The sequence below is a fragment of the Sceloporus undulatus genome, chromosome 3, assembly GCF_019175285.1.
Source record: "Sceloporus undulatus isolate JIND9_A2432 ecotype Alabama chromosome 3, SceUnd_v1.1, whole genome shotgun sequence".
In the NCBI taxonomy this organism is placed as follows: domain Eukaryota; kingdom Metazoa; phylum Chordata; class Lepidosauria; order Squamata; family Phrynosomatidae; genus Sceloporus; species Sceloporus undulatus.
Window position 1 is genome coordinate 200655216 of NC_056524.1, and position 72089 is coordinate 200727304.

General features: G+C 40.5%; 1 protein-coding gene across 1 annotated transcript; it reads right to left on the reverse strand.

The window, feature by feature from the left end:
• Positions 1 to 9250: 9250 nt before the first annotated feature.
• On the reverse strand, positions 9251 to 57013 carry FHIP2A (FHF complex subunit HOOK interacting protein 2A). Its single transcript, XM_042457622.1, is given in 18 exon segments — positions 9251 to 12339; positions 12430 to 12533; positions 14791 to 14931; positions 18489 to 18632; positions 23441 to 23531; positions 26239 to 26382; positions 29142 to 29311; positions 31581 to 31773; positions 31886 to 31923; positions 31925 to 31963; positions 32056 to 32170; positions 32431 to 32627; positions 35369 to 35656; positions 40483 to 40605; positions 40772 to 40876; positions 46567 to 46736; positions 47586 to 47664; positions 56669 to 57013. Coding segments are annotated over 18 exon segments (2292 nt in total). The 5' UTR covers positions 56714 to 57013; the 3' UTR covers positions 9251 to 12233.
• Positions 57014 to 72089: the final 15076 nt, after the last annotated feature.

Genomic DNA, 72089 nt, shown 5'->3' on the forward strand with positions numbered 1-72089 from the left:
ACCCATACTCTTATTGTCTTTAGCACCCTTCCATTATTTCTCTACCTAGATATTCCAGCGGAGATCCTATTATAGTACTTATTATTGAGTGATTTCTGCATTAAGGGCAAGAGCAAATCAATTCCTGAAGCAAAAATTGAAATTCAGTAAAGCTGTCAATCTTTTGTTTGCAACAGGGCAAAGCATTTTTTTCCCTATGCAATTAGAGGTAAAAAGATCATCCTTCCACTCATTATAATAAACAATTTATTCAAAGGTTATTGTCAATAACACCAAATCAGCTACATAACAACCTGTCACTGAGAACACTTTGGCAGATTTCGCTGCATGATGTTGAACAATAATAATTGGTGTTGACAAGTTCACTTGGAAAAAAAAATCAAGGGAAAACACAGTTATTCCAAAGTGATCTCTGTGCCCCTTAACCTACTGATCTTAGCAATCAGAAATGGCATTAATTGGCTGACGTGGGACTAGTTTTATCTAGATAAATAAAAAGTGAATCCATTTTCTGGTGAATATCGGCTTTCAACAGGAAACTGATGCTTGAGTTTGGCAGTAGTAATATAATCTTACTTTGCAATTCAGTGCAGTGAGCCAATGAAAGAAACAAAAATACTGAAATGCCAGGGAGCCAGGCTTATTTAAAGGGACTAGAAAGTAGGGAAAGAAACTTGTATCCTATTCCCCACCCCATTAATCAACAGTTTCCTAAATGCTCGTTTCAGTTATCTTTACCTATATGTTTCATACTATCTATAACTAAACATTTCATCATGCAACTGCTTGGCTTAAATCAGGCCTGCACAACATATGACTCGGGGGCCGCATGCGACCCAGAAAACAATTTTTGGAGGCCTTCAGAGATCTGGAAGACTTCAATTCTCCTCTATTGACTGGTAAATAACAAAACCTGACCACCAAAGCAGAAGATTCTACATGGTCAGGACATTAAAGAGTTGAAGTGGGATCACCACAGCACACCAGGGAGAAAGGGCTTCTCTCCACCCACCCAAAGGAAGGAGGGCACTGAAGGCAAGTGGGCATGGGTACCTGTTGGCTCTCCATACCGCCCTCCTTCCTTCCATCCATCCCTGAAGGACTTTTGGAGGTAGAGAAGGAGTCATCAGCTGCCTGGGGCCTCCATGGCCAGTGAATCAGGGTAGCAGGGATCCCCAGGGAAACCAAGCTCAGACTTTTGGGGTGGTGGGGAACCCAAAGAAGCATGCTTGTGGGTGCATGTATCTGTGTGCATGTGGAGGAAGCGAAGCAGCCCTGGGTTGATGGCCCCCAGGAGGGAGAAGGGGCATGGAAACTTTCTCCCCAAATGGGTGCTGGTTTCATGCACACATTTGGCTGCCTCAATCCCCAAAGGGCCTTGCCAGAGGGTCTCCCTCCAGCGCAGCTCTCCCCCCCCCCCCCGCTCAGAATACACACACACCCCGCAAAGAATGAGGAAGGGGCTAAAGGCAGTGGCTCAGCTCTCATGCTTCCCCTCATGCTTCCCAAAGACTTTGATCTGCTGGCTGGAAATCTGCCCAAATGCCCTTCAGTCCTGGGGGATGGGGGAGGGGGTGCAGAGCAGCTTGGAGAGTGTCTTCCTGCTTGGCAAAATTAAGGTCAGACTGAATGACCCTCCCGACTTGAAATAATATTGGGGAAATGAGGAAAAATATCATTTCTCAAAGCTGTGGTCTGAGAGAAAAACCCACATATTAGCAACATTCTCCTTCAGCCCTCCCCCTTTAAAAAATAAATGGGGTAAGGGAGGAAGGCTATCTTTCACAAAGCAGTTTTACAAGCATGCTTAGTTATCAATATATAACTGTGGACTGGCAGTCTGTAAAGAAAATTACTTCAAAAATCCTCTCACACTGTTGAAATTCATTGCTGATTTCATGATGCTTTGGTAATAGATACCATTTGATTGACTGTATTGTCCTCCCCAGGGACAGACTCTGTATATCTGGATCCAGAATGGATATCACAGTTGGCGAGATCAGATAATAATTCCATTTTTTTTTTTGCTGCCAAGTAGTTTTACTAAGTCATGAGGCCAGAGTTCAGTGTTAACCTAATCTGAGGAAATGCTAGTTAATCAACGAAATTGAGGTTAAGGGCATCTTGCTTGCTTGATTGTGGCTGCAGCAGGAATATTATTTTTCATGCGCTAGTCAGAGATGCCCTCCCTCATCCTCTAGGACATTCCTTTAAACATGTTATTTCACCAATAAATGAAATTTTCACAGCCAGTTCTCTCACAAATCTTGTAAGTCTATATTTTTATTAAAACATTCTGAAGATGCTAAATCTGGTGAGCTTTTAGCTTCCCGCTAAGCTAAACTGACTGCCTAATTGCACTCTTACATATGTCTGCTCAGACATAAGCCCCATTGATAGGGATTGCCCTAGTAAGTTCATGTAGGATGTCTTGAATTACACTGCTGTTTGAAAATACCAAGAAGCCCGTTTCATACATGAGTGAGAATAAATTCTATTTTGCTATAGTAACCCAAGCTTGGATTCTATACAACTGTATACACACACACACACAATGTTGTTGTAGTATGCCTTCAAGTCAGTTCTGTTTTATGGTGACCATAAGGTGAACCTATCATGGGGGTTTCTTCACAGGGAGTTTGCCCTTGCCATCCTCTGAGTCTGAGAATGTGACTTGCGCATGGTCACCCAGTGGCTTTATATGGCTGAGGCGGCATTCAGACCCTGGTCTCCAGAGTTCTAGTCCAAGGCTCAAGCCACTACACCACACTGGCTCTCTGTATTTCTATATATTTCTCAATGTGTTTGTTACAGTCTTGTTAGATAAAATCCAACAAAGACATACACTCCAGTTGTTCTGATTTGGTAGGGATGAGCCAATGTGGTATAGTGGTTTGAGCATTGGACTATGGAGATTATCGTACTGGGGTAAAAAGCAGAATAGCAGCATTAAAACATTAATGAGTGACGATTATCACATGATGTCGAGATCATCCCATGGTCAGCATGCCTGGAAATTGTTATTATTGCACGACATCTCATTAATGAAAAGCTCATGTGAATAAGCAGCCAATATTGCATCAGTTTCTGAAATGCCTAAGTGCCCAAGCAAATATTGCTATGCTCTTTAATAGTCCACATGATCTGGAGTGGGCGGGATACCAAGATCATGAGAGCATGGCTAGAACTTCCTACCCAAAAGCACCACATGCATAACAATAACTATTCACACTAACCTAATAGAGGCTGCACAAAACTAGACATACTTATCTTGTGTGTCTATAACTCGATGTAGTATCATAATTGTGGAACTGCACAGAATGGAAAAGCACAATTTCACGATGCTCCCATTTATTGCACAAGCGCAATAGTTGTGGAAATGACCCCATGGTGATAATTTCCTATGACTGGGGATCAGAATTCAAATCCCAGCTCAGCTGCTCCTGGGCAAGTCACAATTTCTCAGCCTCAGAGGATGGCAGTAGCAAACCCTCTCTGAGAAAACATGCCAAGAAAAGCTCATAGGGTCACCTTAGGGTCTCCATAAATTGGAAATTACTCGAAGGCACATAAGTCCCGCTTAATCCTCTGTCAACTCACTTTTTCAGCTGTTTTTAAAATGTCCCACTTTCTCTCTCCTCTTTCCAGTCCTCCCTGCCTTGTAGACAGCTGCAAACTGAGTTCAAAATGCAAATGTTGTGGGAGGAGAGATGAGGAAGGGGCAAATCATGCCCTTCCAAAGAGGCAAAACCAAACTGTTGCATCCTCCCTTAGCTTGTTTGTTCTTCCACATTTGAGTAATTTTTACCTTCTTGACCACTCTGATGTTACTTGGATATGCATGTCCCAGTTTTAATTTCTGAAATGTTGGAGAATATGAGAAAAGTCTTGTGTCACTTGAAAGTCTAAGGTCTACTGCGTCTGATGAAGAGGGCTGCTGTCCATGGCAGTTATTGCCATATAAAACATGATATAAAACTTGGCTCAAAAAGGTTGCTTTTTCCAAGGTATACACTTGAGTGAAGTGCATAGTGGAGTAGATTCCAACTGACTTATAAGTTATTTATTTACACACCTATCTTTCTCCTGGTAGACGATACAAGGCAGCTTAACAATAAGGAGCCATGTCCATAAATTAAAAACAGAAGCAGGAACCAGTGTGGTGTAGTGGTTTGAGTGTAGGACTATGACAATGGAGATTAAGGTTTGAATCCTGGATCAGCTATGGAACCCACTGGGTGACCTTGGGCAAGGCACTCTTTCTCAGCCTCAGAGGATGGCAATGGCAAATGCACTGTGAAGAAATCTGCCTATGAGAAATTTGCCTTAGGTTCGCCATAAATTGGAAATGACTTTAAAGCACACAATGTCAAAGTTCCTTGAAGATCTCAGGACTGCCAAACCTCTCTTCAGTTCCCAGGTTGTTGTAAATATTTCCCCCTCCAAACCCTCCCCCCACCCTCTCACCATGTTTTTGGACCTTCATGGACTATTTTATGCCCAGGCTAGAGCCCTGGGAATCATTTTTACCCAAAAATAGGGGTTATGTTGTGGGAATCTGTGGACCTCAAATGGCCTTGGAGGTTACATTTCCTCCATTGCTCTTGTATACTGTAAGACCTAGTCTCTGCCTGCAATGGGGCAAGGCAGTAGGGTCGAATGCCCAATTTCAGAGAGCGAGAAGAAAATGTTCTTTCTCATACTTCCCCATACCAAATAAATCTGTCCAAATAATCTGCACATCAGGGAAAAGAGGTTATGACCAAGCCTGGTCCCCACTGCAGTAATTTTATTTGCAGATTTTTAAAAAATATATAATAATAATAATAATAATACTTTTATTTATATGACCCACCTCTTCCAAGGATCGAAGCGGGATTACATCATTAAAATAATACAATGCAATTGAACAGTGAATAAAATACTAATACTAACTAATACATCCCTATTAGTTCCTTAAAATCTCCAAACATCAATTCATATACCATCATACTTAGAGAGGGGGGTCTTAATCATAATCTCTATACCAAATCTGATGGGAAAGCCCGCCGGAAGAGATCCGTTTTATAAAAGTAGATCTACAACCCGCAGCCCCTTTAGGACAAAAGTGGGGAATCATGTGGCCTTCCGGATGTTGCAATTCCCAGCAGTCCCAGGAATAGTACATAATTGTAGCACTATGGTGTCCTGGGAGTTTAATGAGAACTTTCTGGTTGAGAATTCTAAATTCCCCGCCCTAACCTGTAAATCAAGGATGTAAGCAGCCCTCTCCATACCCAAGTATGAAAGAATGACCACTGAAGAATCCTTGAAAATTAAGAAGTAAAGTATCTGTGCATCTACTGCAGTTAAAGCTTAGGAAAAAGTGCCAATAACAGCAACGATGAGGATCTTCACCCTGGCTGCAAGGGACAAGAGAAGTGAAGGGTTAAGTGTGTGTGCACATGCAGAAGGCTGGATTAAAGTGGTTGGGGTCCTGGAGCTGTTCTAAACACATAGATCCCTTTGTGCATTTGTTTCCCTCCTCAGATGAAGGGTTGGCTTTGTACCACAGCAGGTTAGGCATGCTGGACAGAGAAAAACCCTCATCAGGGCCAAAAGCAAGTCTTTTTCAGGCCTGAGGGAGAGAGTGCAGCTCTGAGCATCCCCCCTGCCCTCCTCCAAGCCATGTAACTGAGACTACAGCACCAGAGGCTCTTCGTTTGCTCTGCAGCTGGCAAATGTGGCCAGGGTGGTTTATAAATCCATGGAGAGGGCAGGGAAGGAAAAAGAGAGAGAAAGAACTTCACTCTGCCAAGGAATATTTATCTCTTTAGCAGTATCACTGTAAAAGATATAAAGGCATTGTGTGTGTGTAGTGTAAGAGAAAGAGAAAGAAAAGGGGGGGGGGTGGGGAGAGAGAATAGAAGCCAGTGGCTGTTGAAGTGAAAAGGAATAGTGCATGTGTCTCAAAGAGAAGAGCCAGCATGGTACAGTGGTTTGAGTGTTGGACTATGACTCTGGGGACCAGAGTTCAGTTCCCAGCTCAGCCATGGAAACCCATTGGGTGGACCTTGGGCAAGTCACACACTCTTAGCCTCAGGAAAAGGCAATGGCAAAACTCCTCTGAACAAATCTTGCCAAGAAACCCCCCTGAGAGGGTCACCATAAGTTGTAAACGACTTGAAGGCACAACACATCATTAGAGAAAGAAGAGATGGAGCATGATTCCATCCAGCATGATTCCAGCACATGTGACTTGTGATGGGTTATATCTGAGGGACTGACACCTTCAGGAACATATAGGCTGCCATCTCTGTTATGACACTGCACACCAGTGAATGCCCTGATGTCTCAGAAGCCCATCTGTTTTTGAATTGGTCCTGTATTGAGTCCAGGATCCTTAGAAAACAAAACTCTTCTGCTTTGTATGAGAAATGGCTGGGGCTGTAAATAAAGAATTCCAATGAAACCTTATAAATGAGGTAATGCAGTGGAAGAGTTGTATGTGATGAAATGCTAGCTATGGTTATAAAACAGAATGTGCTGGCCAATTTCTGTATAAGCATGCATAATGCAGCTCTCCAGAAAACGCTTTAATGATGACCAACCTCTAATGAGCTACATATTAACCCTGATTTAATGACAGCACAAATCCTTGGTAGTGAAGAGGTTTTCTTTTTGCAGAGGGCCTTGTCGCTTGAAGCATCATTTCTTCTCCAGTACTCATTTAACAAAAAGTCCTACCATGATCAGTTGCAGGATCCTTCAACAATGAAGGGTTATTTTTGCATTACAATTTTCATGCTACTTGTGGGCGAAATCTGTGAAAACTGGATCGCTCTTCTGGACCATATGGTGCTGCCTATCCTATCTCCACGTGGTTTCTGTACAACGTGGTTATGTTTTCATCTTCAGCCTTATTCCATTACATATATTTTTGCTATTACTGATGCAGATACAGCAGATTTAATTATAGATCAACACATTATCTTGCATCATGTGGATTTTATAAAATTTTAAACTGTTTTTATGAAGTATGTGCATTCCTTGTGGTCTGGAGGGCCTCACTGCATATATTCTAAACATTTGAGCAATTTGGAGAAGACAGTACAGTACTTGCTCCATGTGTGCCTGCAGCTCTCAGTACAAGAGATACAGCTGCAAGGGATAGTAAGACTTGGTAGGTGCTCCAGATCACATAACATTGGGCCTGAACAGATAGGCCAAAATAAAGCTGCTTCGGCTCACTTTGGGGGTATGCTGTTTAAATGACACACCCATCTTAAGAGGCTGGAAGTTGCACCAAAGCTGCACTCCAATCCTTAGGACTGGAGCATGGCTTTGGCACAGCTTCCGGACTCTTAGGATGCCTGCCTCATATAAACAGCATACCTTCAAAGTGACCTGAAGCAGCTTTATTTTGGCCTGTCTGTTCAGGCCCATTGATTTGCTTTTCCTTACTCCATTGTACTCATTTCCATTTGCAGTTTGAATCTGAATTTCCTATCCACCCTGATTACTCCCATAAAAAGACAGGGCCCAAATGGTTTAAGTGAAACCGCACTGGGAAAGTTTGTTCTGAAATTGCAAGAAAAATCCTGGTAGAAAGAAGACTACTGCTTTAAATTATTTAAAAAGCTATAGTTATTTTCTTAGCTTTTTAAAAACATTCTTCCACTTGAATTTCTCCCACTTGGCTCTGATGGTTGCATTACATTACATGTATATCCTCACATCTCTCTTCTCCACCTGACACAAGAACTGACTCTTCTCTTACAGTGACATCTCAAAGACTTCATTGTTTATGTCTATCTCAAGCAAAGTTTCCGTTATCTCCTGCTTTTGACCAATTTCCTTGACTTTCTCAAAAGTGACAATCCTGCAGTAAAGACTGGTACCTATAGGGAATAAGGCCATCATAAGGGCCTACTGGTTAGAGGGCAAGAGACCAATTTCAGTATAAATACAAAATCTTTTCACTTTGGGCAGCTCCTCTGAATAAAGACACTTGCAAAGATAAACAATTGCTTTATTTTTTTAATAAAAAAGTTGTACCTGTTTAATTTTAAGAATCCTTCATGCATGTAAAAACATCTAAATAGAATATAGTTTTTTGTTGGTTTTTTGGGCGATGTGGCCATGTTCTAGAAGAGTTTCTTCCTGACATTTTGCCAGCATCTCTGAAGATGCCAGCCACAGATGCTGGCAAAACATCAGGAAGAAACTCTTCTAGAATATGGCCACATAGCCCGAAAAACCCACAAAAAACTATGGATGTCGGCCATGAAAGCCTTTGACTTCACATTAAATAGAGTATGTTTGACAGAGGTTGTATCACTCTGTTTCCTAGCTATTCTGAATGTTCTTCTTGAGTCTGTTACACCTTGTTTATTACACCTTGGTAAATGTCAGCAACATTAAATAGGAAGGATTACTGAATATCTTCTGTTTCATATAAGCAAGGCAGGAAGTAAAAAAAATGTGTATGAGTATATAAATCTTCATTTTGGTACTATCAAGTACAAGAATAGTGTAAGCTTTGCAATGTACTTTACTCTTCCTCTTGCCAAGTTAAATGAGATTATCATTTCATGACTGAAAGCTTTGCTGTGCTCAGCAGTTCAAGGTGAGCAGATGTCATGCATTTATAACAAGAGCAGCATGATTACTGTGTCCAGAAAATAAGGCCAAAATCCTGCACTGTAACTTTACAATATCTAGTTATGCCCCTGACAGGAAACACAACCTTTCTAGTGAATAATAATGATGCCTGTTGGGGAAATCCTGTGCAGTGCCTTTTGCACAATGAGAGTTCCCATTGTACAATGAATTCCATAGCACTCTGATGGCCATGGTTCAATGACCACACTGTTGCCTCCATTTTTGCAATGGCCCGAGGACATAACTCTGTTTCTGCTTCCCTCCTAAGAGTACAAGTGTGTGTAATGTAATCTTTATGAAGTATGTTTACCTAATGTGAGCAGTAATGAGTCCATTTGTGTATAAATAGATGCACATAAACAGATAACGTACAACCAGGTTTAAGCAGTACCTTCTAGCACATCTTTGATGCTACACTGATAAATACATTATAATATCAGAATGCTGTAAGAAAAGTTCATGCCTCTAGGGAGTAGGCAGCTACAGTTGTAACAACAAACAGACATAAGGAGAAATGACTACTATTTCATATTGTTTCATATTGGTTTTACAGAATTTTAGCCAAATGCTAATACCAGAAACCAAATTACAAAGAAGCAACATGACAGAAAGGTGAAAAGGTGCTTTTATTTACATGAACGTGCATCAGGATAAAAATTAAAATTGTATCTGTATTTTGGAATCAAATGATCCCTCAGCTTTCCTCAACCACTCACATGTATAAACACTGTTGTATCTGCAATGATACCAAATACCCAATAGTTACCTCTCACATCCTTACAAATGATGGTTGCTCAATAATTCTGGAGAGCAGACCATAAGTCCTCCTGTGTTTACTGGAAGGTAATAAATAACCATACATGCGTCTATGCAACACACACACACATTAGTCAGAATAAGGGTGGTTATAACATGCATAGATTCAGTCAATTCAAATAAGGACCCAACTAACCTTTAAAAGAAAAGTGCATGGAAAACAAGATTACACATTTAAACAAATTATATTTTGGAAGGAAATTTCAATGTGCTTTTACAAAAATAAAAGGTTGCTGCTATAACTTATGAGTTCATAAAAACTTTCATGACAAAAGAAAGGGTTAAAACATTTCTAGGTTTGAGATGCATATTACAACAGAAGAATACATATCTTAAGTCTCAAATGGACATATAAAAACGTTGGTGTCTTGAAATGTCATTGAGATTTTCTGGAAAACAGAATGCATCTTGAATATTTATGTAACTTCCTTAAAACACATGGCATGTGCAATCAGAGTTTCAATTGTGATATTTAAAAAGCAAATGGAACAATCTTGATGTTATATACCTTGCTTGAACAAACAGATATATTTCTTATCAAAAACAAGAATTAGAATTCAGTCTAACACAGCTAAACAGCTGTTGTATTGAATTAGAAAGCATAATAATACACACGGTTTCAGAGATAATCTCTCTCCCTATACTTTTGAATAGCATAGCTTAAGGTTGCCTCCCACTTGCTTTGTCTTATCATGGAAGGGATTTTATTATTGTGAGAATTCTCAAGAATATATTGGCTGTACATTTCAGCCCAAGATACAGCACCAACAACATACAGAACTCAAGCATTTTTGTTGTAGCGTTTGCCTAAGTCTCAAGAATTTTACTCAGAGTTAGGCACAAGGCCAGTTTAGATGTATTTGCTCAAGCTCCATTGTCCTAACAACACCTAGATTAATACACATGTGCATTAATCACAATTATGCTTATCTGATTAATAATCTATGTCGCCTACACTTTTAAAAATGTTTTAAAAAGCTTTCAGATGGGCCCGTTTTCATAAAATTATTGTTTCCTTTCTATCTAATGTCCATCTGGTGCTCAGGAAGATGTTGCGCTTATCCTTATTTTTTTCCCCTCAAGCTGCATTCAGTAACTTTGGTGCATGAATACATTAGAAAAACCACACAGCAGCATTCCTCCTATGCAGGAGACAGGTATTGTGATGAACAGAATACAGAGTCATACTCTGTTAGCCTGTCCTTTGGCCACACCCCTCTTATACAAAAGGGCAGCCCTGTATTTCACTCAACTGTCTTTTAGCTGAGTTTTCCCCAAGCATGCCTACGTAAGTAAGCAATTTTATCCAAACTATTCCATTTTCCAACACTCTTTAGCAAAGTTCTATCATATTAGAACACAACAGCCATGGAAACTATTCTGGACCATATTTCTTCCACTTTGTTACTGTACAAACTAGACTGTACATCACTGGTACAAAATTCAACTCAATTTATACCCATCCAAATGAGAACGAAAGCATGCAGCAAATATGTAAACAAGTTATTTAAAAGGAAGGATTTAAAGTTACACTAAATGCCTAAGAAGGAGTTAAATGCTCCCATGGTGTAATGTCAGTAAGGGGGGGGGGAAGCAAATGATGAAAAGGAGCATTTCCCCCCAGATGAAAGAACCTAGTTCCCCCTCCTCCTTCCTAGTAAAAACAAAATTAATACCAAAAGATGTTGCAACTCAAGGTAGATAACTACTTCTTTGACATTTTCAGCCTATGAGGAACTAGCAAAAGATTGGGAGAAAAGAAAGTGAGGCCTCACTATCTTTATTCATCCTACCTCTCTTTAAGCTTGATGACTGACCACAGTGAACTAAAGGAATCTCATATCCTTCTTGTTACAGTGGACTGCTGTTGACAAGATCAACATTTGCACTGCAAGGCTTGCGAAGTATCTGAATCCAGTCTACTAAAAATGTCATCAGCAATATGAAATATCAGCTACCCTTTGACCAGGATGCTGCAGCCATTCAAATGAGCTAAGAAACATAGTATTTTAAAAACACGGACCATTAATAACTTCAAGTCAAGGCACAAGATACTCTTCAGCCAATTGATTACAGAAGAACCTAAAAAAATCCTGTCATAAACTTATATATAGACATTTGGATCAAATAACCTAGGGCTTCAGTTCAAAACAGAAGGCAAACAAAGTTAGGCAGCATAATAATGGAGTACAAACGAGAATTCAAAGAAAAGCAACATATGAGTATACTTACTGTCTGCTCTAGTGCAACAGATATACCAATAGTAGACAGAAAGACCATAATGTATTATGGACTCATACAATATGAAAGAAGCTGTGTATGCCTTTGCAGCTTCTTATTTCTTTTTTATGTTGTTTTGAATGTTTAATTTTTTAAGAACCTGTTTTTTGTCTAAAGGGATAAAACATGCCTCATTTGAGAGACAAAAATGAGTTTTAAAAGCCTATTAATTATATAGAGTAAATAAAAAATTATACTGCCTAGAAGATTGTTAAAAGAACAGAATATTTTGCACTGAAGTCCTGATGTGTGTAGCTTTTTCAGCATTTTCTGTTATACTGATTTCCCTTTGATTGTGTTGTGGATCCATCGCCCACGTTCCATATCCACATAGTCATCATCAATGAATTAAGAAACAGAACTACAATTTAAATGCATCCTGTGTAAGTCTTCCAAATGTAGCCAACATTTGCTTTTGCTTTCTCACTCAGGAAAAGTTATCAGGTTGTTGTTTTCTCTGCTTGAACTATGAGGCAATCTAACAGTCTGGACACTTATGGTGTGGATGAGGCGTGGTATTTCACAAATGCAATTGCAGCAAGCTCTTTACAAAACTCTTCTAATACAATCACACCTTCTAATAATGTCATGTGGTCAACACTGTAAAAAGAAGATGAGAAATTAATGAAAAGTCACACACAACAATCTGGAAACAGTATTCTAACAGACTGTAGTACTTAACATACTTACATAGGGCCTTCAGGTTCTAAGCCAAGGAGACGCTTCCTGACCAGTAGAAGTTTAGGTGTGAAATCAGGTATGCGTTGTATCCTCACCATGAGATCCCCAACAACCTGCACAGGAAAATAGTATTGAGTGAAGTGAAGCACAGAGGACACGACTGGAAGAAAACACAGTCATCAGTGCATCCAGTGCTGCTAGCTCAATATTCAGCAATCTAAATACTGCCAGAAACCCACCGGACCAGTCAATGGTTTTACAGTGTGCCTGTGACATACGCAAACTTTTGTTAGTTTCAAGAATAGAGCTGGATGACACTTGGGTTTAGGTTGAAGTTACTTGTTTTGAACAGATCCTAGTTATTGAGAAATTTCTTGGTACAGACACAATGACGAGAGACATTTAAGGGGAATCAAATAGAAAAAGTTCCAGAAGGAAGAGAAGGGAGACATGGAGCATGCAGATCGAAAGTTTGTGGCAGCTAAGTAATACTAAACTGTGGTTTAGCATTATGTATAAACATGACCATTGACCTGTACCTGCTGCTTATCATGCCTGAACCATTACAATATTCATTTTCTTACACGGAGATAATCTCTAGGTTAAAAAAAAAAAAATACAGTGCGCCCTTCGCTTATGTGGGGGATCCGTTCCAGACACACACACCCCGCGTAAGCCAAATACTGTGTATGCTCGAGCCCCATTCACTTGAATGAGGCTCGTGCATGCGGTGGCGGCGGCATGCACACACGCCATGGGCACATGCCTCATTCATTCAAATGGGATGCACCGCCCCTTGCACCCCGCATGCTCCCATGCAGCTCTTCGCAGGTTTGAGCATGTGCCCGGCCCCAGTCCTCCTCTTTCCAGAACTTTCCTCGCCCCAAAGGGCTCTCTGGAGCCTTTTGGGGGCAAGGAAAGTCAAAAGGGGAAGAAGAGGAATGGGCAGGCCCCCTGCCTCCCTTCCCACAGATCTTTCCCTGCCCTCCAAGTGCCCTGTTTGGGACACTTGGAGGTCAGGCAGGGAAAGTGGGGAGGGAGGGGGCCGGATAGGCCCCCTGCCTCACTCCCCAGACCTTTCTCTGCCCTTCAAGTGCCGCATTTGGGACACTTGGAGGGCAGGCAGGGTAAGTGGGGAGGGAGGGAGCCGGGCAGGCCCCCTTCCTCACTCCCCAAAGACCTTTCTCTGCCCTCCAAGTGCCCCATTTGGGACACTTGGAGGGCAGGCAGGGTAAGTGGGGAGGGAGGGAGCCGGGCAGGTCCCCTCCCTCCCTCCCCACGCGCCTTTTCCTTCCTCCAGCTATCTCTCCCGAGACAGTCGGAAGCCAGCAAAGGTCCCTGGGGAGGAGGCACTGGCACACGCCAGTCGCTCCTCCTCTCCCTGCCCTTTTCCCAGCCTCTAGCTCTCTTGAAGAGGCACCTGAAGGCTGGGAGAAGGCTGCGAGCAAGGAGCCAGAGGCATGCTCCTCTGGCTCCTTCTCCGGAGCGCCCTTTTCTGTCTTCCAGCTGTCTCCGAGAGACAGATGGAGGCCAGGAAAAGGCAGGGAGGAGGAGGAATGGGCGTGCGCGTGCCTCTTCCGCCTTCTCCCTTGCCCTAGGAAAAGGCGTCAAGTGCCACTTCCGGCATGAGTGGCATAGGTTCGCCATCACTGTCCTAGGCTCATATACTGTGGATGTAAATCTTAATAAATTTGTTTTCACAGACAAGAACAAATCGGTTCAACTTTTTTTTCACTGTGAGAAAGTCATGGAAAACAATGTAGACTTCAAAGACAATTTGCAATTCAGGACTTATTCTGTGCACATAGACAAAAACTGCACATGGTTTTCTGTGTGCAAAAGATGGGACTTTCTGCACAGAAAACAAATTTCCTATGCAAGGTATAGGTATAGGTATAGAATTTCACTGTGAATATATTACTCACGACGTCAGTATTATGGACTGAATTCCAGAGTGGATCTAAACAAACAGCTTTATTTATATACCGCTTCATACCGAACTAACAATGTCTAAGCGGTTTACAACTGTAAGCTAACTGCCCCCAACACTCTCGGAACTCATTTTAGCAACCTTGGAAGGATGCAACCCTGAGACAAGCTTGAGCCCTTTCGCTGGTATTGAACTCACTACCTTATGGTTTTGAGTGAGTTGTTGCAGTACAGGCATTTAACCACTGCACCACTAGGGCTCCAGATCTATAAAGTTTCTGTCCTAACTAGACGATAAGGAGCTATTTAAAATAAGAATAGAAATAAAAATGGCCATCAGTAAGAAGAGAGTAGCTTAACATTTTATTTTTTAACCGATAAGCATGGCTACAGTCATATTTTGTGCCATTTTTCTAGTTTGACCACTCTTTATTTACTTACCCTGACAATTACTGAAAAAAGGGAACGACAGCCAGAAGCTAGATTTACATAGGGGTCCAAAAGGTATTCATGGATGTGTGGATGTGGAAACAAGGAGAGCTTGGATAATACAGACGTGACTTGTAGATTGACATCGTATGGCTGTGAGGGAACAAAAAAAGAGAAAACATCCCTGAAATAATTCACAATCATTCTAATAATCACCCAGATTTTAAAAGATTAAAAGCTTTGAAGTTTCCTATAAGGCAAAACTCAGAATAAGTGATGGCCATCAGATGCACATGTGTATTGTTCTAGGTATCCTGACACACATTCACTAGCCACAATTGAAGCATCCCATGATATGAAACAAGCAAAGTCCATTTACAGTTTCATATGTATGAAACCATTTTTTTTATCCTAAGCAATCCATGTGACAAATATCTCTAAGTGCAAGGCAGGTAGGCAGTGGATCAGCTGTCAATCCTTTGTTGGCTGCTTCAACAGCCCTGCTCAAGCATTCTACAAAGTGTTAAAGTAAATGCATGAACAAGAGGACAGCATGGCAGATATGGCCCTCCTCCTGTGTTGCCATTATTTTCACCATGGTGACTCTTCCATTCTTAAACATACAGACCCCTTTCTCAATCCCAGACACAAAACAAACACACACACAAACACTTTTCCTATTGCTGTGAAAGCTATGTTAAAGCCCATCCCATGTATATATGGGAATGGTGTCGTTGGCTCTACCCCACATACACAGGGGAATGGTGAACCTGGAAGGATAATTGGAGGTTAAGTCCGCCTCTTTCCCCCACCCTCCAATCCCACATTGCCAACAGCACAGAAAAGCAACATGGGAACAGTTATCTTCTCCACACAAGCTAGGCAATTAATGTTCAACTGGTAGCGGGGAAAGGGGATGGCTCTGTCACATAACCACTGAACTGAATAAATGAAGCAACCCTAATTATTACATAGCAAACAAACCCATTTCAAACCACAGAAACATGTCAGTCAAAGATATATCACAACTATGAAAGCAGAAATTAATAAAGAAAATGAATTAAGAAATTCCTGCTCTGTGAACCAAACTAGACATTACAAAGGAGACCCAGTTTATGGTTCTTCCCACTTTCTTTTTAATTTAAAAAGGCACCAGACATTTTAGGCTTAAAAAAAAAAAAAGAACATGAAGCAGCTGCTCAAGCCATCTTATGGTAGTTCAAGACACTGCAATGAGCTGTTATGTCAAGGTTTTGTCTGCATTAATAACAATAGCTTTTTTATTGCTTTCTGGTCACCACTTGCAATGACTGCAGGAACAGAAAGAATTTTAAGAGCTAGATGAATCAATTTCTAGCCCAAACAAATTGAAGGATTTTCAAGCAAAGGAAAGAGAAATCCAAAAGGATTAAAAAGAGAATTAAAAGCCTGGGCCCGTTCACACACTCCCAAACCCTACTGCGCACCGCAGGTACCATGTTGGTGCACCCCCATTTACACAAGGCATGCCATGATGACGTCTGCCATGCTCTCAGACAGATAATGTTTCTGGAAGTCAAAAGTGTATGAAAACAAAAACAAATCTTTATTTGCAGAAGTTAAACGCATCTCTTTCACACTCATCTCAAGCTCAGACACTCACCAGCCACTCAATTCAAACTTCCTTCTCTCACTCCAACCCTCATGTCACTCAAACCTTTTGCAAAACAGCTCTCTTCTCAAACCCTAAGCTAAATGAACTCACTGCTCAAACTAAACTCCCAGCTCTCATTAATTATGCAAATCTCTTCAACCACTTCACCGATCAGCAATCCCTTCAACATTCCATTCTCTTCCCCAAATCCCAACAAGCACTTTACCTTATAATATAAAATCAATAAATCTAACATTTTCAAATACAAACCCATGACATCACAGAGATTTTATGTATACAATTCCTAAGCTTCACTATGTAAGATAAAAGAAGAAGGTGGCAAATCTTGAAAAAAAATGAGGAGTCCAGTGACAGCATTACTAAAAATCTGTATTAAAATTAAGGGTTTTATGATTGCACCAAAGTCATTATGTGACATTTTCTTTAAACTAACAAGAGTATCAAATTTGTCATGTTAATCTGAATGGACTGGACCAACAGTTTTCCTTTTTTGGCTTGTATTACCATTTTTAAGCAATGTATCTCCTAAGGGAGATAAATAATTTTGGCTCAGAGTTAACAGATGGGGGTAGGGGTAGGGCAGAGCTTTAGTGATTTTCCTATCTTGCTGCATATTTTAATTCTCTGTGCATCAAGTATTGCCCTTGACACAAGAGAGAGAACTGCAGCATGCTTGACTGATCCAGATTTTTTGTCATTTTGACAGGTACTATATCAAACTGACACTGGGCTGCAATAACCCATAGGCTTTTATTTTTTTGGGCAAAAACTACTAAATAGCTGTTCCACTGACAGTCTTTAGGTAAGCGGGGTTGGTTTTTTTTCCTCTTTGCTTATATTTCTTTTGATGATTTGGGCTATATCACTGGGATCAGATTTCCATATGTATGAAGATTAGTATTCCTAAAGCTGCTGAGATTCAGGTTTAAATCTCAAATCCAATATTCATTTCAAATTAGGCATATGCAGAATGTAGGGTTTTTTTTAAACAGAGACCTATGTTACATTTTTCTGTAAAATATTTAGAAACACATGAAGAGACTTGGACAGTAAAAAGCTTCAGGTACACTTTTTTTTATAACACAAGAATACTCTGATTAAAATGTGTGAGTCAGACTACATGTAACAGAGTAGAGCCAAGCACCTCATACCAAGACAAACTATTTTATCAGCTAGCCCAATATATAGTCTGTGGTTTTCTGAGTCTATATAGGGGTCTTTCCCATCACAGGCTGTGGTAATCAGAGACCAGACTTGAAATTTTCTGCATATGAAGTATGGGAACTGTTTCTGAACTTTGGTTGCTTTCTGGCTGATCGTTTTAAAGAAGCTGCAAATGACTTAGCTCTGGGGGGGGGGTTTCACCATTACAAATCTTTTGTGTACAAAGAATGTGCATGATAAAAAGTGACGTGCTTGTACTCATACAGAGTTTGGTGGTGCTAAATATCTCCCTCAGTCTATCCCTCCTGGTCATCTTCTTCTGGCTTCAGTACTGTATAGGATGAGACTTGGGAGCATCTGTGGCCTCTGTATCTTTTTTACACTTGGCACTACAACATTTATTTTAGACACAGCTGTGAGAAAATATGGATCAGTGACCATCACATTAACACAAGTATAGGAAAAACAATACAAATATGGACAGACTATTGTGTATAACAAATATGTAAATTTGCCATGTAATGATTATGAAGCTGGATGGGGATTTGCCCATTCCACAATTCCAATTTCCCTCCATCACAATAGGATAGGTTGAGGAGAATTAAGAGACCTACTGCTCACTTCCTTTCAATCTTCAACTGCGCTATGCATTTGTACGTAGTCTCTGCCTTCATTTCAATGATATGGTAGCCTTATGCCTTCTCATTTGAGGAAGCAGGAAAGCTCTTGTTAATGTGTTTATTCATACTTACAATATCCTCCAGGTATATAAAAAACATTCCTTTTCCCTAAGTGGCTGGTTAGCACATCTGCTATTCTGACTATGGAGAGAATGGTATCATTGGAAAGCCAATCATGCCAGAAGAGAAAGCATAAAGAAGTGCAGACCTACCTGATCAAGAATTCTTCCCATTCTATCAAAGAGAACTTTCAGAAAATATCCTTCAAAGAAAGCAGATTCTAAATTGCACTTTTCCAAGGGTTTAGGAGAGCCTGGCCATTCCCATCGTAAGCATATGGCACAATAATCTCGAAACTAGAGGAAACAACAAACAAACAAACAAAAACAACTGATTTAATAAACTTGTTTAGGAAGGATGGAATAGCTCCTATTTTAACAGACAATCAATAAAATAAATACTGGTAGAATTACCTGTTTGGGAGGGAGCAGGGAATCTATCTTCAAAATCTTATAAACAGTTTGTAGTTTATGTACCGTTTTACTCAGAAACATTTTTCACACTAAAACAATACTATTCACATTTACATCAATTCTAGCTTCACTGGATGTGGCCTGAATGACAGTTACCTCACAACACTTCTCTACTTGAAAATTTACAGCGTGCTAGGGACGTTATCTCCCCTAAGATGAAATGATCCTAACACTGGTGTCAGATTTTGTATGCATCAATTCACAGTTAAAGAAGGATAATATTTATGTGAACAAAGGAAACTATTTGTTATGTGAAAACTGTTTTTGAAGTTGCTTGGGAAAGGAAATCCTGTGCAGGCATACACGTTGTTTTCTCAAGCGAGGATGGGAAACTCTACTAGGTCCATGAAACAGTATCACCTGCTGTTCTCAGATCCTGTAGAATGCCAGATGTAATGCTGTGCTGAAACTTGGTGGTGCAATGGCTTTTCTCTCCTGATTCCAGTTACAGACTCTCATTCAGCTCTCTGTATTCACAGTTTCTGTATCCACGGATTCAACCATCATTGACTTGAAAATATATAAATTCCAAAAAGCAAACCTTGATTTTACCATCTTACATAAGGGACACCATTTTATTATGCCATTGTATTAAAGGGGAATTGAGGATCCACAGATTTTTGTATCCATGGGAGGTCCTGGAACCAAACCTCAGCATACACCAAGGGTCCACTGTACTTCTTTAAAACGAATTCTAGCTCTTTCTTTCTCTTAAGGGGTTGGAGGAGAATACATAGCACACTCATCCAACCCTCAATTTTCACTTTATTCTTACATGGGAAAAATTTGTTTGAGAGAGTTAACTGAACTGAAGGTAAACAGAGAATGCTGAATGATGATTCAAATCTAGGTCTCCTTGATTCAACTTGAATACTCCAGCGAATACTGCCTCTGTAACCTAAACTGTGGCAAAGAATATGTTCCAACTAAACATATCCTGTAGCTCCTAAAGATCTGGCAAGATGTGCACATCTCCACAAAGATTTCGTATGTGGAGATGAAAGACATAAAGATGCAATGGCTATGTGAGTCAGTATTTATTGAGCCTCAAGTTCACATGCTCTACACTCCTCTCTGCAGTCCAATCCACATCCACCACACCCACTTTGCATCAACCATATTCCACTAAAGTCCTGGAAAGAACAGAAGAGCTAAAGTTAGAGAACTCTGTGCTGGGCAAAAGGCAAGGAAGAGTGGAGAAGTCTACCCATTTCAAATCTTGTACAAAGCTTTCAGTCATATGGTCCCAGATTTTCCTACAGAGCAGGAAGAGCTAGCCCACTGCTGGTTGCCTCCCTTACAAGAAAAAGAGAATCCAATTGTTTAAAAATAATAAACAAGGAATAATGTGATCCTATGTTTCAGGGCAAGCACAAACTTTGGTTTGCCAGTTCAGAGAAAATGGCAAATTGTAGTTTGCTACAAACCAGGATGGGAGGTTTCTGTAAGAGGAGGTTTCATGGACCACCAAAACTACAAACTTCATTTATATACCACTTCATACTGCCTAAGCAGTGTCTAAGCGGTTTACAACTGTAAAGTGTAAGCTAATTATTGTTTGACATTGGCGGGATACAAACCGCCGCTTTGTGGCGCTCCCCCGCCGGCGCCATTTGCTTCGCGCGGGAGCCGCAGCAGCCAAACTGTGCGACTCCCGTGCGGAGCAAAAAAGAAGCTCCATTTCGGAGCTTCTTTCTGCGGCGCCTCTATGACGTCGCAAGGCGCCGCAGGCGCATTCGCGATGTCATAGGCGCCATGACACGTCTGGACGCTATGCGTCCAGTACGTAAAGATGGCGGCGCCCATGTGGAAGGGGCGCCGCCATCTTGTACGTACTGTATATGTACTAGGGTTAGGGGGGTGCGGAAGCACCGCCCTTCCTAACCCTAGTACGTATACAATACGTACTATATGGCGGTGTGTATCCCACCACAATGTCTGAATCAATTCACTGAAACTGCTGATTACATACACAAGTTGTTTGGTTTTATTATGTCTTGCTTTTGCCTACACCTATGAAAACCGTGTGTTCTGTTCTGGCTGCACCAAACAGATATTCTTTAAAGCGTATTGGCCTTTCACTTCTTTTGGAGACTTTTTTGTTGAAAAATAGCTTCATTCAGTGGAAACACTGGTAGGAAAGTTGAATACTCTTTTTTGCATTCAGGTATGAAACACTATGTAAATACTTCATAGCTTTTTTGGCTACCCTTATGGGGGCTCCCTCTTTTATCACCTTTAGAAAATCTGTTGAGAAACAAAAATGTGAAACAGAGAGCAAAGAAGAAGTATTTTCTACTTGACCGGTTACATATTGGATTTGTTTTTGGGAGCACAACATCCTGAAAATTATCACTCTGCATATCTATGTAGTTGGTATTCACTTCCCTTGCCCATCTTTCATTCCATTACATACACTCAAAGCACTCTGACGATATGTACAAGGATGCAATCAAGTTCAGTTTGTCCTCAGATCAAGGAGACCTGCACACCGTGAAAGGGAAATGCATTTGGGGTTTCAGAAAAGGAACATTACATTTTCCTTTCCCCAACAGTATTATCCACTTCGAAACTGCATGCCTGGGGCTGCACATTACTTGTGCTACAGTCTTATTTTCAAAAACCATAGCTGTGTTAACAGCTATAGCTTTTCCACAGCGATTTGCCTCTGTCAAAGAACATGCCATGTCAGAGAAGGCAGATAAATATAAGGCAGATTAGAGAATCAGTACTGAATGACCATTCATAGATTATCCTTATGGCATTAAAATATTACAGCTCTATGCATAGCCCATTTAGAACACAGTAAATAGCAAAATTATATTATCTGTGATATAGGCTGCATCTGCACTGCACAATTAATGCAGTCTAATACCGCTTTAACTGCCATGGCTCCATGCTATGGAATCCTGGAATTTGTAGTTTGTTGTGGCGCCAAGGTTCTCTGACAGAGCAGGTTAAATATCTCACAAACCTACAAACCCCAGAATTCCATAGCAGTGACCATAGCAGCTAAAGTGATGTCAAACTGCATTATTTCTGCAGTGCAAATGCAGTCAAAGCTGTTCCTTGTGAATTGAACATCACTCCGCTGTCCAATTTCTCATACCTTCTTAGCACAACCCATCATAATATACTGTATTCTCAGAAACTCTTCACTGGGTAATCAATTTTTAGGATTCACTTGGTCATAATGGTCTTAAAAATAAATTACCAGAATGCTTCTTTTAAAAAAAAAAACTGGACATGCAAAATTAATTTATAGTTTCGGAAGCAATACATTAGGACTCAGGTAGAATTAGTCTAAATTATTTTTTTACTCAGTTAAATGACTTCTTACCTTCCATTGTTGCCTATAGAAAACACACATTTAGAACATTACACTGGCTAATAAAACATGGGAAATACTTGATTGCTTGTTTTGTTTTAAATAATATATGAAGGATTTTCACACTAACCAATGAACTAAAGGATGGAACTGGCATTTTTAAATAAATAAAATTGTTTTTGTTGAATGAAAGACTATGGAGCGAAAAAGACCGTCCCAAAGGGGCGGCTTAAAGCTGCCCCTGACAAAACTGGATTGGGGCCGTGGCATCTGCACGCCATGGCCCCAATCTGCTGCATGTAACCGCCATGTCCCCAAGATGCCTGGAAGCCAGCCTATATGTGGGCAGCCGGACAACTGGAAGCTGGCTTCCAGGTAGCTTCCGAGCATGTGCCATCAAAACGCCGCACTCTGAAGCTGTCCAAATGGCGGCGCAAAAGGACAGTCTGTTTCATCCCTTTGAAAGAACGTAGTCTGACCTTACCAACTAAATACAAAAGAGAGAGGCTGATAGAGGAGCAAAGCAGATGGGCCAGGAATGCTCAACCCATTCTTTTCTTGGCCCAGATGTGAACCCAGATCAGTTCCTGGGCTACTGTGGGGACGGGTGGGAGTTTGCACATCTGCCTATCCCTTTGCCATGGACCCGGTACCGCCACACACCCCTCACCTTACTCTTCCATTGCTGCTACTGAAAAGATCCCCATCACCACGTATGACATGGAATTGGGATGCCTGGCTCCATCAACGTGGTCAAGCACCCCGTTTCCACATCAGACATGGTGACAGGGGTCTTTTCAATGGCAGCAATGGTAGACTAAGGTAAGGGGCATGCAAGTCTGTCTAACCTGCCAGGGTTATATTCCACTCACGCTACGCCCCATTTACCACAGGATTGGGCCTGAATCCAAATAGGAAAATGTGAAGCCAACAAGAACATGGGCCTTTTGGCCTGTGTGGACAGTCCCATAGACAGAATACAAAGATCACTAAAGTTTCTTTATACAGAAAGGCTTCAGTGACAGTAATCCATTTCAGTACAAAACCTATTGATTTAAACTAGGGACAGGAATTATGCAGCCCTCCAAATACTACTGGGCTGCAAACACTCGCATTCCTCATCACAGGCTATGCTTGCTAGGACTGCTGGGAAGTGCAGTCCAACATCTGGAGAGCCGCATGATTCCCAACCCTGGTTTAAACACACACATTTTACCAATCTGCAAAATAATACTGCCTTGTCTTCCACTCTTTTCTGGCAAGGTTGTCGAAAACCAAACAGTATTTTCCTTTTGTCACTTACTTGTCGATGGGCATCTCTGAGGTAGGTATCATAACCTGTGCCCTCCACATGGTAGGAAGATTTGGCTTCATCTGGTACAAGACAAAGAAAACTGAAAAGAGAAGCAAGTCAATATATTTTGTTCCTATCCCATGATAACAAAGGGTACATCAAAAACTGTTATGCCCTTGCTTGACATAAGCAACTATGTGTAATGCTATGGAATGAAGATAAATAAATCAGTTGAGGCATTTCTGTCAATCTAGCTACTGTAAGAGAACACTGCCTGCTTACTAACTCTAGGGTGACTCAGATGGTACGTTAACATCATGGTAACACAAGTTTTCATTTTACTGTTCTTATTTTATCATAACTTCACATCTTGCTATGCATTTCTATTATATATTTTACCTTTACTTCTATCAGTGTATCTACCAGAGCGAATGTAGGACCGGATATACCTTTTTGTTTGATTTCAACAAACTTAAGGACAGAAAAGTTACACAACATGCTGAAATGTATATCAGCTTATTTGTATGTTGACCAGGAATCAAATCCCTGATCAACTGGCATACCCCATCTGAACAAATCTTATTGAGAAAACCCTGTGGTAGGTTCACCTTAGGATCGGCCTAAGTTAGAAATTGCTTGTAGGAACAGAACAACAATTAACATTATATATATAGAAAGAAAACAGTATTAGAGCAAGAAATGTTCAGCTTACTAACTACAAAAAAAAAGTTACTTCTGCTACAGATGATCTTTTCAACAGCAATCTGTATTATTTGGAAATGCTATTAGGGTTTTTTAAACATAGATATTGGAATTACTTTATGCCAGTAGGAAGCTAATCAATACTCAGAAAAAAATTATTAAACATCCTGTATGTGTGATCAACCGCAGGTGGTTCTGTGTTGAAAACTCATTTTGCAGATAAGTCATCGACTTACTGTAACATCTCTGTTGCTGCCCCATATTTGCTAAAGAACAGACTATGGTAGTTTGGGATATATAATCATTATAAACATTTTGATGGCTGAATGACAAAAGAAAAAGAATCCTAAGATTTTCAGCTTTCATTTTCAGGTTTCCAGCCTTTAAGGTATATACCTAGCCAACATTACTTAGTTTTTAAAACATGGAAACTGCATTTGTTCAGTGGACAGAATACTATAGGGTCAGGATATCTGAAATGTCTCTATTGTTTAACTCTGACTCTCAACTGTATTTTTATTGTTAAGGAACATGCTCTATGCCTCACAATCCACAGAGTTCAGTTAGCTATTTTCTTTCACATCTTCAGCAAGCTATCAAGGATCCAAAACACAATGCAGAAATAATCCAGTTTGACACTGCTTTAAGTGCACTGGCTCAGTGCTGTAGTTTTGTTAGACATTTAGCCTTCTCTGTGAGAGAGCTCTGGTGCCACAATAAACTACAATTCCCAGCATTCCCTAGCACTGAGCCAGGGCAGTTAAAGCGCTCTCAAACTGGATTTTTTCAAAGTCTTGCTATTTCACCAAGCATTTGGTGGGGCCTGAAACATTTGTTTCTCTCCCCTAATCATAGTGTTTTATGCTACTTGTTTTATTCTGTTGTTTTATTATATATATTATACTTAAATTCAGTTAATAGTGTCTTTTTTAATTTTTTAATTTTTACTACAAGTTATTGTGTGGATACTTTTTCTGTCCAAAAACCTTAGATAATTAAAAACCTCTAAGCATTCATAACATTATCTTTCATTCATTTAACTCTCTCTCTCTCTCTCTCTCTGGATCTCTCCATTCTCAATGTTCTTCATTTTACTCCTAAGACAACAAAACTGTAAAGACATGTGTGAAGTGTATGCATCCAATGTGGAAAATTTTGTTTGCTTTTTTCTTTACTTGCTTCTCTTTTTGTTTACTCTAGATTATATGAGTTAATTACAGAGGTATCTAGAATGCTGTGTTTGTCCCTAATTTATGTTTTCTATCTGAAAAGGTCAGCATAATAATGCTTAACATTCTGATATTTACCCACACTAATGAATATGGTACCTGAATGAACAGAACTTAATTTACTTGACAGGAGAGAAAATGTATGTCAAAGAGTAGCTATTCACATCTTTGCTTGGAATGTTTGCTTGTTTTTGCTTTGCATAAAATATGGGAGTTCAATAAATCTTGCAACAAATCCATTTTGGTTTTTTTACAACAAACAAAATTATATGTACAACACCCAGAAGAAATTTGAATTAATCTCTTCCATTAACCACTCTCAGAAAAGCATCACCACCTAGTGGCATTCCCCTTCCTGTAAACATTTCTCTTCAAGTCTTCTGTTTTATAGTTTCTGATGCACAACTGAGGGCACATAAAACAACCATTTTTCCATAGTAGTAATACATTTTACAATGCAATGGCTGCATTTCTTCCTAGTTAAATTCAAGATGTTGAATGTATGAAACCAAGCTTAAAGGAGTAAGTCAAAGATACTGGGTAGAATTTAGCTTGTATCAAGATTTTGTGAGAGATATATTACATGTAACCTGTTAATTTGAACTCACTTCTCTTGTCCCCTGACACACTTCCTCTTTCCCTCCCCGTTACAAGTGGCAATGGTCCACCCCATATTACAAAACAGTGGTTCCCATCTTCTTCGGGGAGAAAAGTTAGCGTCAAATCTGCAAATATGAATGGATAAAGTTATTCTTGTAGCTTCACAATTTTGCTTACTAATTAGGGCTGCAATCACAGCACAACCTATATGAAGAAAAAAAGTTTCATTAGATTGCCATTATTTGGAAAGTAACTTAATTATTCAGTTCAACTTACCTATTTACAATTTTATGAACTTCAGTCTTCCCATCATTTTTTGAATGATCTGGACTGGCAGATGGTGAAGCACTAAGCCACTCTTGGTTTGACAACATGGTATTGGGAGAAAGATCAGTAAATAAGGGATCTTCTTCCAGATCTCTGTGAATTTGTAACAAAATAAGAACAAATGACTAGAGATAACACTGACATTTCCTTTATGCATCTCCTACAACCTGATTGGATAGTGTGATGTATGCAATGGGGTTGTCTGTGCAGAAAGAATCATGGGCCTGGAACAGACAGGCAAGAAAAAGCAGCTCAACCTTGCTTTTTTCCAAAGCAGGTTGCACCTCTGCTGCCTGCACGGCCCATTCCCAAGATGGTCTGAATGTGCACGTCCCAACCACAAACCATGTGCATTAAGCTGTGCCACTGGGTAATTATTTTTGTTGCCTCCCCTTCATACATGTGCACTGTCACATGAATACTGTGCTGGCGACCCCCAAATACCTCCCACATTCACCCAGATGCCATACCATTGGATGGCTGTCCCTTTGAATGATCATACAGTTGCATGTGCAATGTTCTGCCCGTACAGGGCATCAGAGCATCAGTGTGCAAGTGATACATTGGCAAAGCACCATCATAGAGGCCCCCTTTTCCCCATGCTCCCATTGGACTGTCTGGTTTGTGTACGTTGTCATTAAATCCACTGGATTTCTTTCCTTTGCCGCAGCCGAGCATTTACATCAGGGTGTTTATATGCTGCTGTGAAGATGCGCATCTTCTGTGCTAAGCCAAATTATTTCGAGTTCTGTTTGCTCTGGTTTTTAGTGCTGGAGTGCAGCTTTGGTTCAGTTTCCACCCCCTTTGGAGGTGTGCATTATCTAAATGCCCCACCTTCAAAGCAGTTGGAAACCACTTTATTTTGCCCATCTATTCCAGCCCCTGGAATCTTTTGTCTTTCTCTACACACAGAAAAAGAAAATGAGGAAGGGGGCTAGCGAGAGCATTGGTTTGGAGAGGGTCAGTCCAGTTTTTGAGAGAAAAACAGTTCCCCAATCCTGACTTACTGTACAAGGATTGGGGAAAAAGCAAGATATAAATAACATTGATAATCGTCATCTGTTCCTATGGAGAATATTAAACTAGGTAAAATAATGGTTCAACTTCATATAAAGCAGCTTCCCATAGCCCTAGGTTGAACCCAGGAAAATAAACATGAGTCTGGTCATTCATTCAGTTAGATCACTAAAGCAAACACAAGCACAGAGACATACAGCTACTAGTGTTAAACTTACACAATTCTAGAAATGTGTATTCAGACGTATATTCTACTTTGTTCAATTAGGTTTGATTCTTTTTAAGCGTATTGCAGCCTAAGATACATAGAAGAGGATATATACATTCTTTATCAATGAAAACATTAAAAAATAAGGGATATAATCACCTCAAAACATTGTATCACATTACTGATTGTTTTGAACAAAAGTGCTGTACTTTTTGCTAAATAGCCCAGCAATTTATTTATACATTGTGATTGTGGAGTATGAACCAGCACATAACCTAAAATAAAAAGGGAAAGAGGAAAACAGGATCCTTGCAGATCCTATACATAAAATTAACTGATATATTTTAAGACGAGGTTTCATAGGCAGAAATCTACTACTACAAGCCACCTGAAAGACCTGATTTGTGTCACAATTTGCATCTGTCTGTATCCTATTACATGCTATCTGGTTGCTACAAATATTTACTTATGCTTGAAACCTATAACTTTAATATCACTCTATCAGGGCTTCTGAAGATGTAGACTGATATCTATAAAACTTCATGCTAAAATAGATTCCTTCTCCCCCTTTCCTTTTTATGCTGTGACAGACTAACATTGGCAGGATACAGACCACCCCTTTCCCAAACGGATCGGGGAAAAGCTGCCACAGCGGCAGCCCTGAGGCCCCAATCCGCCACTTTTCCAGGCCGCGGGGAAGCGACAAAAGGCTGCTTCCCTGCGGCCTGGAAAGGGGTGTCCTTGGGGCTTCAAGCCCCAAGGACACCCCGACAGTGGCGGGGAAAGGGAGAAAGGGGCCGCTTGGGCCCTTTCTCTTTGTATCGCTGGCGCAGCCGTTTAAATGCCGCGCCAGCAATACGCACGGCCAAAGGAGCTCCAAAACGGAGTTTCTTCTGGCGCCGCTGAAAGGGCGCCAAGACGTCACATCTGCGTCGCCCCATTTGGAGGCGGCGTGGCCGTGACGTCGTAATGGTGGTGCCCATGTAGAAAGGGCGCCACCATTACGCCACGGCAATGTACTAGGGTTGCAGGGCATTTGGAAAGGATGCCCCAAGGCAACCCTAGTATGTGTGCAGGCTGGCGCTCTGTGCCAGTCTGTACAGCACCATTGCTATTTCTTTGAAAACAGCTTAAAATCATGACTGTAGATATGGGGCTGTACAACCTAGCAGTAAGCACCTTGGGGGCGGCATGGGGGCATGACGTTTGGACGATGCATGCCCCGATGCCACCCCCAAGCCAGTATCATGCTGCCCTCCTAACCACATGGCGGGTGGCATTACAGCGCTCCTTTGGCAGGGCGTTCACACACTGCATGCTAAAAGTGGCACTGAAAGTCCCGCCATGGCAGCAAGGGCACCCCTTTTCCATTTTGCAGCTTCTTTTTGGCTTGGAAAAATGCCAGATCAGGGCCACAGCGTGTGGTTGCTGCACCCCCGATCTGGTGTTCAAAAGGGCAGCAGTAAGTCATTCCTTTCAACCCATAGATTCACCCGTATTTCAACATATTAAAATAAAAATTCCTCCTGAAAACCAATCTTTGTTTAGAATTAAGGCAAGTAAAAGAAATTCAAGATATTCAAGAACATTTCAGTGACACAAAGGGAAAGAGAGAAATGAAACATACACTGCTCCTGCTATCTGGCCATTCTCTACCACGTCCTTGTCTTCTTGGCAGGGTGGTTTATACTCTGTATAGTTCCTCTCCTCTAAATTTCTAAGAACCAAATTATAAAGAATGTGTTCATCGGGTTTCTGCAAAAGGTGCTCAAACATTCTGAGTGTCATTATGCTGATCTGTAGTATTAAAAACAACAACAAAAAAAACACATTAGAAGATGCTGAAATAAGGTCCCTTTGTAGCACAAATCCAATGTGTATCTTTACAGCCCTGAACCCACTGAAAAACCTTTTCGTTCTTTTATGCTTTTTCACACATATCTTCTTGGTGTTATAAAGTCCTAATTGCAGAGAGAGCAAAATACAAAAGAATGCTACATGGATGCATACATACATATGTGTATGTTTCTCTCTCTCACACACACCTCAAAAGAAATACACATACACAATTAATCCTGTTAATTATTGTTTTGTTTTAAAAATTTTGCTTTACTTAATTAAACATCTGCTCTGCTTTTCCTTTGTCTCTCAGGGGCTGAACAGACTGCCCCTAAGGGGCAGCCTGCAGCCGCCCCTTTCAGTGCTGGATTGGGGCTGCGGCAACAACATGCTGCACCCCGATCTGGCCTTTTTGCACCATAGAAGGCACCACAGCTGCTGGCGCTGTGGTTTTTCGGTGCTCCTTTGGGGCTGTGTCATCTGGAGTGCTGTGATGCCGCCTGCCATGTGGTGAAGTGCACAGTGTCACATGGGCATGGGGGCAGAGTCAGGTCATGCACCATGCGGATGCCATGGCCCCACTCCTCCCCAATGCCGGTCTTTGATGCCGGTCTATCAAGGCTCTGTCAAAGTAACTGTCAAAGTAAATGGTCACTACATTCATAAATAAAAGTTCAGTTTTATAGAAGCAGCAGAAGCAGCAGAATTGGATAAGAAATTTCTAATATTGGTAAATTATCCTCTACATAGTTCTCAGCAAGGATGACACGAGCTGTTACCTGATAATAATTTCATACACTTGGTGGGCTATAAATTCCCTGGCCCTGATCTAAAGATTAGGGAAATGTCTCAATAATGACAGAGGTGTGACAGAACAAGTAGAAGTGATAATTATAAATAAAATGTGGTAACACAGTACTCTGTATCTTCATGCAAACATCACTGAAAACAATAAAGTTTAGCTAATATTTTCAAGAATAACAGTTTAAAACTTTTTGCAGTGCTTAAATGTTCTCATTCTAACTCTTTGGAGACCAGGAACAATGGATGACATGCCAGAGAAGCAACAGCTAAACTATTGTATATATTCGTCTATAAGTTGACCTCATGTATAAGTCGAGGGCAGGTTTTGGGGGTAAAATTATGGATTTTGATATGACCCTCGGATAAGTCGATGGTAAAACTTAGGGACATGCAACAAAGGATCTAAATGATAAAGCAAAGGAAAACAATGCCAAAGAACCTACAAAATTATGGAAGGCATAACTGTTTTGTTTCACACTAAAGGCTGGATGTAAGAGAGAGTAGAGGGAGGTCAGTGCTTCCAGGACAGATTACACTCTTGCCTTTCACCAGGTGATGGTTCCCTTTTTTAAATGAGTTAAAGTATAGTATTTACATTGACCCATGGATACGCTGACCTAGGGTTTTGGGGTTAATTTTTTGACTAAAATTTCTAGACTTATACATGAGTATATACAGTATTAACAATTATTGTTGTTATTGTTGTTGTTGTTTGTATCCTGCTCTTTTCCCAGAACTGAGACTCAGAGCGGCTTCATGACATTAAAAAACAGTATAATTAAAAACATAAAAAAGTACATTACAAAGGAATTAAATGATTACAATATTAAAACAGATAGTTATTAAAAGAATAAAAGACATTTTAAAAGGAGACAACTATATAAAAGAAACTGTATCAAAATGGTTTGAAATGGTACAACATCCCAGCCTGTTCTTGTAACAATTCGTTAAAAACCTGTGTGAACAGGTAAGTCTTAACCTGCCAGCAGAAGGCCATCAAGGAGGGAGCCATTCTGATCTCCCTGGGCAGGGAGTTCCAGAGTCTAGAGGCAGCCACCGAGAAGGCCCTCTCTTGCATCCCCACCAACCATACTTGTGATGGCGTTGGGACAGAAAGAAGGGCCTTTCCAGAGGATCTCAGAGTCCGGGCCAGTTCATACAAGGAGATACAGTCTGCCCAATAGTGTGGACCTGAGCCATATAGGGCTTTACATGTAATAACCAGCACCTTGATATGACCTGTAGATAACTTGAAGGTAAAACTTAGGAGCATGTAACAAAGGATATAAAGGATGGAACAAAGAGAGAAAATGCCAAAGAATCTACAAAATTCTGGCAAGCTTAACTGTAAAGGCAGTTCTTTACTAGTGAAATGGCAGTGAAGTTGGCAGTACCACTACATACATGCTATATTATAACTTACCTCATCTGAAATGTGATCACAGTGCTCAATTAAGCGATGTCGCAATGGGTGCCTGTTGATGTCTGTCTGTTTTTCTGGCTCTCTCTGTTCTCCAAGGATAAAGCATACCATTTCATGCATTAAGGCATCCGAAGTGACTTGACGAATGATACGATGCAACAGGGCAGTTGATGTTAGAATTCCAATTTCTGAACTGGTTTAAAGATAATTATTTTTAAACAAATGACATAGATTTCTCCTTTAAAAATGGGTGGGGGTGGGGGTGGATATTCCAACATAATTTTACAATATAAAAATTTACTCACGTTTGCATTAGCTGGGGTTCCATTACACCAACAAAAAAAATGTTCTCGAACTGAGTTTGCCATGGCAAAAGCAGTTGTCTGAAATGCAGAGTACCGAAAGGTTGCCTTATAAATTTAGAAAATGTAGTTTCAACAATATTTAGGTAATGATTAAAACAGGCATTTCAAACCTTATGTGCTTCCTTAATCAGTTGATCACAGTAATCAAACCAGGACAGAAATGAAATCAGGGCTCTTTTGCCAGGAAATGCAGATGCATCTTCTTTGTGGCTATAGGAATCCAAGCTGAAGTGCAATAACAATGAGAGAGGAAAGCATTTGCACTTGGTATTTGTTATCATAGTACAGTTGAAAGTAACATTTCTAACTAAACATTTGTAATACTCATATTTTATTGACAACGTAATGTTTTCACTCTTCCAGAGCCACCTCTAGCACAACCCATCTCTACAGTAAGGTGAGATACAATCCCAATCAGTGCAATTTAGAAATGCCTCACATGACACCCACAATGCAAACTTGTAACTCAAAGAAGCAAGTCTTACCCCCAGTTAACTCCTTCTACTGTTTCAATATCTAATGGATCCATCGACTGAGGGAGAGCTTTGTAGAGAGAGGCCAACCTGTCTGTCAGCACTTCACATAAGCATGTATTTTCAGTTAAACATTTGGCAGCAGCTGGTTCAGGTAAACTCACTAAAAGCATGAGACCTTCACAAGCTTTCACAGCTACTCGTCCATCCTGCCACACAAGAGAGAAAGTAAAAGTAAAATACATCAGAATAAAGTAACACATCATTTCTATTGCTGTAATTTCTGCATCCAAAGACATAATGCAGTTTGTGAGAGATTTTCAGACCAATCCTATGCATGGTTATAAAGAAGGAAATGCAATAAATTTATTATTTATTAGATACCCCATGAGAAATTCTTAATGTGAAATTCCCAGAGTAGTTTACAAAAATTCATTTAAAAAAATGAAATTATGCAAGCAAAAGCAATACTAAAGTAATAATAATAATAATAATAATAATAGCAGTATCTCAGTAATAAAAAACATTGAAAAATAAATGGTCACATTATAGAAGTGCTACATGAATGTTACTGGAGAGGGAAGTTCATAAACAAGGTAGCACAGTCAAAATGTCCCTTTCTCTAAATGTTCCTACAATCATCTGCCTTGTTTCAGATGATGGAAGTACATGGGGGAAAGGTTCTAGCATTTAGCCAGGCTGATATGGAAAATATTCACTAGTGCTGCATAGCTTTAAAAGTACCATAAGCATCAACCTTTTATATCATGCCTAGAAACAGACTAGAAGCTAACAATTTTTTTAAAGTACTGTACAGGCAAAGTACACTTCTGCATCTAGGTAGTAATGGCTGTGCTTGACTAACTAAAGCTTCTGGATAAACTTCAAAAGCACCCCAGCAAATAATATAGTGCAGTAATCCATCCTTTGGTTTACTGAATCACAGATAACTGGTACTCAGGATTTCTCTATCCAGAGAGATGTTACAGCTGGTGCACCAGCCTTAATGAAATTTACTCTATGCCACTTAGCTCTATAGCAATTAGAGATTATTGAACAAGCATTCTCACACTTAAACAAAACTCTGGCCTGGGAGGGAGTGAAAAGACAGGCCCAACACCATCGGGCCCATCCTTAAAAAGAAGAGCCCTCCCTCCACGGCATCTGACTCCATCCAGCCTGGGAGGGAGTGAAAAGACAGGCCCAATGCCATCAAGCCTATTCTTAATAATAATAATAATTTGTTTTATTTATATACCGCTATTCCAAAGATCATAGCGGTGAACAGCAAGTAAGCTAATCAGCAAGTAAGCTAATTTGCCCCCAACAGTCTGGGTACTCATTTTAGCGACCTCGGAAGGATGCAAGCCTGAGTCGAGCTTGGGCCCTTTTGCTGGTCTTGAACTCGCAACCTTGTGGTTTCGAGTGAATGGCTGCAGTACAGGCATTTAACCACTGCGCCACCAGGGCTTAAGAACAAGAGCCCTCCCTCTAGCCCATCTGCCATAGTTCAGGAGTCAGAGGGAGAGAAGAACTGTTAAACTGGATCCCCTTCCTCACCACCATTCCCTTCTCCTTTTCTGTCATATCTTTTTAGACTGTAAGCCTGAGGGCAGGGAATTGTCTAATTAAAAATAATAATTGTAAGCCACTCTGATATCCTTTAGGAATGAGTAGCTGGGTATAAATACCATAATAGATAGATAGATAGAGCAGAATGATGTCAGAACAACCTAATTACTTTGCCACTACAGATTTCTCACTTTTTAGACAAAAAAAATTTGCCAATGGAAGAAATGCCACATTATCCAGGCAGTAAATGACAATGAATAAGAAGTACTTATTTAACAAGGTAAATCCATAACCAATGGCTGCTCTGTAAAAAAACTGTAAAATATAGTATTTGTTTACATATGGCAGCATGCATGTTTTGGCATAGTACAAGCCACAATGAGCTTTGAGTTTGTGTACACTTGCCACTCTTCTATGACGAGTTCAGAAGACTTGTACTTTTAGCTAACCATAGTTTGCTATATCATCCAAAAAAGGAATTGTGGTTAACATTTAACTATGGTAAGCTTAAGCAAGTCAGCTTCAGAAGCCATGACTGAAATTGGTTTTGTTCTACGATTACAGACAAACCAAAGCTATTGTTCCAGATGACATATCAAACTGGTTAAGGGCAAAAGCTCAAGTTTCCGAAAGCAAAAGCTCAATGATCTGAATTCCTTCTGGTACAAAGGATGAGAAGAGAGAATGTAAGCTAAAAGTTCCTTGCTTTTTCTCAACATGCTGTACTCTGTTTCCGTGTGATCTGCAAAAGAGCCAATATATTTGTTTTGCAATGTTTTATTTTAGTACATCCTATTTTGAGCAAGACAAAGCAATTTACAGCATAATAGATTTCTGAGCTTCCTATGGGCTTCAGTTAAAAATAAATCAGCAGCCATCATAACAGTGAGAAGGAGAAGAAATGACAGAAGTTCAGCCTCCATGCAAAAAAATGTACCTTGGGTATGAACCTCAGCTTCTCTGAAAGCTCAACTCACAATTATGAGGAGATTAAAATATTTCTGAACATTTGGAAATAATAAAATAATGCTTAGTTTTTAATCTACCTGTTTAGAATACTTAGCTGGCATGTGAGAAAGACATTTCAGTTTCAATAGGCAAGGAATTGTCTTGAAAATAAAATTCACATAAAGCCACATCTGTATGCATTGAAAGAATAAAAATACGCCCATGTACCTGTATGTCAATTATATTCAAAATAGTACAAAACATGGAACTTGGTGACTGGGCACTTAAAAGTTTATAATGTGTTATATATTGAGACCTTTCTCATTTATTTCTGTGCAATCAATAAAAAGCCTTCAGACAGATCAATACACAAATACACATACTCCTAAAACCCCAAACATTAATTCTACCACATCTGACAGTGACTCACTGGGCTTTTGGTGAGATTGAGTAAGGAATTCACTAAATTATAGTCTCCATGTGGACGAACAGCTAATGCCTCAGGGGATGGAAGAACGTTTAATTCATCTAGACTTGTGGACAGGTCATCTGCCTGCTCAGGAAGGTCATTCTCTCTCTCTGCTTGCTCCACTCCACTTGATGTTTCTTCAGGCTGAACAGCCTGCCCTGTATCTGTCACCACAGAATCTTGGCCTTTTAGTATGTCTTCTGCAATTAAGCTTGCTGTGCCTTTTGAAGCCAGCCCTTTTAGCTTGTTCTGAAAAGCGTTAAAAACAGAGAATTACAACGATAAAATTACTGCTTGCTCTAAACCAGAAATATAGCAAAATGAATACTTCCTAAATAAAGCAGGCAGAAATACAGAGGCAGTTATCCAAAATGAATCAAGAAACAGAAAAGGAAGAAGAAGCAGTCAACCAGTGTGTTGTTTTTCTGAAGAAACTGATTCCAGATGCTGATTCCAGTTTTCAATTTTTGAAATGGATACATGAAAGAAGCTCTTCATTGTGGTTCTCAGGGTTCTCTTAAGCACAGAATTTATCTTCAACTCTCTGAGAGGTAATTTATTCCAAGTCAGCAATAGGAAGCTTCAGAATTTTATTATCTTTGCCTGTCTTATACAGATAGTTGAGCACTCATTCAAATATTTTGGATTAGACTTAACTACTATCTCATGATTTTTTGAAACATGCAAATGTTGTATTATTAAAAATGTATATAAAATGGACTTTTTATCCCTTGTAATTCACTTCTTCTTATGTTTCTTACTTTCTAATAAAAACACTTTTTATCAGTAAGGTTATATGCAATTAGCACATAACATTTTAAGAGTTTAAAATGCATATAAATAAAACCCAAATCTTCCACAAATTCTAAGATAAGAAAACCTGTCAAGTGAATGCAAGCATGTAAGTGCATCACAATCAAATCTAGTCAGAACTTTTTATCTGGGTAATGGTAGGCCACTGACATTATCTTGAAGAGAGAAAAGTTAATGGTCACTGATGAGTTAGTCCAACAGGTGTACTTATTCTATCAGGTTATTGAAGTATGAAGATGCAATTTGATTTGTTCAGTCTTCAGTACGAAAGTCACAGTCACTTGATGCAGGTAACCTTCTGACACTAAGACATTCAACAGAAAATGTGGATTTTCAGGTCAAGACCCCAATCCACTTTATCTTTCTCACTCTGGAAAGAGCTTCAGATTCCAATCTAATCATGCCTCTAAGCTGTATATCTCTAAGAAAAACAAAAACAAAAAATGTGCTAAGAACCAGAAATTATTTTTAGGAAGTTTATCACTTTAACAAGGGCTTGATTCTTTCCCAGGCACTACAAGTCTTCCACCTGCACTCCTTCTACAAATCTGTTTCAGCATTTTAAAAAGGACTTCAGATTTGCTAGCCAGTGCACAGATTCTGTGCATCAATACATGCACTGGTCATAGGAAAATGCTTATATGTGTACACAATTCATCATCCTTGAAGATGAAGTCATTGGCTCCTTCCAGTATTCCTTTTACAATCAATAGGATGGCAACTCCGCTATTAAAATAAGCTTGCATAAACACTAATTGTGCAAATAAATATCCCTGAGCTTCTATCAATATCTTATGGTGAGACTTAGTTTTTCTTCCTAGCAAGTGCTGAAATAACATGCAACAAACCATGCATCACAGAAAATGAACTCAGATCCAGGAATTATAATTAGTATAATAATATAATGTAGCATAATATAATAGGGTGATTCTTGGTGTAAACCAAGATGGGAAGTAAAATGAAGCAAATTATAGTGTCTAGACATCCCTGTTTCCCTGAAAAAAATTATCACAGAAACACTGGCTAGTTTTCAAATGGGCTACATTTAGCTCCTTCTTGTCCTTGGAATTAAAAGTCAATTTAAGTAATACTGATCATCTACTGTATATAGTCATGTATAAATCTAGAAATTTTAGTCAAGATTGATTCAAAAAACCTGAGCCGACTTATCCACAGGTCAAGTAACAGGCTAAGTAATGTACTTTAACTCTTATTTAAAAAGGGAACCATCCTCTCTGTCCTGGAAGCACTGACACCCCACCTCACCCCACTCTCTTGTTCACCCAGATTTTAGGGTAATCACAAACACTTATGTCTGCTGGAATTTTGCAATTGTTCTTTGGCATTATTTTCCTTTGCTTCATACTTTTAGATCCTTTGTTACGTGCCCCTAAACTTTACCCTCAACTTATCCATCAAAATCCATGATTTTGGCCCCCAAACCTGCTCTTGACTTATACATAAGGTTGATGGATAGTTGAGTATATATAGTAAAATAAAAGTATCCACACTGGCTTACATTCAGCTGTGGCACTGAGACACACAGAAGCATCAATGTGCCAAGACAGTGTGTATCTGGACTACAAATTCTTAATGTGCTAATATAGCTCCTCCAGAGCTAGAGGCCCAATGTAAACATTTTGTTTTAGTAGTCTAATGTCTCTTTCATACTGGGCCTTAGACTTATAGAACAGAGATGGCATAAGCTGGCACTTGAGAATTTCATTGGTAATCTTTGCACTAGTTCCCCTTAAAATAATGAGGCACAATACTTATGAAACATGGCCAACTAAATATAACCAAATCACAGACCTGATAAACTATGGAGCAAAACAGACCAGCAGTAAAAGCTGGCTTCCAGGAGGCCTGGTGTTCAGACAGCGCATGCCCCACACCACCAAGAAGCTACATGGCTGACCTAATGTGCAGCGATGTGGCATTTACAACCGCAACACAGAAACACCAAAAAGCCACCACTATGACAGAAAGGGCGGTTTTCTGCTCCTATTTGGGGAGGAAGCTGGCCAGATTGGGGATGCAGCATGTGGTTGCCGCAGCCTCAATCTGACTCTCTCAGGGGTGGCATCACGCCAACCCTTTTGGGCTATCTGTTTTGGCCCCAAGCTTAGATGCAGACAGAAACCTGAATTAGCATGAAACTGAAGATTTATTCAGCTCTAAGCTGTGTGTTCCCCAATGAGTTTACTCCAATACAGTGATAGCCAACAAGAATTCTGCCACCTGTATTACAATGTTAGTAGATTAATAATGATTCTCCACCTTTGGTCTTTCGTTTGTTTTGGACTTCAGATCCCAGAAGCCCCAGCCAACTTGGCCAAGAGTCAGGAATTATGAGAGCTGAAGTCTGAAACATCTAGAGTACTAAAGGTTGGGAACTACAGTATTAGAGGAACAGCAACAACAAAGAGTTTATGCATCAAACTTCAGAACAAAATGACAAGAGTGCCTGGGTTGTTCATGCAATGTGGAGGCCCACCTGCTCACCTGCCTCCTAGGAATATGCAGAACAGGATCCTGAATCACCTAATAGGAAAGTTTAATGAAATAGGCTCTATGTTTTCTGACTCAAGACCAGCAACACCAAGGGCTTCACTACCAGATCACTGGGGACAATAAGAACAAGCAACAGCTTGCTGAATTTAACAGAAAGAAAACAAAACAAAAATCAATTCAGTTTAGTGGCAAATGATATGTGGAAAGCATTATTTGGGTTAAGAAAAGAATGTCAAATCAAAATAAATACATCTTCCACTGGAACAACTAAAAACTAAGTAAATCTGACTACATAAACTTTTTCAGAATATATGTATTGCGTACCTTCACTTCAAACTGCCTTAAAGACACCACCACAAGAAAAAAGCAAATAATAAGAAATAAGCAACACTGAGGTTCCACAGCATAAGAATGTTAGTTTATAGTAATAATTGAGAAATGAAACAGTGTTGTTTTAAATCAAAAAAGCAGAGTTTCACAGAACCACATCAGGACTGTACTCAGCTCTGTACAGGATATTGCAAGAAAAATCCTACTCCTTTTCCAGCTACTGAATTTGTACAGAAGGCACTCAGGATGACTACTGGAGAAGTTGATTGGAGGCAATCAGCCAGGCTCACCACAATTTCTAGTGCTATATGCTTAGCTGAAGGATATGAGGTAGCTACATTTCCCATAGTGCCATCCAGAGTGGTGCTCCCTGAACTGATGTGAGTCCATGAGTCATTGGCTGGTAGTCCACAGCATGTTTCCAGGTGTAACAATTCCAAGAAAAGTTATAACCAGGGATACATGTCACTGGCACATAAGACAAAAAATTACTAGTCCACCATATCAAATAGCCTCAAAAGCATTGGTATAAGGCATCCACACGGTTGGTGTTTTGGAAGTGACTTTCACAGCAACCAAGAAAGACTGAAGGGTGGTGGGATTACAAGCAGGAGTTGCTTGCATTCTGTGGAAATATTATTCTTTATTGCTGAACAAGAGATCCTTCAAAATGTTTCCCAAGACTGTAGACATAACCCAACAGTCAACTGCAACTACTAATGATATAGTGCACTTCTGGATAGTTGGTAGCAAGAGTACCAATTCCAAGGCCTATGGAAGCATCTATTGGGATATTATGGGAATGAGTACTGTACTGTTTTCCTCTCTATACTGATGTTCACATCTTTGTAGGTGAAGGTAAAACAATCTTATATTGGGGGATAAATATTCTGAAATTGCAAGGGGAGCATAATCTATATATGACAGGTATTTAAAGTAATTTAATTCTTTGTTTGATTCCACTGAAAACATTATCTCAGGAGGTAATGCTGAGTAAATAACAATAGTGTTGAGTTACTTTGTTCAGGGAAGCACTATCAGAGTGTCCTTTCCAACCCATATCAAAGGTGCTTCTATCAGTAATTTGAAAATAACTACATGGAAGTTGAAGGGATACTAATGCAGTAATGAGTGAGATTTTGCAAGACATATGAGAGTCAAAGCAGAAGAAATTTATAAGAATGTCCAAGAAGGCCTGAACAAATCTAATTTTACCCTTGTAGAAAAACAAGGAGAGAAGTACCTCATACTTAATTGCAAAAACAGTTTAAAATCAATGGATATCCTGCCTTACCAAGACATAAAACTGGTATAAAATTATTCTTTAAAAAGTTCTAGTTTGGAAAATTCTGCTATATTCCACCTAGCATATATTTTTCATAATAAAAATCCATTAGCAAGCAATGGGGTTTACCCACCTCAAGGAAGAAGTTAACCAAGTATGGATCTTGTTTCAGCTTTGCACACACTGTGCAAAGAAAATGGATCTCTTCATTTTCTGTGGGTGTTGCCAGGACTTCACCACAAAGTCTGATTAATTTCTGTCAAAATTAATTAATAACAGTTAAAGTACAGAAAATATAAAGCCAATAAAATGCAATAAGTATACTGTAGAATTTTGTTATCAACAAGAAAACTCAAACATTATACCAAATATTAATAGGCATTCAATTCTTTAAAAATGTCCTTTTAAAATCAATTGAGTACCTGCACAGGTCTGTGTACATTTATGTGTGGAAGCAGAGGTTGCTGTATTCTTCCCAGAAGTTTTGTATAAAAAGATAAAACTTGCTGTTTCATTCCAGGAGGGCACTAGAAAAAAGAGAAAAAATAAATATGGTATTTAAAAAGATGTGGAAACTGATAAAGAGAAAAATCACAAAACATAGAAACATTAGTTTAATGACAAATACACAAAATATATTCAAATTGGATTAATTGTACATTAAAGGGAGCTGATATAAAACATAAGAACTAAATCAGGTGACCAGCTTCTTTAATGTTATGTTATGCGGTTAATACATTTCAAACATGGACAAAGATTTAGAAATAACTGCAAATCTACATAAAGTATTGCCTAATATGGTTCCCTTAGTTGTACCACAGACTGTTGCTAACATTTCAAATTATTGAAAATTATTGTCACGGTTATTCACATTGTATAATGTGCTATGTTTTGAACGGTTATATTTTATTGGTCTTCACCTGATCCATTGCAAATCATTTTGGGAACAAACTTGTACATACAAGTGGCATACAAATAAATTAAGAGCTATAATATGCATACAAGACTTGAAGTGCTATGCAGGAGAGGAACAGGGTTACCAAGGTGGGAAAGCTTAAAAGATTTTACCAAGAGAACAAGTGCTGTTAACGATAATTACAGAAATTCCTGTTTTGCCATGATTGGCTTTGTAAAGCACACCCAGTCTTTTTTTAAATATGCAATTGGGTTTATATTGATGAAGTCCACATTTTGTAAAATAAAACAACACATAAATTGGTCAAACAATTAATATATAATAATCCAGATAAGTAAAGCATAAGTGAACCTTTTTTTGTATCAGCTCAGTTACAGCAAACAATTAGAATTAGGTTCTTAAGTTATTAGTCTGGTCTGCAGGGGTGAGTCTGGGAGGCTCCATGCTATAATAGGATCATAACTTTAAGCCGGAGCAGACTGGCCAGGAAAGCTTTGACACCGCAGGCTCCCAAGACGCCCGGAGGTCACTCAGCCAACCAGACATGGGTGACTTCAAGATGTTCCAGGGGCATGACATTTGATGCGTCACACCCAGAATGGCTTGAAGCTGCCTTGGGGTTGCAGCAGGGCCGCCTAAGGTGACTATTTACCAGCCCAAATCGATTCTATAGCTGCAAGCTCACCGAATGTTCCCTGGTTTCCCTACTTCTGTGTGTGACCCTCCTCCAAACATCTACTTCTGTTGTATGTGAAGTGACCTCCTCCTCCCCAGCAACTTCCTCTGTGTGTTTCCCGTCCAGGACCGTCTGGTCCGTTCTGGCCAGGAAAACCTCTTGCTCCCTATGATGCTGAAGTGTAGATACCTGGGCCTCCAGCTGCTGTACTTTCTCTCCTGAGGGTCACTCCAACCGTGCCACAAACCCTGTCGCTGCTCCTGTGCAATGCCAGGTCTCTTAACAACAAGACCCACATCCTCCAGGATCTGCTGGAGGACTCTAAGTGTGACCTGGCTTGCATTACCGAGACCTGGCTGGGGTCTGAAGGGGATGCCGTGTGGGCTCAGGCCCTGCCTGCTGGGTACTCGGTGAAGGACCAGCGCAGGTTAGGTGGGTGGGGGGGGGTGTGTGGCCTTGGTACATAGGAACACCGTGTCCCTCTCCAGGAACCACATCCGACAGACCTCCTATATCGAGTGTATTTACCTGACCCTAAAGGCTAGGGACAGTCTAGGGATTCTGTTAGTGTATCGGCCACCCCGTGCATTAGCGGACTCCCTTAACGAGCTGACACAGCTGGTCGCTGAACTGATGTTGGAGACGCCCAGGCTTCTTGTCCTGGGTGACTTCAACATCTCCCTCACGGCCAGCTATGTTCCACCCGGTGCGGCTCGGGAATTCATGGATACCATGACGGCCATGGGCCTGTCCCAGCTGATACAGGGTCCCACGCATTGTGCGGGTAATACTCTTGATTTGGTCTTCTGTTCGGAGGCAGAGAATCCGTGGGTGGAAATAGCTAATGTTTCCCCCCTGTCATGGACGGATCATTTCCTGGTAGAGGTGAAAGTCAAGGCCTCTACCCAGATCCCCCCCGGGGGTGGTGGACCTGTTAGGATGGTCCACCCTCGAAGGCTGATGGAACCTGAGAGGTTCCAAGAAGCCTTAGAGGGGCTCGCAGTTGGAAATGACGGCGACTCTGTTGATGCCCTTACCGGTATTTGGAATACCGGTCTTTCTAGGGCTATACACAGTATCGCTCCCAAGCGCCCTCTCAGACCTGCTTCCAAACGTAAGCCCTGGTACACAGAAGATCTCCGGGCGAGGAAGCGGGTTCTGCGACGGCTAGAGTACCGTTGGCGGAAACACCTTTGCTTAGACGACAAGGCTCTCCTAGACCAATTGTTAGAGGACTACGGAGAGGCGATACGCGCAACAAAGAATTCGTTCTATGGTGCCCGTATTGCGTCCGCGGAGTCGCGTCCGGCAGAGTTGTTCAGGGTGGTCAGGGAGCTAACCCAGCTTCCTCCCGCCCTGAACCAGATCCTTGAACCTTCTAAGGCCTGCTGTGACTTGTTTAACGACTTTTTTTGCGGATAAAACCTCTCGTATAAGCGAAGGTCTGAACGCTGACATTATAGCAGAACCTAGGGTAGAAGTGTCCAGAGCCTCCGTGGACTATGTTAAACTGGATCAGTTTGAGTTGGTGAGTACCGAGGATGTGGACAAGATCCTCGGAAGTGTTCGGAAAACAACCTGCTCTCTTGATCCCTGTCCCTCGTGGTTAGCGGCCCAGGGGGGACCGGTGGTAACATCATTGTTACACCGGATAATTAATACATCTTTGAGGGATGGGCTATTTCCATCGGATCTTAAATTGGCCATAGTAAAACCGATCCTAAAAAAGCCCTCCCTCGACCCCCTGGTACATAATAATTATCGGCCTGTCTCGCTGCTACCATTTCTGGGAAAGGTGATTGAGAGGGCGGTTGCTATCCAGCTTCAGGCGGTCTTGGATGAAACGGATTATCTGGACCCATTTCAAACTGGCTTCCGGGCGGGTTACGGGGTTGAGACGGCCATGGTCGCCTTGGTCGATGATCTCCGTCTGAGCATTGACAGGGGAAGCGTGTCCCTGCTGGTGCTCTTGGACATCTCAGCGGCTTTCGATACCATAGACCATGGTATCCTTCTGGGACGCCTGGCAGAGGTGGGGATTGGGGGCACTGCGCTCCAGTGGTTCCGCTCCTACCTCTCCGGGAGGTCCCAGATGGTGCAGCTGGGAGACGTGTGCTCCGACAAGAGGCCCCTTAAAACCGGGGTCCCTCAAAGGGCCATTCTGTCTCCCATGCTATTTAACATTTACATGAAACCGCTGGGAGAGATCATCCGGAGACATGGGGCGCGGGGTTATCAGTACGCTGATGACACCCAAATCATTTTCTCTATGTCTCCGACTGATGCAGTGACTGGGGATGGCGTCTCTCCTCTCGTGGCCTGTCTAGAGTCAGTAATGGGCTGGATGAGGGAAAACCGACTCAAGCTGAATCCAGAGAAAACGGAGGTACTAGTGATAGGTTCTCCTGGTCCAGGAATGGCGGTGATTCCACCTGTCCTGAACGGGGTCACGCTCCCTGTGAAGGACTCCGTGCGCAGTCTGGGGGGTGCTTCTTGACTCGTCGCTTCACCTGACTGCTCAGGTGAATGCGACGGTCAAGAGCACCTGTTATCAGCTTCGGCTGATTCGCCAGCTGCGCCCATACCTGGCCCAGAGGGACCTAGAAACTGTTGTACATGCTCTGGTAACTTCGAGACTGGGTTTCTGCAATGTACTCTACATGGGGCACCCCTTATACCAAACTCGGAAGCTACAAATGGTGCAGAATATGGCAGCCCGGCTGGTCACTGGCGCTCCCAGGACCAGCCATATAACACCGGTTTTAAAAGATCTCCATTGGCTGCCCATTCGCTTCCGAGCTCAATATAAGGTGTTGGTAATTACCTATAAAGCCCTAAATGGCTTGGGCCCAGGATATCTAAAGGACCGCCTCTCCCCGTACATTCCGCCTCGCACCCTCAGAACGTCTGGGCAGCAGCTACTGAAGGTGCCTGGGGCTAGGTTAGACTCCACTTCTCGGAGGACGTTTTCCATAGCTGCCCCAGCCCTTTGGAATGCGCTGCCCACAGAGCTCCGCTCGTCTACTACCCTGGCCCAATTTAGGAAGGACCTTAAAACCTTCCTATTCCAACAGGCATTCCCCGAATAAATATCCTGTGGGCCTCCCTCCTCTTTCGTGGCCAAGAGGCTGGGCTATGGGGCTTTTTACTGTTGGTTTGTTTTAATGTGTATTTTTTGTGTGTATTTTAATTTGATTGTATTTTAACTTGTTGTAAGCCGCCCTGATCGGAGGAAGGGCGGCATATAAATAAAATTTTTATTATTATTATTATTATTATTATTATTATTATTATTATTCTAAGAGGGCCACCAACTTGCACTTGGTGCAGGTGAAGTTCCCCATATCCCTAGGCAAGCTCATACTTTTCCCACTCCTGCTGTACAACATTCTTTGAAAATTTAACACTTTACATTCCTGTTTGTTGGATCCATGTCTATTGGGTCTTTCCATTCTTCCAAGTGAGATATAGAAGACTGTAATGTACCACCATCAATGTATGGAAACAGTTTTAATTGTCCTGCTATGAATGGAAGTGGATTAGAGTCAACCTGCTCTTAACATGCTTGCAGAATAACCTAACAAAAGTCATAAGACACACTATGCAGAGGAAAGGTCGTCAGATTTTCTGTTAATCCTATTTATTATGGTACTTATACCCCACTCTTCAGCCCTAAAGGCTATCAGAGTGGCTTACAATTATTATTTTAATTAGACGGTTCCCTGCACTCAGGTTTACAATCTAAAAAGACATGACACAAACGGAGAAGGGAATGGTGGTGCAGAAGGAGATCAGGTTCTTCTCTCCCTCTGAGACATGGACCATGGCAGATGGACTGGAGGGAGGGCTCTTCTTCTTAAGGACAAGCCCAATGGCATTGGGCCTGTCTTTTCACTCCCTCCCAGGCCGGATGGAGACAGATGTCATAGAGGGACAGCACTGCTTCTTAAGGATAGGCCCAATTGTGTTGGGCCTGTCTTTTCACTCCCTGCCAGGCCAGATGGAGACAGATGCCATGGAGGGAGGGCTCTGCTTCTTAAGGATTATGTTGTATTTCTATTACACCAGTCTACACAGAGCTTTCCAAAAATGTCATAGCAGTGCAGCCACCTTCCTATTCACCAAGCCTTTATTCTGCATGTACCTTGAAAAGTGTGACAGTTAGATTGGTTGCATCTCCAGGTAACGCCCATTCAAGTCAACCACAAACTGCTTATTACAGCAAAGGCTGGTCAAAACTGAGGGGCACACAATCTGAGACATTAAATACGACAGCATCTAAAAATCCTGAAATAATTTATAACTCTTGTGCATTAAAACTTAGTACAATTTTGTCAATTGTTGGGAAAGATTTAAAAACTAGATGGATACAACAAATTCTATTGACCAGAGTACCAGTAATGTATAATGCAACACAACTCCCAGGATCCATACTTTTCAGGTCATTACACACACCAATATCCATCAGCAGTAGCACTGAGTTAACACTTTTAACACAACATTTGTGACCAATTCAACAAAATACCATTTGTATGAGAAGGCCTAGGAAAAAAGGACTGAAAGAAACTACACAAATTAAACAAGCAAAATCATATCCAAATAAATTCAGAACCTGTAATACTTACATCAGCCTTGCCCAGAGTATACAAAGTCTCTAAGATCTTGTGATGTAGCAGATACTCCATGCAAGGCCCTGTTTCTCCAGACTCTCTTTCGTTTTCTTCCTGAACTAAAATATCGAGCATCTGCTCCAGGTGAGATGGAATGTTGGTATCTGTCACAGGGGCTTTATCATCTATGGAAAGAGTCTCCATTAAAAATACAGCTTCCATTCTCAGTTAAATATTATACTGCCACTGTCAACCCACCTCTTATTTTTTTCTTATGTAACTGTGTTTAATTGCACTTGTAATCAGAGAAACAGAAAGGAACAAGAATATAGTTATTACTTTACCTAAGCTTTAAAACTGGTGTGCACACATGGCATTTCAATGCATATTAAAATGAACAAGGATGACTGTGAATTTCTGCTATATATTTTAAATAACTAGCACTAAAGCTATACAAAATGGATAGAAACAAGATGATTGAGCTTCTAATTATACAGCCATTTTCATGTGTTAAATCACAGTGTAAATCATCAGTTAATTTATGTGAAAGGATTTTTTTTTTATTGTAGCCTTATACTGGCAGAAATTAATATAACTGTAGTCTATGTTGCATTTATTTATTTCCAGAAAACTGGATTTATTTTCAGGAGACTGTGAAAGCAAAGGTAATGTAATTTTGTATGATGAATCTGCAGGCAATTTTTACTGCCATGCTGAAAACATATAAATAATCCAGAGGCAAGCTAGCTATTCCCTCTTATGCAATCTCCACAAATAACTGTCATTTGACTGCAGAGGAACAAGGTCATAGGACAAATTGCAACATCTAAAGATCTCAGATCTCTGTGTTAGTACCACTGAATGTATTTTAGAAGTAGCTACAAAGTGTTACCTGCAAGGCCCACCCACTACAGCCCTCTGAATTTTATTGTTTCCCAGAGCAACATTTTAAGTGACAACCAAGTATTCCCATACATATACTTCAGATGTATATATGGATATTGATATGGAGAGTATAATCTAACTTTTCTCACCTGATGTTTCTATGTAGTAATGTGTAATAGCCTTCCAGTGGTAAACAAAATCTTCTTGTAATGGAAGAGATGGTGCAAGCTAGAAAAGGGTAATACAGAACAGGCATAAGATAGTCCCCATAGTTTTTCTCCAAGTTATATGTTCAGCACACACAGGACATTAGTCAGACCCTCAATAGTACAGAATACTGGAATTGTACTTATGGTTTAATGGAGAGAGAAGATCAGGCCTTCTCATGTATGCCATTCTGTTACCCCAACCAACTAGAGAAATGCTTCCATTTCAAGCTATAGATCCTTTACTATCACAATTTGTATTGTTGTTAAAATGGGAATATAGAGAATGAAGAGTTCTTTTCCTAGCACATGGAGGGCCTATATGGGAAATGAAAGTCAGGTCTGGGTTCACTTTTGAATCCATAAAGAAACACAATATGGCAATGCCCATCTCTACACCAGCACTAGATGCAGATTCCATGTGAACTGTGAGATTCTCATCTCAAAGTCAGCTTAATACTCTTGAAAGGTCTTATCTGCAAGAAGGTTATGCTCATGAATATCTGGCCAAAAGTACAAGTTGTTGAGATGTCTGATACACCTACATGGGCACTTTTGGCCCTAATCACTTCTGCATTGGTAATGGACACATAATCTTCACAAAAAATACTTCTGAGGGCAACCTGCAATTTACCTGTAATTGGCCTGCAGAAAATGAGGTGCCCTACTGGTCTCTAGAAATCCCTACAGAGGATATATACTTTGTATACTTGTTCTTCCTAAAATAGAGGTTTTTTCAACAGAAAAAGAGGGGAGTATGAAAGGAGTACTTATATGGCTTCTCATGAGCTAACCCAGAAAAATGCTTGCATATTTTCTTAATTGTATATCTTTGAAATTTCCTGTAGTAGAACAAGCTAACATTGCGAAGGTTACATGGTATATCTTGTTCCCTATGCTGTTGAGAGACTGGGGAATGGGTTATTTGGCAGGCACTAGAGAATGGTTGTTTAATTTATTAGCATCTCTGCATGACCAACTGATGCCTAGTCTATAGTCAAAACATCTATCAAATCTGTTAACTTGATGGAATGTTCTCATCACAAGCACTTTGCAATACTGACTTGGCAATCTTAGCAAACTACTGAGGGCCCTTGGTATCCATTGGGGTTTGGTTCCAAGACCCCCTCCTTGGATACCAAAATCCATGGATGCTCAAGTCCCATTAAATACAATAGTATAGTAAAATGGTGTTCCCTATATTAAATGGCAAAAATCAAACTTTGCTTTTTGGAATAGTCAGTCACACACAAAAACAAACAGCTTCATTTATATACCATTTCATACTGAACTAGCAGTGTCTAGGCAGTTTACAACTGTAAGCTAATTGCCCCCAACAATCTGGTTACTCATTTTAGCGACCTCAGAAGGATGCAAGCCTGAATCAAGCCTGAGCCCTTTTGCTGAAATTGAACTTGCAACCTTATGGTTTTGTATGAGTGGCCGCAGTACAGACATTTAACCACTGCGCCACCAGGGCCGACAGAGACAGATTGAAGATTTTCAAGCTATGGATGGCTGAATCCATGGAGAAAGAATCTATAGATATGGAAAGCTGATGTCAGGGCCCTGTTCTGTTCTGTTCTGCCCTGCCAGGGTGTGGGACAGAAATACATTTTTTTCAATAAAGTTGGATCTTAACTTCACTAGGTCTGGTCTTCTTACTTTTCCTAGAGTTGCTGGGGAAGGAAATTCATGTCCATTGCCATGACTTTAGAATACTCTCCTCTCTTGGCAGATATTGGCTTCACTTTGATACCAAGTGAAAATTTACTGAAGTTGTGGCCTAGAGATCATGGAGTGATAAGATTGTGAAATTCTATCCCTGAACTTGTTTTATATTGTTTTAAACAATTTTAAAATGTTATAAACTTTTTAATTGTTTTAAAATGTTGAATAGTTTTATGTTTTTAAAAAAGGATTGTTGTTCTGCTTTGCCTTGCAATCTCTGACTATTGGTTGGGTCACAAACCTTTTAATAAAGAAAGAAAATTTATGTCTATCCACAGTACATAGAAAGAGTAACTAAAATACTGATAGATTAAAATACTCCAACTGGTTTGCTGAAGGGTTCTTCCATATTATGCAGAAATTTCCCATATAGAAATCTTACAGAAGTATTTGATTCTTGCAGGACGGCTCTTTATTCAATTAAGGAGATCCAAAGGGACACTTTTGCAAATGTGACAGCACTGACATGGATGGGTCACATATGTAAATGTGTCTGCCTTCTTTGCTGGATCAATGAGTTGAATCCAAAAAAGGTCATGCAATCCTGATCCAACAGAGTTTTCCATCAGCAAGTCTTTCATCAGCAGAAGGAAAGCAGTTTTTCATTATCTCTTCTCTCATTCAACCTCATAGTATGTCCTATGCTATTCCAAGTGACTCCACAAACCACCAGAGCAGATTTGGGGTAAATCTAAGTGATTCACGGGGAGGAAAAATTACTGAAAAAATCATACCCCCCCCATTTTGTTGATAAAATCTTTGCTGGGTTAAAGAACATGTATGTCAATAGGGTTACATCAACTGACTACAACCCATTAGCATTCTGATCATTCCTAAACTGCTACAGTGCAAAGCTTTTTACTAAATTGGCAATTAAATTACACTGCTAAGGAACACTGAAGAAATAAATATAAAAGAAGAACATTTTATAGGTCCAGCTTGTTTGTAGTTTGTTCCTGGGTCACTACTACTAATGTTACTATTAAAATAAACCAATTTGTGACTGGTTAGGTGCTCAACCTGCCTCCACTTTGAAAATGAAGAGCTTCTTCTGTGAGCTTTTCAGGCCACAAATTGCACAGGAAGGGTCAACAAATGGGCAATATTAAAAACTGACCTGTGATGGATGCACTTTTGCTCTTGGCTTTTATTCAGTTCTCATAACTTTTGAAACTAATTTGGGGGTCATAAAATGTATCAGGTTGCTAGTTCCATTTCTCCTGCAAGTAATAATTCACCTACATAGTCAGCAGCAGATTTTCTTGACCCTGACCTTCTCAAACAATGCAACCTTCAACAGACTGGCAGCTCTTTAAGTCTCCCAGTTTCCCTCTGTTAAAGATTTTTTGTCTTTACCAACATCATGCTAAACAAAGCTGAACAGCTGTAGTATCTGTCAAATTCCTCTGTATCCCAGAGCTGCTTAAAATTCAAAATTCCCTTTTTAGTAGTCAGAAAAATAATTCTTGGTCATTTCCTTCAGCTTTCTAACAAAACACATGCATTCTCAGCATTGTCAGAACACAGTGTGCAGATCTGTGTAGGCCTACCACCCCAAAAGTAAGGGAAGAACTGTTTTTTAAAAACAAAGAAGTTTAGAGCCAACCAACTAGCAAGGCCATTTGATATTGGTATTTTCAATGTTTTAGAAATGGAAAGTTTAATTTGTTCCCTCAAGAGGCATCCCAATTTCTCGATCCCTTTGTGAGACTGGAACCTCAGAAGGTTGAGCCAAAATATATATCATTTGGGGAAGCACTTTTCCCCCTTAAAGACAAGAGATCTACCCTATTGCACAACATGTGTCAATAGACCCTAGAGTTCCAATGAGCAAAGATCATCAATACAGTAACACCATTACCAATACTCAATAATGATCAAGCTACAAAAGAGCTGTCATTAATTGTATATTATGTTGGTTGACTAATCCACTGATTCAATCTGAATGCAGATACGTGTTCAAAAGACAGGACTACCAAAACGGAATATACTTATTTTTGTTAACGTGCACATGTATAGAACTGACATCTTCTTGTAGAATGCCTCCTCTAAGATGGTGCCTGCCATTCATGGTTTTGTCAATTATTGTATTGGAATAAATGACTGCTTAAAAATTAACAGTATCTGTTTTTAGCTGCCAAATCCTTTCAGCTCCAAGCGTTTCTCACCCCTGGCTATGACTGCTGGCAGTTTTACCCCACTAATATCTGGAGGACCACACTTTGTCATCCTTGATATACAAAGTTACTGGGGGCTCATCACTATGGAAGTGGTACTTACTTTTGAGTACACATCCTATTAGTTAAGGGGAAGATATTTAAAAGATCCATTCATCCAAGTGCTTAATCTGCTGAATAATCTAATAAAAATCCACTTGAAAGGTTAGATCCTTCCCTTAGTTCTAATATTATTTTAACACTATCTATTTCTGCTGACATTTTTCACAGTATTTTACAAAACAGTACGACAGCAGGTCTTCACTTCTAGTATTATCGCAGACAGCCTGCCATTTCTAATAAATATGACGTCTGCCTGATTTAATATCATGTGTCAACATCTGGCATTCCTGAATATGGAGTTAAATGACAGTACCAGATCTTGACTACAACATTAGGAGTGACTTGCAGAAAGAACTGAGATCTGGATAGCAAAGCCTGCAGGATTTTATACATACATACATCAACATTTAAATGCCTACACAAACATTGTTGTAAGAATCTTTGAAATGTATCTCTGAAGAGGTCTTTTGCTTTATGCACAGCTAAGCCCATTGATTTTGATGCCTAAGGATTGGCTATAACTCTTTCCTTTTAACCTATTTGTAGCTTCTAATCACATCTCTAACAAAGTTAAGAGATGTGATTAGCGTTCATGATCTGGAAGAAATATAATGTGGACATGTATTTAGCAAAGTGTACCATTGCACATATTCAATTTCTGAGAACACAATATCCAGTACAGACTATTTGTAATCAATCCCATTGAACTCTCGTAGTCCTTTCATAGGTCAAGCTGCAGCAAGAATATTTCAGTAGTGAACAATAGAAAAACACACAAAATTCAATGATACTATCTTTCCTTTATGATACTACTGCTTTAATAAGAGAGTGTTTCATACATTTTGGCTTGCTTTATAGTTATTCCTAACTTCATTTTTTAAAAATTAAAAAAGTGTTGGAGGTAGAGACTTCATCTACTATGGTGCCTTGATTGTTTAATGATGCTGATAAAACTACACAATGCTATTAGAGTCAAAGCTAGACAAACCTTTCTCATTTCCTATCATGTGTTCAGCTTTGAGACTCAACTTTATGTTGATCAACAATAATGTTGAACAGGACACTGAAGTGCTGCCTGCTTTTGAGCTTTACTGGCATTTTATTGTGCACTATCCAGAATTAAGAGAACCACTGTGGTGTAGTGGTTTAAGTGTTAGACCAGGACTCCCATCAGCCAGGGTTTGAGTCTTTGCTCAGCTGTGAAAATTCACTGGGTTGCCTTGGACCAGTAAAGCTCAAAAGCAATCTCTTAGCCTCAGAGAAAAGTAACAGCAAAGCTCCTCTGAATCCATCTTGCTAAGAAGAAGCTATGACAGGGTTGCCAGAAGTCGGAGTCAACTTGAATGGACATATTAATAATAGTAATAATCTAGAATTATATATGAAATTAGTACACAATTTTAAGTGCAAAGTACAAATGAAATTAAATACAAAGAAACTGTGACAAGAATAGAGAAATAATGGATTAAAATATGTTGCAAATGTACATAATGTGAACCAGCTAGTAAATAATAATAATAGTTTTAAAAACTTTTTCTTAAGTGAAATAATGAAATGAAGTAACTAAGAAAAATATCTAGCCAGTATATTCTGACCCATTCTAAGTAGTGCTGTAGTTAGTCCCAACAATATAATTTATGTATTTGCCCAAGCATATATGAAGATATTTATATGAACATATAAAAAGCAAGCATATATCTATAAAGTAAGCATACTTTTAAGAGCAATACATGAAACTGTCCACTGGAATTCTGAATCAGGTATATTAAGGTGTTAACATGGTGAAAGTCTATACAAATTAAGTTTTTACAATGTTTGATTTAATGAAAAGCTTCACTCTATAAACTTATTTCTGGGATCACAGGTTTGTTCTGTACTGAGTGAGGCATGAAAATTTACAGGGAAAATGAAAAGCTTGAAGACTGCACTTTAAAGTTATCTTATTCAAGGAACTATTAAAGCAAATTAAAGGGCAATGCAACTGCTAAAAACGAGGCCTACTTTACACAGACCTATAATCAACCTTTGGAATTCTTTGCCACAGGTCACAGAATCAGTTGGGATCACCTAGCTAACCTACGGAAGGTGAAAGAATAATTACAATGAACTTTTGCCGAGAATAAAAAGGTGCTGATATCTGAGGTGTATCAAACTATCTCATTATAGACACATAAACTGTTGACAGGTTCTGATGGCCCTCAGATATTACTAGTTTGCTGCCTAAATGGCACAATTATCATAATGCTACGCTGTCAGATGATGAAATGTCAACTTGCACCTGAAGGCATCTAATACGAGAGTTGGTAGATGGCCCTCACTTTGGGACACTACAGTGAGAACACTCCCCCACAGTGGAAATGCTTCTCTAATGTGTGCATATCTTTTGGTGTGGGAAAAGACTCTGCGTATATTTATAGATGTGTATAAAGCTCTTGCATCTGAAAGCAGGCTTAGGCCCACTTAAACAACCAAGTCCTCCTTTGCATGAAGGATATCTACATAGGTACATTCATATGTTTCTACACAATGTTTCTACTCCTATCAAATGTGTGACTGGTGAAAATCCATTTCTGTCACAGATAAGAAGCCATGGCAAATGCTGCTTTCTTTCAGAGAGCGGGGTGCCATGTGTATCTTTCTTTACACGTGTGTCCTTCCTCAAATACTTATGTGTTTATCACACACAGATCTCAGCCCTGCAGTTCTCACTACTCTTGAAATGTGTGGCTTACCTAACTACAAGATCAGTTGCTGCTGTGTGCCTTCAAGTAGTTTCTGACTTAAGGGTAACCCTAAGGCAAACATATAATGGGCTATTCTTGGCAAGACATGTTCAGAGGCTGAGAGAATGTGACTTGCCCAAAGTCACCCAGTGGGTTTCCATGGTCAAGGTGGGATTTGAACCCTGGTCTCCAAAGTAGGCTCTCCCCAAGAGTAGTTATCCCCTATTAAAAACCCATGTCAGCTCAGAAGTAGAGGACCAGCATGGTGTAGTAGTTTGAGCATGGACTAGAACACTGGGAGATCAGGAATCAAATCCCAACTCAGCCATGCTAACCCACTAGGTGACTCTGGGCAAATTACAATATCCTAGCCTCAGAGGATGATGATGGCAAACCCTCTCTGGAGAAACCTGCCAAGAAAATTCAATGATAGGGTCAACATAAGTCAGAAACAACTTAAAGGCACACAACAATAACAACAACAACAACAACACTTGAAATCAGTCCTATTGATTTTGATGAAGTTTAGGCTACTGACACACTACAGAATTAATACAGTTGGACACAGCTTTAACTGTCTTGGCTCCATCCTATGGAATCCTGGGATTTATAGACTGGTACAAGAGCTCTCTAACAAACGCTAAATATCCCATTGGATCACTGCCTTCCATCACCATCCTGCCAGGAGGGCATAACACAGTATACAGTTATAGCACTATGATAGTGCTTCAACTGTCATGGTGGCATCCTATGATATCCTTGGGGTTTGTAGTGTGGTGAGGCGCTAGAGAAACGATTTGCAAATTCCGGGCCTCTGGGTGTTTTGGACTCGGCCATCTTTGCCAATGGTCTGGGACTCTGGGAACTCAAGTCCAAAAACCTGGAAGACCTGAGTTCGGTTGTCATTGTACTTAGAGCCTTCTGCCTGAGAATTTTAAATATGCCTCCCCAAAATGGAAATCCCAGGAGGCTGCCATGGAAGCTGAAGCAGAATCATGGCGTTCCCACCATATAGTGTGAAAAGGTCCCAGATTTCCAGGCAAGACAAGTGTCAGCCAGTTTTATCCATACTTTTCAAAGTCCCGCTGCTCAGGTAGTAGTCTTTCCAATGTGGGACAGCCTCTGGCCTAAGGAAGCCTGTATGAAAACAAGAGTTCCCCTTTTGCACTCAGAGTCTTCTCTCTTAGGCAAAATGCAGAGTTGAAGGCTCAAAAAGCAAAGATTTCTTCTAGGGGCTGATTTGTTATGGTCTGTAAGGCAGTTTCTTTAGAACCAGAAGAAAAGGTTCCCCAGAGACACCTCCCCTAATTGCCCTTTTGGCAGCAAGCAGACATACATAATGCATTTGTTGTTCCATGCCTTCAAAACATTTTTGACTTTATGGCAACCCTAAGGAGACCCTATCATGGGGTTTTCTTGGCAAGTTTCTCCGGAGGAGGTTTGCCATTGCCATCTTCTGAAGCTGAGAGCGTGACTTGCCCAAGGTTTCCACGAATGGAGACAGAATTTGAAACCTAGTCTCCAGAGTGATAATCCAATACTCAAACATCACGCTGGCTCACACATGTGCACACAAACACTTGTTGTTGTTGTGTGCCTTCAAGCCACTTCCAACTTATGGCAACCCTAAGTCAAACCTAACATGGGTTTTTCTTGGCAGATTTCTTCAGAGGGGGTTTGCCACTGCCATCCTCTGAGGCTGAGAGAGTGTGACTTGCCCAGGGTCAGCCAGTGGGCTTCATGGCCAAGCGGGAACACAAACCCTGTTCTCCAGAGTCAACATTAAATGCTCAAATCACACCCTACTGGCTCTCATACACACACACACACACACACACACACTCTCACACACACACCCATATACTGTATATATATATATATATATACACACACACACACACACACACATATATCCATGTACGCACCTATATATACATATAGATATAGATAGTGTGTGTACAGTATACATATATATGTATATACATACGTCTATATATATATCTATCTAAGAATATATATATATATATATATATATATATGAAGAAAAGGCTACCCCTGAACATATTTTCTTTCGTAAACTCAGCCTAAGAATGACTTTTAATACACACACACACATATATGTCTATCTATGTGTATGTATATATATATATATATATATATATATAGAGAGAGAGAGAGAGAGAGAGAGAGAGAGAGCTGCCCCCTTCCTTCCTTCCTTCCTCCCTTCCCTCCCCTTCTAGGCCCGAAAGGATCCCCGGCCTCGCGTGAATGGCGCTGCCGCCGGCGCCCTTACCGCCTCGACGGCGTGCTGGAGGATGGAGGTGAACTTGGAGAACATCTTGTCCCTGGACTGGGCCAGCCGTTGCCGGGAGGACCTCGAGAGCTCCTCGATCCGCCTCCGCCTCCGCTCCAGGGTGAGGGCTGCATGCGGGGCTCCGAGGAGGCTGAGCGAGCGGGGAGGAAGGAAGGGACACCGTGGCACTGGCCGCCGCCGCCGCCGCCGGGCCCCGCTCCCGCCTCCGCCTCCTCCTCCGCCAAGGACCTCCCCGCCCGGCAGCCGCCCTCAGAGGCTCAGCCTTAGCAGCCAGGCCTGGGCTTCATCTGGCGCTTGTCTGTGGCTGTTGTGTTCCCCCAGACTCTGCCCTTTCAGAGATTGCGGACTTCAGCTCCCAGGAGCCTCGGCCATGTTGGCCAATGGCTTGGGATTCTGGGAGTTGAAGTCCAGGAGCCCTTCAAGAGAAGAGTTTAATGGAAACCCAATGTTTTGTGCACTAGTCAAGTCTTATGGCGACCCTCACAGGGCCCTCTTGGCAAGATTTGTTCAAGGGAGGCCTGCCTCGGCCTCCCTCTGAGGCTGAGAGAGTGTGCTTGCCCAAGGTCATCCACTGGACCTCTCTGCCTTGTTGTTGTTGTTGTGTGCCTCCAAGTCATTTTTAGTATATGGCAACCCTAAAGTAAACCCTCTGATAGGGTGATAGATAGATAGATAGATAGATAGATAGATAGATAGATAGATAGATAGGACTGCTATATATCAACTGGCAATTTGAACACACACACACTTCCCAGTATATTATTGAGATTGCCATGATGCCAGTGATAATTTACTTGTACAGTCAGCCCTTCTTATACACGGATTTTTTATACACGGATTCAAGCATACACGGTTTGAAAATGTTCCAAAAAAGTATAAATTTACCTTGATGTTCCATTTTTTATTAGGGACACCATTTTGGTATGTCATTATACTTAATGGGACTTGAGCATACACGGATTTTGTTATACACGGGGGATCTTGGAACCAAACCCCAGCGTATAACAAGGATCCACTGTAATTTAGATTTCCATAGTTTGCAGAGATCATAATTCGCCTCAGGTTACCCAGTGGACCTCTCCAACAGCAGCCCCTAAACCTCTCAGTCCTCCTTTACTAGTCCATGTCCTACATTTCAAGCTTCTGAGGAATCCCAAAATAGCCGCCATTTTGCGCGTGACTGAGAAGAGTTCTGTACATATATTGCATGCCAACAAGGCCTTTTAAGGCTAATAGGCTTATCAGAAAAATATGGTTCAGTACATAATAAAATGCAGTACTGTCTATGCAATATACTTGTAAATAAACCACATGGAATGAATTTATACTTTATATGAGTGTTTTTAGCTTTTATTTGGTAGGTCCCTCCATTTTTATTGAGTGTCCTCCATTTTGTGGTGCCTTATCCTCCTTTGTGGTTATGATGCAGTATCTGGCCACCTTGTCGCAGCCAGACAAGCAGGCAGAAGGAGCAGACTGAGTGTGTTGTTGTTATTGTCGTATGCCTTCAGATCTTATGGCAAAACTACAATTCCCAGACTGGGAATTCCCAAAGCGCAGATCCAACCACAGACAGGTCTCTGTATCCACTGATTCTTTATCCATGGATTCAACCATCCACAGATTGAATATATATATATACACACACACACACACACTCCAAAAAGACAACCTTGATTTTGCCATTTATATCAGGGACCCCATTTAGCTATGCCATTATATGCAATGGGACTTGAGTATACACAGATTTTGGTATCCACAGGGGTCTTTGAATCAAACCCCAGCAGGTACCAGTCCATGCTGAAAACTTGTTGGATGGTCAGTGGTTCAATGGAAAATCACCTTTTCTGTACCACCTTGAGTTTTATGACAGAAAAAGGGAGGACTGGGTTGAAAAAGTTACTTTTTTGGACGACAGTTCCTGAAATCCTTTAGCCAGGAGGACCAGCAGAGTGTCCCTTCAAACCCCTCCACTGTTTTATAAATTGCAGTGGGCTTTATTTATTTTTAAAATCTCTCCAGGAGCACAGTCCTTGACTGAGCTGACAAGACTTGAGCCAAAACAGGGCCACTGAGAAATGAGGCAGAGGGACCCACCTTTTGCAGATTTAAAAAAAAAGATTATTAAAAAGCTAAATTTTAGGAAGAAACCCAAGAGCACAAAAGGTCCCAGAAACAGTGAGAACTGCGTATCAATCTCTATAGAAAGTATGGAATACTTTCTCCACCATGAACCCCTCTTTTTAAAATTATCTTCTTACTGATATCCACTCTGCATCTTTGTTTATATTCCAATTACTTATTAACAACCTTTTTTAAAAAGAAAAAACAGACTTTTTCAGACTTTCCCTCCCTCTTACTTCTAGGCTTTCCAGTTAACTACTTAATTTCCTGCCCCAGCTCACTTTGCATTGTGCTTTTTTCTGACTCTGTAGGTGCTTTCAAATGGAGGTCTCCTAGACCTACCTATCAAAAGGCATTTATGAAGCTATCCTGGATCTTTCCCTCCTCCACTGAAGGAAAAACAACAACAACACAGAAGTAGTTTAAATAGGCCATTAAGATCTGTTGATTTAACAAAAAATGCTTCTGGTGAAAATTAAAAGTAATAGAACTAGCTTGCTTACTCTGATACTTAGTATTTCTCCCTAGTGCTAGGAAAAGAAATGCCTGTAAAATCTTGAGTTATGTGAATCACTGATCACAAGATTTAGTTGTGAGCCCTGCTGCAATACACTATAAAATTAAATGATCAGAAGGCCATCCAATTTAATCCAGGTCCCAAATCCGAGTCAAGATTAGGAAATCCGAATATTCATGCTTTCCACGGATGAACATGGGAAAATAAAACACTGCTACTTCTGTTTTTATTTCTTTATCAGAATTTGATTAAATATATTAACAGACAAATAAGCAGACATATAAATAAGGAGACAAACTGCAGACAAACAAGCGAATGTGCATATTGCACAACATATGTTTCTTAAAAGGTGAAAATGTCCTTAGTGGTTTTATTTCTTTGTAGAACCACAAGAACTTTTCAATAACTTTTTCTTAGTGAATCAGGGTTGCCATGTTTCAGATGAGTAGAGTAATAGCTGCATTAGTCTGAAATATCAGTATACAAAAGGATCTTGTAGCACCTTTGAGGGTAACTGTGTTACAACTTCTTCATACGGTTTGTCTCTAAAATTATTATTATTTTTATTTATTTCATTTGTACGCTGCCTTTCTCCCAAAAGAGATCCCTCAGATGAGTAGGTGCAAGGGATTTGTGTGTAAGATCTTATAATTTTGAGGGTATTCAGAAAAGAGCAATATGTTGTAGTTTTCTTTGTATTACTAATCATATTTCCTTAGTTTTAAACATTTCAGCATTCGCGTAGTATCATAATATTATTTCACCCCATTGTTCCTTCAAAAACTCATGAACTAATTCCCAATCTTTGTTAAAATTTTCTATTGAATTATTTCTTACCAATTGTGTTAATTTGTCCATTTCCACTATTTCTAATAATTTCATTATCCATTCATCTCTATCTGGGATATCTGCTGTTTTCCATGTTTGCGCGTATGTTATTCTAGCAATAGTTACCATGTAAAATAATACTTTCCCATGCTTCTTTTCTAGTTCGTCCACAAACATTCCCAATAGAAAACATACTGATTTCATTTGCAATTTTATGTGTAGGATCTTACCAATTAATGATTTTATAATCCTCCATGAAGGATTATAAAATGTTCGCTTCAATCCTGTTTTCCAAAGGTACCTTACATGAGTGCAGTTCTTTCCTATTCTTTGCTTGTGATAAATTTGCCACAAATTGGTTCATCTATGGAAGATTCTACCTTGACATATATGGGACTTCCTAGACCTTTCCAGTTCTAGGATTCAATTATTCTACAATGATGGAAAGGAAAAACCCTGAGATCAGCATTCATTGTTATGGTTCATCATTCTTTGCAGTGCCCCTGCAACTCATTCTTGTGATGAAAAGCCTCTCATCTGCAGGACTCATTACCAGACTTGTAGTTCTGCACACCCATCTAATAACAAAGAATGACATAAATCCTTCTAGTATTACTTTCAATCATGGGAATGTCTTTTGGGTGCAGTGTTCTCAATGAAAATTGTATCTTCAGAAGAAGCCTTGAATCAGAAGGATGTAAGGGTCAAGACTGAGTCTTAGGGCAAAAGCTTCTTATTAAATCATAGCTGCTCCTCCCAGATCATGCTGAGACATAAGATGGGCTGTTCTGGAGTGTGCTCATCACTGGATACCAAGGCTAGTCAAACTGTTTTGGCGTCTGATACAGAAAATCTCACAAGTTTCATTATCCCTTCCCAGCAACACAGTAGTGATGAATATTTATCCATTGGCTATCTTTTCATCACATCCAGACATGATGCTAGACATAACTATCTCGGTTTCCTTACTGAATGGGTTGTTATTAGTCAATATTTTCAAGATCTCACAAGTTAGACTGTATTTTTCAACACAATGCTGTAGCATAGAGTCACCACCTGAATAATTGACTCAAAAAAAAAAGTACTAGAACAAACCTTCATTCATGGGGTGAAATATTATAGGACTACAGCCAGTGGTGGCGAACCTATGGCACGAGTGCCAGAAGTGGCACTCAGAGCCCTCTCTGTGGGCACACACACCAACACCTCAGCACAGAGTTCGCCAGAGTTTGTTACTACAAAGTCAGAGGGACATGTCACTTTGCAAAAAATAAGTGGGTTTTGGGTTGCACTTTGGGCACTTAGTTTGTCATCACTGCTATAGGCCCTTTAGGTGTCCTTCATGTGGATAAAGCTGGAGGAAATCATTTTATAAATAATTCTGAGGTGGGGTGTGGATGGTGTTGAGTAGAAACTGAATTAAAGAAAGACAACTGAGTTCATCAGTATAACCCAACAGCATCAGTGAGACAGATGTGTCCTTGCCATATACTTATATACCTCATAAGTAAATCAGAAGTTTTTTCCCCCAATAAATAGTACATTCACTAATATATTTTTTTATGAGAGCCCCTTTCTCTTTAGCTCAAATACATCCACGCTTCTTTGAATGTTATCCATATAAAATTTCTACACGTGGCCTCCCTAAATCAAGTCTAGCCATCTGGCCTGTGGTCTTCCTCTCTTACTACATCCCTCTACCTTTCTCAACATCATTGTTTTTTTTTTCTAATGACTCATGCCTTCTCATGATGTGGCCAAAGTATGGCAGTCTCAGTTTTGTCCTTTTGGCTTCCAGGAAGAGTTCAGGCTTGATCTGTTCAGACATTTGTTTGTCTCCTTGGCTGTCCATGGTATCCACAGCACTCTCTTCCTATAAGAATTTGAGGGCATTATCCCCAAATAGGAATTCTGTCCCAGGTAAGGATTCTGCCCCTCCCCATGAAATTTTTCTTCAGTCCCCAAATTTCTAGCACTGCAATAATTTAAACCTTCAGTTGAGCAGTTAGAAATAAAGTTTAGACATCCAAATAAAAAAGGGAGCAAAGGTACCAAGGGAATGAACGCATAGTAAATATAAGAGTTGTAGGTGTAAATTATTTTTAGTGTCTCACTCTCTGAAATGCTAGAAATTTGGGGACTGAAAGAAAATTTCATTTGGAAGGGCAATGGCCTCATTTTGCCTCCCCCATAGCTACACAACAAAAAAGGAAGATTTAGAGACCTCTTCCACAAGATCGAGGAACTCAAATGGAAGTTCAAACCAAGGGCCACAATGCTCTATGACAATAAAAAGAACAAACTGCAAAATAACTAAAATAATGACCACAGAAGAAATACATAAATTTAATCTAGACTATGAAGGAATCAAAATAGTCAGAGAATTCCCATACCTAGGATCAAACATTGACCAGAGTGGTGACTGCAGCCAGGAAATAAGAAGACTAGGAATGGGTAGGGCCGCTATGAATTAGAAAAGATTCTGAAGAGTAAAGATATGCAACTGAGTACCAAAGTCAGAATCATCAAGCCATTGTGTATAGATGTATAGATGCAGGCGCTGGACAGTAAAGGAAGCAGATAAAAACAAAAACAAATTCCAGATGTGGTGTTGGAGAAGAGTGATTAGGATACCCTGGACAGCCAAAAAGACAAACAGATGGGTCTTTGAACAAACCAGAACTCTCCTTGGAGGTTAAGATGATCAAATTGAGGCTGTCATACTTTGGCACATAATGAGACAACATGGATCACCAGAGAAAACAGTAATGCTAGGAAAGATAGAGGTAGAAGAAGGAGTGGTAGATCACATGCCAGGTGGATGGACTCAATCAGAGGAGCCACAGGGTTTGCAGGAACTGAGCAGAACAGTGGAGGAGAGGGAGTCTTGGAGGTGTCTCATCCACAGGGTTGTCATGAGTTGGGGTTGACTCAAGGGCAGCTGACAACAACAAAAACAAGATCAAGAAGAAACAGAAAGACTTGGATGCAATATACAGAAGGAAATAATGAATGACACATGGAATAAAAAAACATATGAAGATGAATCCCAAATTCTAAAAAGTAAGGTGGAAGCTGCAATGAGAGAAACTTGGGGGGGGGGGGGAGATAACTAGGAACAGGCGATTTATTTTTCCCAATTTCTTTCTTCATGGAGCCCTGGTAGCGCAGTGGTTAAATGACAGCACTGCAGCCACAAGGTTGTGAGTTCGATCTTGCTGGGCTCCAGGTCCACTCAGCCTTCCATTCTTTTGTAGGTAGGTAAAATGAGCACCCAGCTTGGCAATTGGCTTACACATTGTAAACTGTTTAGAAAGTGCTAGTTCACTGACAAGTGGTATAGAAATATACTTGCTATTGCTATTGCTATACTTTGGCCACATCATGAGAAGGCATGACTGATTAGAAAAGACAATAATGATAGGAAAGGTGGACGGAAGTATAAAGGAAGGTAGACTGCAAACTAGATGGATAGACTCAATTATGGTGATAACAAATATGAATTTACAGGGTGTAAATAGAGTAGTGGAGGACAGGGGGTCTTGGAGATGTCCTATCCACAGGGTTACTATGAATTTGGGTCGATTTGAGGGCAGTTAATGAACAAACAAAAATAGTTATATCCTTGAAATAAAACAATAGCACAAATACTTAAAATTAATAAAACCAGGTCATACATAACCAAAGGTTAAAAAGATAAGACAGATCTCATTTATCATTTATGTGTTCCAGATAAAGCAACAGAGTGAGGCTATCAGAAATAGTAGATTATCACCAGAAGAGGGCCTCAGTGCACAATATCCCTGGATGACAGCTGGGGATCTTAAGTGCTCGCTAAATTGTGCCATTGTTTGCAGAACAGCAGAGCTTGAATTTTCTGTTTTGTTTTCTAACATTAATAGATACTGTAGTTCCAGAAAAGAAATGCAATACTAAACTCTAGCACCCCTAAATATAAAATACTTTAAAAATGTAAAATGAGCATGCAGTCAAAGCAAAAATATAAAGGTGTGTATTTTGTTTTCTTTGGAAATTCATGCATAAATTTTAGAGCCACTTGTAAAAGTAAGGACAATGGGTGGAAGCAAAAGATCAGCGCAGCTAGAACAAAACTAATATCCTATACTAAAAGCTGGTTGTGAAGAAGATATAGCAGACTCAAAGAAGCAGTGATGGTGCTGGATGTGCCTGAATAAAACAATGTTTGCAATATATTGTCTGCAGTTTTGATTTTATTCTTGTTTGTAACAAAACAATCACATATGCTGATGGAAGATAATAAACACCCCCTCTCTAGGTTTGTTTCATCTCATGGTTCATTTGTGAGGTTGGTTATACACTATTAACAGTGCAGAAAATATATATGAAATTTAACCTGCAGTCTGGAGTATTATAATTATGACAAACATTGTCTACTCTGTTCTTTCCATTGGTTATAATGTGCCCTGCAGATGGCAGCAAATTCACATACTTTAAATGACTTTCAACCAACCTCCATAGTCTGCTAATACCTGTACCAGTCTTGAGAAAATAACAGGATATCTCTTTGATTTTGTAAAACAAAATCTATCAGGGCTGCATTAATATGAGTGAAGATTAAATTTCTTGTTGGGTAAATTTTCCTGGTTAGTCCCTTTCCAACCTGGAAAAACATATGGAGACGCTAACTATGTCTAATCATTCTTATGTTTGGCTGTGAGGCTACTATTTTTAGGTGGCATAATGGCTGAACTTGGCAACAGAAGGGTATCAAACCAAAGGCAGCAAATTATCCTCCACTTTGATGAAAAGTTATTGGCAAATCCTCTTTGAGCTTGGTTTAACAAATAGCTATGTGCCCACCTGATGGTACCATTGACTTGCCTGTATTTAACTGGTTTTGTGGTTGAACCTCAAAGTTGTAACACTTCAGTACTGCCTTTACTTCCAAGGCTCCATCTTATTTCAGAAGAGTTCACTAGAACCCTCCAACAGAGAATTCTATGAACCTCACTAAATCACAAACCCCACAATTCCAAAAGAGAAAGCTTGACAGTAATTCAAATGTAGCATCTGCTGTATAGTGTAGATAAACTTTTTCCCCAACCAAAACATCATGGGGAATTTATTTACACATTTCTATGGTGCTTTTAAAGCTTTTGGAAGCTGACTATTTAAAATCTAAACTAAAGTTGCAGAGCTAGGACTCTAGTCATGACCAATAAGGGAGCAGGTGGAGATACCAAGGGTCAGAGCTATTTCTGACTTACGGCAACCCTAAGATGAGACAATGTAGTATAGTGAGATACTGTGGTATAGTGGTTTGAGTATAGGACTTGGACTCTGGAGATCAGGGTTCAAATCACCACTTCGTCATGGAAACTCATTAGATGACTTTGAGTGAGTTACATACTCTCAGCCCCAGAAAACTCTGTGATAGGTTTGATTAGGGTCACCATGAGTTGGAAATGACTTGAAGGCACACAACAACAAGGTGAACCTATCACAGTGTTTTCTGAGGCTTAAGGTGTGTGACTTGCCCAAGTTTACCCAGTGGTTTTCCATGGCTGAATGGGGATTTGAACTCTGGTCTTCATAGTTATAGTCCAATGCTCAAACTACTATGCCATACTAGCTCTAGTGTATTCTTGGTTGTTCTTAAAATATATGATACTGCATCCTTAGGGAAGAATTAGGAGGAATTAGGTGGAGTAGACTATCTTGGAAGGTGGTAGACTCTTCTTTATTGGAGGTCTTTAAACAGAGGTTTGAGTGACCATTGGCCAGGAATGCTTTAGCCGTGAATTCCTGCACTGATGGGTTGGACTGGATGGCTCTTTGGTTTGCTTCAAATTCTGTGATTGTAAACATCAGTGCTAGAATTTTATTGTGCCCAAAAGACAACAAAGAGGACACTGTGTAATACACTCCTTGTTGCTTCCAGGGGCCTTTTCATACCAGAGTTATAGCACTATGATTCCACTTTAACTGCCATGACCCCATCCTATGGTATCCTGGGATTTTGTTTAGGAAGGAATATTTTGAATTCTCTGACATATAGCTTTACATACCTCACCAAATTACATATCCCAGTATTCTATAGGATAAATCATGTAGTAAAAGTGAAATGAAAGTGTTATATAGGTGTAGGGTGAAAGGGCTTTTGGTTATTCCAAGGGACAGTATGGTAGATTATAGGTAAGGGAAGAAAAAGGAAGAAAATGAAGTGCTCAAACACTGGAAGGATGTGGGACAGAAGTACGAGATGTTACAGGAAAAGATGATAAGCCATAGAAAAATGGGCAGGAGAAGGTGGCCACAGTGTGCTTAATTTAGGTGAGACCAGTAGATTGGTTACTAAAATACGAACAAAAATTGGAAAGATGAAAGGAATTACTGTATGTCTGGCACTTGCAATGTTTGGGCTCAGCCTTCTGACTCCTCACATGCTGCCTGGATATACATACTGGACATGCTAGATAGAAGCCATAAACCATCTGTCTCCAGACAAGAGAGTTATAATACTGTGACCATTTTTTAAAAATTAAAGGCACTGTTTTTTTGTGTCATTAGTGTCATGCACTTTGTCCATTACAAACAGAAGTACCTATTAGTTACTGCAACATTATGTTCGACTATGGGATCTTGCAATTATGCTCCCAGTCATCAGAACATTGTGATTCATTATTCTATTGTTCTGTCAGTATATGAGATAGTGTCATCTTGTGCAGAGGGGGGTAATTGTATTAGTACAAATTCTGGTAAATAGTAAAGATGAAGATAAAAAAGGGAGATGGGTGCCACCACCAAATTGATAGCACAGAGAGCCCCCCCTTATATAATGAAACCAGTAATGTCATTATTTTAATAATCTTAGTATTCACAATGTTCCTTAACATTAATGTTCCTTGACATTTGTGCACCACAGTTATTGTTTTGGCAAGAGTCACATTCAGGGGGCAAAATTGTACCATTCAGAGAAAATATTCCAGGCATTGGTCATCTTTTTTCACTAACGCACACATGCTCACACATTAAAAGGGTTTATCCCAGTTACGCAATTGCCAGATGGCAACAAACAACAAGAGCAGGGGATTTGTCCCCTTTCAAACACACTAGTTATTTGTGAGGTGACACTAAGTAACCTTTTTGCCTTTAAAAACCCTTGAATCCTCCAGCTCTGTTTTGCTTCCCCTCCTGTCTCTGGTTTGCACTTAATAACAAACTTTTGTTAGTATCAGACTAAAGTTGTAATTTGGGAAGATTAAAAAGAAAAAAAGCAGTTGGTATCAAAATGATTAAAGAAGACATACTGATGCTCTAGTAATGTTAAACCTTACCAGCCAGAAGGGGAATAAGGCAGGAGGAGTGTGTGTGTGTGTGTGTGTGTGTGTGTGTGTGTGTGCTCTTTACAGCACCAGAAGGGCTGCCAGCTGGGTTGTGCGAGTGACTTTGGCATCCAGCTGGTGGCGCTTCCCATGGAACATGGGGAATTAAATATAATTATTGCCTGTGGTTAACAAAAATGGACAATGAAGGCGCAGATGGCAAGAGTCAACATATGTTTCATGAAAATTAATAACAAAAATGAATAATGAGGATTTCCCCACTGCTCGTGTTAATAAGAGAGTGTGTGTCCATGTGTCCATGTAGTGGCTGTCCCACAGAGGGAATGGGGCCCACAGAGCAAACCTAAGGGGACCGGGGAGAATGCAGACAATGAGCAGGTTCACCACCGCATCCACAACCCTGCAGGTACATGCTGGCCAAGATGGAAGGGGAGTATCAACGAGGAGAACTTTCCAGCTCTAGCTTGATATGAATACGGATTCTAAACTGGGTTTCTTTTGGGAGCAAGGGAATGGAGCTGAATGAAATGGATCCAAAATTAATTTCAAGATTCTCATTCCAATGTTGTTTTCCCAGGATGTCCCATGTGGAGGCTTTATGTTTCCTGTCTGGAGACCCATTTGTAGTTAGCAGATTTTGACAGCAAAGCACAAGCTTGTGAAAGACAGTTGGATCTTAACATCCTCTTACAAACAACACTGGGTATGAGGGTGTGTCATTAAAAAATATAGCCATTAGTCTCTATCTGCATACAAAGGAATCTTGTAATATCTTTGAGACTAATTTGGATAAAGAAGTTGGTAGTATAAGCTTTTCTAGACTAATTCAACTGCATCTGATGAAGTCGACTGACTCTATGAATGCTTATGCTTACAAACATATTGGCTGGATTGTAATCACAGATTGGGAGCCCAACCTTATGCGTCTTTACACATAGTCCTTCCAAGCTGCATCAACCAGAGAGAAGTCAATTGTAATGAGTTTTGCTTTCTTTTAGCAGAAAATATATGCCTTATTACCATGTATAAATGTGAGAGTTGGGCAGTTAAAGACAACAGGAAGAAAATCAATTCATTTGAGATGTGGTGCTGGAGAAGAGTGCTGAGGATCATGTGGACAGAAAAAATACAAACAAATGAGTACTAGATATGATCAAGCAAGAAATCTCCCTGGAAGCCAAGATGACAAAACTGAGGCTGTCATACTTTGGATACATCATGAGAAGGGAGGACTCATTGGAAAAAACAACAACAATAATGCTAGGAAAGGTGGAGGGAAGCAGAAAGAGAGGAAGGCCACATGCTAGATGAATGGACTCTATTAGAGATGTCACAGGTAGGAGTTTGCAGGAACTAAGCAGAGCAGTGGAGGACAGGGAGTCTTGAAGATGTCTTATTCACAGGGTTGCTGTGGGTCAAAATCAACTTGAGGGCAGTTAACAACAAATATGCCTTAACTGTATAGTAGCAGTGAAAATTTACAGTCTGTGTTCTTTAAACATTTGTGGGCCTGGCTACTGCTTTTGCATATCTATATCTATATCATCTATATCTATATATTTGTGTGTGCACACACATCCATGCACAACTAGAAACATAACAGTGACCTGAAATCAAGTGGCCCAGTGCAATTAAACTTTTGACTGCACAAATGGTGTATTTGGAATAATCTGAAAGGGTTTTTATTGATTCAGATGTAAATATGCATATGAGATCTTCAAATTTAGTAAATCTACAGATATATCTCATATATCTATACTTCTTCTCCAGTGATAGTTAATGTATGATTTCAGACCCATGGTCAGCTGCTGTCTAAAAAATATTACATAATCTCCTGTTATTCATGGTTTCACACTCTGTTGTTTCAGTTATCAGCAGTCAATTGCAACCTGAATGTATTAATGGTACAGGGTTCAGTCATGGTTTCAGACATCAACTGGGGTTCTTGGCACTTATCCCCCACGGATAAGGAGGGACTACTACAGGGGTAGGCAACCTTTTTGAGCCGGGGGCCAGGTTGCTGTCCCTCAGACAACTGGGGGGCCAAAGCCAATAAATAAATAAATAAATAAACAGGACAATATTTTCAAATGTAGGACACATGTTTAAAAAATGGAGGACATGCAAAAAAATTTGATGGTTTTTTAAAAATGTTAATATAAATGCATGTTTCTTAGGCATGATCAAAATGGAGGACATTTGGGCCTCAGAAGCTGGCTGATATCATCATCATCATCATCATCATCATCATCATCATCATCATCATCATTGTTAAAGCAGACCTTTTAGCATTAAAACTACCGAAAATACACAGAAATGCACTTTGGAAAGTCACACTGTCTCAACTTCAGAAAGAGTGAGTGCATGTCTCAGAAACTGACTAATATCATCATCATCATCATCATCATCATCATCATCATCACCACCACCACCACCACTATCATGGTTAAAACAAAGCAGACCTGTACAAATGGAATGGAAATCCTCCTCCTCCTCCTCCTCCTCCTGCTACTCTTCTTCTTCTTCTTCCTCCTCCTGCTCCTTCCTTCCTCCCTCCTCCTCCTCTTCCTCCTCTTCTTCCCCCACCCCCTTCCTTCCGTCCCTGCGGCTGTCGTGCAGCCATAGGAAGGGAGGGAAAGGGCAGGAGGCGACCCCCGCCCCCTTCCTTACCTCCCCGCGGCTGTCAAGCAGCCGCGGGAGGGGCGGGAAGGAGGAGGAGGACCCCCGCCCCCTTCCTGCCCTGCCTGAGGAGGAGCTCCTCCTCTTGAGGCTGGCTGGCCAATGGGGGCAGGCTGGAGTTCCAACCGCCCGCCCCCTGCCAGCAGCCATTGGCCAGCCAGCCCCAGGAGGAGAAACTCCTCCTATTTAGCCCTGCGTGTGGCCCTGCAGGCATGCACAGGGCTACAGGAAGGCACGGGTGGCGGCGGCGGCACACTGTCTGCGGCCCGCCCTCCTCGGTGCCGCTGCCGCCGCTGCCACCATCGGGGTACCTCCTGCTGCCTCCGCGGGCCAGATGCGGTCCACGGGCCGGGGGTTGCTGACCCCTGGACTACTATATACTGTATCCTTAGATTAGCTTTCTAGCACAATTGTTCTCTACTTTCCTGCTTCCTTCTATCTGAAGTACTTTGTTAATATAATCTACTTTTGAATATGCAATCTTTTGCTTAAATGAGATGGAAGGATGGTGAAATGGCATCATGTTTATTTTGTGCTATGCTCTGATTGAGAAGAAAAATTAAATCCTATTCCATTATTGTATCCACTCCAAGCTAGCCTATGAATAATAGTGATACTTCAAGAGCAGTAAAGTTGTACTGTGTAGTTAGACTCAATTGTAAAAACTCTAAGAAAGGGCTGATGCAAGACATTTTGCTATCTGTGGTGAAGCAGCAAATGTATATTCCTATCACTCATGGGGGCTTTCTAGACGGCCCTTTGGGACGTCCGGAGGACGTCCCATTTTAAAAAAGGGGCGTCTCTTTTAGACGCCCCTGGGCCTCGTACGGACTCCGTCCGTACAAGATGGCGCCGGCCTTTCTACATGGCCGGCGCCATCTTTACGTATCGGACGCACAGCGTCCAGACGCGTCGCGCCGCTGCTGACGTAGCGAGCGCGCCCCTGGCGCCTCGCTACGTCGCAAACGCGACGCAGAAAGAAGCTCCATTTTGGAGCTTCTTTTTTCGGTCCGCGCGGGAGTCGGGCCGTTTGAAGGCTCCGGCTCCCCCGCGGACCTTCTGGCGGCGGCGCCAGACCGCTGCAAAGCGGCGGTCTGTACCCCGCCTTTGTGTTCAAAATCAAGCTGAATACTACCCAAAGGCTACCAAGTTATTTTGGGTGCATGAGGTGGAAAATCCCACAAGCTTCTCTCCTCATCTCTACAAATTACTATACAAGGACAATAAATTAAATAACAATTTATTACCCATTCATAACACTCAAAATCTGCTAACTAAGACAGCCTGCAGTGTCAGGGCTCTGAAAAATAATGTACCATCAAGAGAGAGGCAGCTCAGATATTGTACTGTAGCCATTCTACTGTTTCTGGACTAGAAAATGATATCTTAGCTTCTTCTTTAAACTGATGTAGCTAAAAGTGCATAGAGTATTCTTCTGCATGTATTCTAATCAGCTGGACAGTGGATTTACCTCAGTGAATAATATTTCTGTACAAACTCTAGTAGGCTCTGCTCTCAGGCTAATGAAAACGTAAAATGCGCAACCTAAGTAGATTGAAAGACTATCCACAGGCAGCATCTGCAGTTCCTTTCTAATCTTTGTCAGTGATCAGGCGAGACATCCAGATGAAATGCATTTTATAACAGAGGATTGACAGGTGTCACATATTGACTTCGTCTCATGCCAACCTGAAGGGCAAGAATTGCAAATATAGGCTAAATGAAGCCTGACCTTTTAGAGTTTCCATTTTGTATTTTTAAAAGGCTATGGGACAACTAATTTGCTTTTTAAACCCATTGCCTTCCCCCACATAACTTAAACCAATGTTAGCTCCAGGGATCTCTGAGCATGATAACTTAGTAAGGCACACTTCCCAGAATACATACCCCTCTAGCTGTTCTAATTTGGCAGGGATAGTCCTGA